This window comes from Notamacropus eugenii, chromosome 5, assembly GCF_028372415.1.
Source record: "Notamacropus eugenii isolate mMacEug1 chromosome 5, mMacEug1.pri_v2, whole genome shotgun sequence".
Taxonomy (NCBI): domain Eukaryota; kingdom Metazoa; phylum Chordata; class Mammalia; order Diprotodontia; family Macropodidae; genus Notamacropus; species Notamacropus eugenii.
In genome coordinates, this window is record NC_092876.1 from 344114 (window position 1) to 405615 (window position 61502).

The 61502-nt window shown below is 45.0% G+C and overlaps 1 protein-coding gene, 1 long non-coding RNA gene and 1 pseudogene across 5 annotated transcripts; 1 reads left to right on the forward strand and 2 right to left on the reverse strand.

The window, feature by feature from the left end:
- Positions 1–20018: 20018 nt before the first annotated feature.
- Positions 20019–21044, reverse strand: LOC140508104 (vomeronasal type-1 receptor 4-like; annotated as a pseudogene).
- A 4071-nt stretch (positions 21045–25115) lies between these two features.
- On the reverse strand, positions 25116–40727 carry LOC140508120 (uncharacterized). 3 transcript variants are annotated; one of them, XR_011968299.1, is made up of 3 exons: positions 40641–40727; positions 26298–26475; positions 25116–25337 (listed from the first exon to the last, which is right to left on the reverse strand). It is a non-coding gene; the product is annotated as an uncharacterized lncRNA (long non-coding RNA). The 3 variants fall into 3 exon arrangements; XR_011968300.1 differs by lacking the exon at positions 40641–40727 and adding an exon at positions 26698–27786; XR_011968298.1 differs by lacking the exon at positions 40641–40727 and having other exon boundaries at positions 26298–28473.
- Positions 40728–40772: 45 nt separating this feature from the next.
- On the forward strand, positions 40773–44290 carry LOC140508101 (BOLA class I histocompatibility antigen, alpha chain BL3-7-like). 2 transcript variants are annotated; one of them, XM_072615868.1, is made up of 5 exons: positions 40773–40853; positions 41600–41878; positions 42033–42308; positions 42694–42969; positions 43119–44290. In XM_072615868.1, the coding sequence occupies exons 1-5, from the start codon at positions 40790–40792 to the stop codon at positions 43127–43129; spliced, it is 906 nt and encodes a 301-aa protein (XP_072471969.1). In that variant the 5' UTR covers positions 40773–40789; the 3' UTR covers positions 43130–44290. The 2 variants fall into 2 exon arrangements, with proteins under 2 accessions (XP_072471969.1, XP_072471970.1); XM_072615869.1 differs by having other exon boundaries at positions 43857–44290.
- The last annotated feature ends 17212 nt before the right edge of the window (positions 44291–61502 follow it).

A 61502-nucleotide genomic window follows, 5' to 3' on the forward strand; every position in this document is an offset into this window, starting at 1 on the left:
CCCTCCAGCCCCACAAATTGAAGATGGGATGTCTCACCCTTGTGGACACATTTGACATCATAGACCATCCACAGTCAAGCCTAGCATGAACTAGAAACCTCATCATGCAAATCCGGATTGATGCTGAACTTCAAGGATTCCACGATGTGCCCCATGCCATCCTCAGACATGAGAACACAAAAAGAAAGTGACAGAAAAGAAAGGATCAGAGGTCAGAGAAGACATGGAGAAAAGGGCTATTCTGAAAACTGTTATCATTCCTAACATAGTCTGCAAGTAAGCTTGAGGCTGAGTTGTGGATAAGGAGGTAATTCTAGGAAACAAGATTACTTCGGAAAAAGATGCAGGGGGAAACTATCTCATGAAAATAGGACATGAACGGGAGAAAACTGGGGGACAGGATGAGGGAGAGAATTTAGAAGGGGATCTAGATTAAGACTGGGGGAGAGTAGGTAAGGTAGGGACTTTTGGCTAAAATCAGGAATCTGTCCTGGGTAAGGGGAGAAGATAAGGCAACCCCATAAGGTAAGCTGAGAAGGAAAATAGTGAGTTAAAGTATCCTGGATTGTAATTCCCAAGGTGTAATTATAACTTTGAGTGTAAATGAGGAAAACCTAATAAAACTCCCTTAGAGAATGAAAGAGCCAAGGACGTGAAAGGACATAATGAACAAAAAGCTAAGAGAAGGAGATTGAGCAGTTCCAGATCTTGTAGTATATGTTAAGGCAATAATTGCCCAAATGTTAAGTTCCCAAAGATCTCATGCCTGAATGAGATCTTTCTTCCAGGCACGAATGAATGAGGTGGGAGCAAGGATGGTATGCACTCCGTTTATTCTCAGCTAGCTCAGAGTATACATAGGCATTCTATTTCCATTCATGCAAGAGGTTTGTAAGCACTGTGTGCTGAGCTTACGTGCTTGGCTGTTGTTGCTGTTGCTCAAGATAATTGTGAAGGTTGGTTATTGCATAAGGGTGGTCCATCACGTAAGTCATGCAAGGACGTGTCGTCTCAAGAGATTTCTCCCTAGGGCATCATGACCCTGATAACCCGAGAGGTCCAGACCCCTTACACCCAAATAAGAGAAAGAGAGGATCACGGGAGGGAAAAGAGATTATTCTGATTCTATGAACTAGAAGAGGTTTTGCACTTGGCATGTGCAATATAGTCCAAATGACAAGAGGAACAAGTCATCTTTTCTCTTTCTCATTCTGGTCTCACTCCTCCACCCTCCCTCCCCTCCCCCTGATAACAATCCTAAAGTGGACTTCTGTTTAGCTCAGATTTTCCTGTATACTGAGTATCTTATTTCTTCTCTGCCTTCTGAATAGGTGTGGGGAGAGGAGGAATGGAGGGATTGGGAGGATTTAAATCCAAAAGGAAAAGTAGAAAGAGCAAATCGCTTTTTCTTTTCCACATTGGGGGTGGAGAGTCACAGGGATTGGGTAAAGGATCCTGAGGAGCTGTCTGAGGACTGCCTTGTGTCTGCTGGTTCTTTTTTTTTTTTTCCTTTTTCAGTTTTTGAAATAATTTGAAACTTTAATACAAAGAGACGGAAAAAATGGAGAACATAAAGCACACTCAACTTAAATCAATGCATTTCCATTTTCATTTATGACACAGTACACACTATATTCAAAACTGTGAGACGTTTCTTTCCTAACCTGTAGGTTTTCTTTTTCCCACTGTAGTGCACTTTTTACTTTCTTCTCTCTGGCACCATATTGACCATAAATCCATCTATCCACAGGCAACATCGGTATTTGTAGATGTCTATAAACCTACACAGATACAGCCAAACTCATGTCTAGTAGACTACTTTCTTTATTGCTTCTTGACTTCTGTTTCTCTGAAGGTGGACAGCATTTTACTTCATCTGTCCAAGTGTTTCCACGACTCTAAATCAACCAGCTCATCATTTGCTGCAGTATTCCAACCCAACGGCAGTCCATCTGAGAATTTATGCAGAAAAGTTTTTCCCAAGGGTCTGGCATGTTTTCAAGGAAAGATGAATCTCGACCCTGGCAAGGGTCTGACTCTTGCCCAGCATTCTGCTCCAGCCCCCCCCCACCAGGGCAGCCCTGGGTCTGGGGTGGCGCCTCCCTCTCCCCTTTAATTGAGCTCAGTTCCCTGCAGCGAGAAATGTTTCAGAACCCTCAGCTGCTAGCTTCTCTCCCCCTGAAACGAAGGTGAACTTTTCCCTTAGTAGGAAAAAAAGAAAAAAATGAAGGCGTGGTGAGAAGGTGTCAGGGAGGTCCCTGAGAGTGCGTGAAGGGGCTGGGGTGGCGGTGCCACTCCTGCGACTCTAATTTTTCTTCTCTAGGCTGGACACCACCTGTGGGGGTACGAAGCCTGAAGGTAGTCCAGCCACCCAACAGCTGATAACCCAAACCTGGTCCCCTCCTCCGATTTTTCTGAGCCACGCACAGTTCCACGCTCCACTTCTATGGACTCCTCAAGTCTTCGCCCCACAACCTCGGCCCAGCAAGTTCTCTGACCTAGGGAAGGTGTCGGGATTCCCAGAGTCCGGATTCCCTGCCAATGCTCGACAGGCCCGGCAATCCGAGGAACAGGACCGCAGAAGTCCACTCTCCACATCCCTTAGGAGCCACTAAACTAGCCTTGGCAGCCCTGGCTCCTCACCTCCAAAGCCAGCCCAGCTAAGTGAAGTCAGACCATCTAAGCGCACCCTAACTGCTTCCTGACTGTGTGGGACTGTGGAGGGATAAGAAGAGGGTCTCGGCTGCCCTGCTGTCCTCTAACACCACACCCCTTGGTTTTGGGCCGCCGGCACCCAGATGGGAACCATTAGATCGGGAAGTGCTACAGAACAAAGAAGACCCCGATGGTGTGGGCAAGTTTGCAGGTGCCTTGGAATAGGTAAGAGGCACCGGGCAAACACAACCCTCACCCACCCCTGCCAGCCCTTCCTAAAAATTCACCTCTTTTTCGGGTTAGGAGAAAGCCGAAACCTCTTCCTCGCCTGCCCTGGTCCCTCTCTGTCCTCCAGCAAATGCTGAGCTCTATCTGGGATAGTAAGAAGACTGAAAGCTGGAAAAGATAGGGGTTGTTGGGGGCACTGGAAGCATCCCGTGGTCCTCCTGGGGAGAGATTCCAGTGTGCAGGTGCTCAGTTTTTCCCCCCTCTCATTTAGAAACGCAGCTACCCTCTCAAACCACTTTCCATCCTAATTGGGTTAGGCATCTTGCAGCTCTTCCTTCCTTCCTTCTTTCCTTCCTTCCTTCCTTCCTTCCTTCCTTCCTTCCTTCCTTCCTTCCTTCCTTCCTTCCATCCTTCCCTAGCCTACACAAAGTGGTCATGGAATGGGAAATGAAAAACACCAACATCCAAACACACACAAAAGTTTAAAAAACACGACACAATTGTCCAGGTTTTTTTTTTTACACAACATGATTGTTCAGGGTATATACATTTCTGTAACTAGCAAATTTGAGGCTCATAATAAGCTGATCAGGTTTCTAATTCCTAATATAAAGTAGTCCAAGGTCTACTTAAGATAAATTAAATGGGCAAGAGGAGGAGCTAGCCTCCACAGTGGCTTTACACTACTGAAGGAATGTGTTAAATAATTTTGAGGATGGGGTTATGGAAGATATGGAGCTGTGACTGCATGAGTGGGAGATCTTCTGGTCTCAATTCCAGTCCCTTCCCCCTGTGAATTATTTCCTATCTATCCTGTATGTAGCTCACTTTGTATGTATTTGTTTGCATGCTGTTTCCACCATTACCCTGAGAGCTCCTTGAGAGCAAGACTAACCTCTGCCTCTTCTTGCATCCCCAGGCTGCAGCTCAGTTCCTGGAACATGGTAGGCACCTAAGAAATTTTTATTAATTGATTGAAAATCACCTCCATTGCATTTCTACAATTATCTGTATCAGTCCTGTATCATTATCCAAGAGAATTGTTTGAGTCATAGAGAGGTCTAGTGACTTAGCCATTGTCAACACAGCCTGAAGCACAACTTAGACCCAGATATTGGGATGTAGGGTGTGTTCAGGGACGATAAGTACCTTTGGTGTGATGGCTGCTGAACCCCTTTCAGGGCTTGTTCCACCTTTGGTGTCTACCTGTTCCACCTAACTCTCACCTTGGGCTCCAAAAAGCTGCAGCATGAGCAGCAGCCACACCCAAGTAAATCATTTCAGCAGATGGGCCAGACCAGGTAGAGAGTAACCAAGTGGTCTCAAAGCCATTGGTGAGTTAGGGGGGTGTCTACCCCAAGCATGTGAAGACTTCCTCTGCAGGAATGAACGGATGAGAACAATTTGTCCCAACAGCCATGAAGGTAGATGAAGCAAGTGATGTGCAGTGCTTAGATTTTGGTTAAATATTGAAGAAGCCAAGGCCATCCACTGCATTCTGAGGCATCACTAGCTGTCTTGACTCTGTGCTGCCATTGGACTATGATAACTCTGGAGGAGAGAGAGAGGCTGATGACTTCATGCAACTCTGCCTCACATAAATCCAATTTATGCACAAACCAAAAGACATCACCCATACCATTTCACTATTATGTCAATATCCTGTGGCAACAGGCAAGTGATGAAGCAGCAGGTGCAGATACACTGGGAGCTGTAGTCATAACCGTGTACACAGGCGGCCTAGGCTATAGCGTCGTTTCTCTCTGGAAGCAACAGTGGGACTCAGCAGCCCCCTGTCTGGGAAGCCCTTTAAGGATCACATTTCTCACCTCCTCATGTGAGGAAGGGGGCTAGAAAAGGTGACCTAAACATTGCCTGATTACCCAACCCTGGCCTGATTATCGCAGCAGGAGAGGAAAACCCACTATGCAGTCAAAACACAAAAAGATGTGCGAAAACATCTGCAACGGTCATTCCACTCACCATCAGCACATGGAATGTGCAAACACTAGGAGACAACACAAAATCCAGTAGACTTGAAAGAAGAACTGCTTTCATTGCAAGAGAACTCAACAGGTATCACATCCAAATAGCAGCCCTGAGTGAAACAAGATTGGCAAATGAAGGCCAGCTTACTGAAGTTGGAGCTGGATAGACATTTTTCTGGAGTGGGTGCAGTGAAGGGGAGCGCCAAGAAGCTGGAGTGGGTTTTGCAATCAAAATTAATCTTGTCAACAAGCTGGTATGCCTGCCAAAAGGAGTGAATGACAGGCTCATGACAAAGCGACTTCCACTCATAAGAAAATGCAATGCCACCATCATCAGGGCCTATGCTTCCACCATGACAAACCCTAATGAAGTCAAAGAAAAATTTTATGAAGACCTGGAGGCCCTTATCACCAATATGCCAAAAGAGGACTAACTTATAATTTTGGGAGACTTTAATGCTAGAGTAGGTTCAGACTTCCAGACTTAGCAGAGAGTCCTAGGGAAGAATGGAGTTGGAAAGAGCAATAGCAATGGTCATTTACTGCTGAAGAATTGTGCATCACATGACCTTCTCATCACCAAAACTGTCTTCTGTTTAGCTAAACGCAATAAAACTTCATGGATGCACCCTTGCAGGAAACATTGGCATCTAATAGACTGTGTGATTATAAGAAGAGACATAGAAGATGTAAAAGTGACAAAGGCAATGTGTGGTGCAGAGTGCTGGACTGATCACAGACTTATCCTTTCCAAGCTAAATGTCTGCATTCATCAAAAGCTCTGCCCGCAAGGCAAAATGACTACAAGAAGAATTGATGTCAAATTAAAGCTCTTCTCTAAGCGTGAACAGTTTCTTGCTAACTTGGAGGGAAAGTTGAGCCAACACACAGTTGGCAACTGTGGAGCAAAAACGGAATGAGCAGCTTTCAGAGATTTCGTGTATAGCACTGCATTTGCTCATCTGGGTCAGAACACTCACAAACACCATGACTGGCTTGATGAAAATGATGGCGAAATTCAGAAACTGCTAAATGAAAAATGAGAACTTCACAAGATTTACCAGTAGGATAGTTCAACCACCTCTAAGAAGGCAGTATTTAATTCCATCAAACACAAAACACAAATGAAGCTTACAGAGGTGAAGGATTCATGGTTCAGTAAGAAGGCAGATGAAATTCAGTTTTATGCTGATACTAACAATCCAAACCGTTTTTATGATTCCCTGGAAGAGATTTATGGACCCAAAACCTATGGGTGCATCAGTGCTGATGGAGCCACATTGATTACTGATAAGGATATGATCCTAGAGAGATGGGCTGAACACTTCCATAGTGTTCTCAACAGACCATCATCAATCAATGCAGAGGCCATTGACCATTTACCTCAGGTTGAAGACAATTCCGCGGTAGCTGAACTTCGAATTGAAAAAGAGGTTTTCATGTGGCACAGCATCTGGTACTGATTCCAGTCCAGCTGAGATTTACAAAGTAGGGGGTCCATTGCTCATACAAAAGCTGACTGAAATTTCCCAGGTTATATGGCAAGAGGAGGTTATACCCCAGGAGTTCAAGGATGCCTCCATTGTCCATATCTATAAAGGTAAAGGGAATAGATTGTATTACGACAATCACAGGGAGATCTCTCAGTCATTGTTGGCAAAATTCTTGCTAGAGTCTTCCTTAATAGGCTGATCCTTCACTTGGAAAAAAAGGTCATATACCTGAGAACCTCTGTGGCTTCAGAAAGGGCCAAAGAACAGCTGATATGGTGTTTACTGCCTGACAACTCCAGGACAAATGCCAGGAGCAGAACAGAGGTCTGTACACAATATTTGTAGATCTGACCAAGGCCTTTGACACTGTTACTCATGAGGACTTATGGAAAATCATGTCAAAAATTTTGTTTCCCAGAGAAGTTCAACAATATTGTACGTCAAATTCATGATGGCATGTTTGCCCAGGTTCTGGATAATGGGTAATGCTCCTGTGCCTTCCTAGTCACCAATGGAGTGAAACAGGGCTGTGTGCTTGCTCCCATGCTTTTTAGCATAATGTTGTCAGCCATGTTGTCAAAGACTTTCAATGAGTATGAACATGGCATCAAATTCAACTACCATACTGATAGTCTTTCTCTCCTATGCTCCTTCCTAGGAAAAGGTGTCTAAGATCAGAAGGCTAAGTAATTGGATCTTTCCATATTGAAACGGAAAACTCTGCCTCTGAAACCTGTCTCTGTCCTCTGCCCTGGTCTACACGTAGGGCACTTGACTGTGTAACATTGTCCATAGAGTTAACGATGGGAAGAAACATTGAAATACCTTCCATCCAGTGGAAATGCCTCCCATGTACTTTGTAAGCCTCTAGGCCTGACGTAGTGCCACCCTGTTTGAACTTTGGCTGGGCAAACTTTAGCAGAAGCTAAATAGTTCTCCCTTTTTTTAACTCTCAACTTGTGTATTTTGGATCCTCTGTCTAGTTAAATCAAGAAAGCAAATATTTCTTCAGAAAAAGTACACCCTTTAGGAGAAGAAGTTTCATATGTCTTGTTCTAGAGAATTTGAGAGGATCTGAAATTATTTAGAGAGATGTTTGCTGGTTTCTACGACAACCCCCTACTTCCTTGATTTTCTGCATTGCAAGAAGTTGACAAGGGCTCCCTAAAACTCAAAATCTAGCTCTTACTGAGATGCCCCAGTCCAAGAATGTCAACTGATCCTCCTTAATCTCCCTTAATTCCTGACCCAGACTTACCTTTCTGGAGAATTTGGTTCCATTTCTTGGACTGAGAGACTTCCAACTGTTCCGACACACTGTGGGGGTAGTAGTTGTATTGAGGGAGACTAAGCAAGAGCATTATATATGATATCCTCTCCATTGGATGGGATAAAATGTCTAAGGATTGGATTCCCACCATTTAACATAGGATTCACACTTAATGTTCTAGGTCTTACAACAAGTAAACACGTGAATTCAGAGTCATTTTTTCCACCTTGACAAAAATGAGGCATTTGTGTGGGGAAAAAAACAAAAAGACAAAGAGAGGTAGCCAGGTCATGTTGCCAAGACCAGGAGAGCACATAGTTAGGATATAGCTTCATGACCTGTCGTAGGAGTTCCCACATTGCTGAGGAATTTATACTTATCCTAAAAAATTTATCTGTTTTTCTGTAGGTCAAAAATGTGTCAAGTATAAGAGCTATATGGAATGACTATGAATTGATGACATGAAGCAATGTGAATGAGTCTAAATATGTATATGTATATATGTATGTATGTATGTATGTATGTATGTGTGTATATATGTATGTATGTATGTGTTGTCGACCTGAAAGTTTGGCTAAGAAAAGGCAACAGGCTAAATGTATACAGTGTATTCCATTAAAGTTAAGGATTACGTGATCACAGAGCCAGAGTTAAAATTTAAAATACACTTTACCATGAGAAAGGAACTTTTTTTAGTTGAACAAGTTGTAAATTTAGTGAGACAAGACAATTAACAAAGTAGTGTCAGTTGGAATTTTTGATTCCAGGATGTGTGAATTTCCTCTATATAGCATATGTCTCTGTGGCACAAGATACAAAAAAATCCCACCACTCTGGTTGCAGGCATCCTGTCATAAAGAGTTCTTTAAAGTTGCTGACACAGAAAAGGACACTTTTAAAGCAAAGCAATCTGATTGATTAGTTCAGGTTTGGGTCCTTATTAAAGTCCAAAATTTATATTAAATGATTATCATTATATGTATATATGTATATACGTATATATGTTATACAGATAGTCATAAACATGCTCAGTGTCCCAAATCTGGGAAGGGATTGATCCATGAAAGTCTGGACATTCTGTTACATTTCACGTTGTCCTTTCCCCAAAAACCATTTTTTTCCCATTAAAACATCTGACTTTCTTCCTCCAAAGTCATGTATTCCCTGCAATGTGACTTGATTGACTGAATCTCTTCATTGTAATTCCTGCAGTGCCACAATCACAGACTTGGTTGTCTTGTGAAGACAAACTGTGTCCTTTTGGACAATTAAAAAAGTAACAAGGCACAACCTAGAAATAAGTAAATTTGCCCTTCATTAGATTCAGCTCTCTTGGGAATAAAGTACATCCAAGCCCACAAAGGGTCTTGGAAGAAGAACAGGACAAGCAATATCCTTTTCTTTATTTCATTTCCAAGGAAGAACGTGCTAACCATACGCTGGAGTCAGCAGTCACTGCTTCCCTCTGAACTTAGCTGTTGTTTAAGTACTCAGAGAAACTGAGCTCCACATCACAATGGGGCTTATCCAAGGGACAGTTTTCTCCCACTTCTATTCAAAAGATGATATTTCTTTCAAGGGATTGTTGAAGTTGACCTAAAAAGAATAAGGGGAATATATTACCAGATTAAGATGTAAGGGCTAGAAAAGGGCCAGGATTATGGGTCCTATTGTGCATATGGAGAGTTTTGATCACCACATCATCCTCATCATAAGTAATGATAACAGTAGCTAGCTTTTATAGAGCATTTTAAAGTTTGCAAAGCCCTTTAGGTAAGTGTAAAGTGTAAGAAGACTGGAGAGTTTGAAAGGGTCCAAGTTCTCAAGAGTTTTAAATGAAAAAGGACTTTATATTTCGTCCTGGAGATAATAGTCTCTTATTATTGGAGTTTATAAAATACGTTGTTGTTCAGGCATTTCAGTCACGTCCACCTCTTTGGGACCCCATTTTGGGTTCTCTTGGCAATGATACTCAACTAGTTTGTCATGTTCTTCTCCAGCTCATCTTACAGGTGAGGAAACTGAGCCAAACAGAGTTAAGTGACTTGCCCAGGGTCACACAGCTAAAAAGCATCATGAGCTCTATCCACTGTTCCACCTAGCTCCACCTCATGAAAGATAGAGGCTCCAAACTACAACCACAACCACCACAACAAAAATAGACTGGAATAGAAGAGGAACCACACTTGTCAACTGTGGTTTCAGGGAGAGGTTTATTCTTTTTTTTTAATGCAGGGAGTAAAGAAGGCTGCATAACACAAAATATAAAACTTCAAATAAAAATTTAAAATCTCTTGTATGAACAAAATGAATGTAATTGTACTGAAAAGAAAAACTGTCATTCGAAACACATTTTCACATAAACATCCCTATAAACAGATTTCCAAGATAGACAGACAGACAATATACTGAATGAATAAATAGTTATTAAGCATCTGCTATGCTCCAGGCACTGGGGTACACATAGAAAAGTCACAAACTGTCCCTATTCTCAAGAATCTTCGATTCTAATAGACACAAGTAGATCATTCCATGTCTAGCCCTAGAAATGACCCTAACCCTAATGTAGTGATGTAATGGTTAGAGTGGGTTCAAGTCCCAACACTAGCACGTAGTGGCTCCATGACTATAGAAAAGTCATTTAAGCTTTTGGTGTCTGAGGTAATACTAGAAATTGCAGAACACGGGCCAGTTGCACTGGTAGAGGGCACTTCCTCAGCAGGAGTGCCTTAAAACAATGTACTGACAGGTTGAAACTGAAGAAGATGAAGAATTCTTTCCTAAAAGGTAAGAGGAGCAAATGTTGCATTTTCAAAAGAAGAAATGCACACGATGATCCCATATCATGGGTAACTCAAATTGGGGAGCTCCAGCGTGCATTATGACACCATATTTTCTTTTTAAATATATGTTGGAAAGGACAAAACCTCATAATTTCCAGCTATGTCTGTGCCTCTCCAACTGTTTTGGGTAGTACTAGAAAAGGAGAAATATGACTAACTGTTTCTCCACAGGCATGGACTTTAAAGCCCAGGGAAGTAGAGTCTGGATACAAAGCCCTTTGTATGTAGTGTCTCCAGGTCAGACTCAGCCCTGACGTGGGCTTCACAATGCCCAGGCAGAAAATCTCATGATGCTTCTCAATCCCTTCACTAGAGCAGCTCTCTTCCCCCTCAGCTCCCATGCTTTCTCCTGATCACAGAGGCATTCTGTGCCTTTCAACCCGAATCCTAAAACTATACCTAGAACATACACAATTGCTGCCCACTCCCTTGTAGAGTTTCAGTTCCTGTTCCTCTCTTCTGGGGATGTCAACGCATCCCTTCTGTTAATCCAGGAAACAGAAAGTGGCTCTTGAGGAACTTCAGAAGCAGATCGTGAGGCACAACTTAAGCCATTAGAAGTTTCTGAAAGGATTAAAGTGTTTAATGAGGATGATGGAAAGCCTCCTTTTCTCCCTTTAGAGTGAGTGAGTCTTTGAACAACTGGGGAAAAAATCTAAAGAGGCTGTTATCCTGTAGACAAGGGGGAATGCCAGGAAGGTCAACGTTGGGACTAGGAGAGCTTGGAATCAGATTTCAGAGAGGTGTCGCTAATCAAAAGTTTCTCCAAAGATCTGAAAAGATGCTTCGCAGCTTTACCATCAGTGGCTGCATTAGATGAATTCCCCAAAGATCTCTATCCAAAATGACATCTTCATTTCCTCCACTCCAATCTTATCTTGAACTAGCTGGCCCAGTTGGCTGTGTAGTCTCCTCAGCGCACTCAGGGATACTCAGGTCAATTCCTGAACATGCAGTCTTACTCAGAAAGTCAAATTACAGAATGGAAGCAGTAGGCAGGGTACGTGGGGAACATGAGGTCAGTCTGATGTTCCAGGTATGGTGGTAAGTGAAGAAAGAAGAAAACAATTACCCATGTGTAGAGGAGACACAGAGAAAAAGGGATGTGAGGAACTCCCCTCACAAGCTTTGCTAGCTGCATAATTCTGAGGAGTTCTCTTTTTAGATGTCATGAGTACAGGAATGTCTATGCTATTTGTTTGGAGAATTTAAATTTTCCTTAGCTCAAAACTCAGCTCTTTCCAATTTTCGTAAGAAATATGAAAAACAGGAGGGTACAGAAAAGGTGGGACTCACCTGAGCCCTCCCCCAAAATCCTCTGAACAATTTTCAATAAGGCCTCAAAACAAATTCTGGAATGGCAGAAGGCACAAAAGAATGAGGTGAAACAATCTTCCAGAATAAGACAACTTGGAAGATTGGCAGGGAAGGTCCGCTATAGCAGGGTGAGAATGGAACACGGTCCAGTACAAGGCACACCCCAACAGAAAACAGTGGACCTTTGGGGTAACTGAGTCAGTAGTGGAACTGGTGGTTTCCAGACCTCTCAGCCTACAGATGATAAGGGATCAGACACCTGGTCAGAAGGAGATTACAGGGGTCCCTTTGTTAACACTGGGCACAGGACTCTGTTGCATTGCTCATATTTGAATCTAGGTTGCAGTACTGGGTCTCATTTCCAGGGCAAGGAGAAGCACTGGCACACTAGAGCTTGTGAGCACAAGGGAGCTGGGACCACGGTCATAGTTCCAGAGCAGAAGAGTGTCTTGTCATCACTGAAAGACAAGAGCAAAAGCCAGGAAAGTAGTAAACACACCTCTCCCTAGATCATACCACCTTATAAGAACCAAACACTTACAGGTCCACACAAGAGCTGAAACCTGAAGCTTGGAACAGTGCCCACTCCAATCAGAAGCAGAGCCTCACTTAAGCAGAGAGCTAAGTCAAGAAGCTTTGATCCAGCAATACCACTACTAGGTCTGTATCCCAAACAGATGAAAACAAATCAAAACAGAAAAGGACCTATCTGTACAAAAATATTTATGACGGTTTTTTGGTGGTGGCAAAGAATTGGAAATTGATGGGATGGGCATCAATTAGGGAATGGCCAAACAAGTTGTTGTTTATAATTGTGACGGAATCCTATTGTGTTGTAAGAACTGATGAGCAAGATGTTCTCAGAAACCTCAAACTGATGCAAAGTGAAATCAACAGGAACACCAAAACACTGTATACAGTAACGGCAATACTTCATAATGAACACCTGTGAGTGTCTTAGCCGTCTACACTGATCCAGGGAGTTCTGAAGGACTTAGGATGAAAAATGCCCTTCACCTCCAGAGAAAGAACTGACGAGTCAGAATTCAGACCAAAGCATGCCTTTTCTTTACTTCCTTTATTTTTCTTGGGACTTTTTGTCTGTGTTTTCCTTTACAACATGACTGACATGGAAGTAGGTTCTGCCTGACTGAATATACATTTCCTCTATCAGATGGCTGGCCTTCTCAATGAGGTGGGGAGGGGAGGGAGGGCAGGAGAAAATTTAAAGCTCAAAAATTTTAGAGAACAAATGTTAGAAATTGTTTTTGCATATCACTAGGGAAAATAAAATACTAACTAAAGGTTACAATATTGTCAACAAAAAGAAATATGAAAAACAGTGAGAATTTGTAATTTGGCCTTCCTTCAAGGAACCATTTAGAGTAAACTGACAAGCAGAAGGACCCTCTTTTCATGTGCAATAGTGATATTACAGGGGAAGGAGAGTGGGAGATGTTCTTGAATGTTGTCAAGATTTTTTTATAAGGCAAACTCCTTGGCTAAGAGTAAAGGGGCAGGAGCCAGGAGGAGCCAGGGAAGGGTTAAGAAAGGACAAGATAACTGACATTTCTCTAACATTTTAAGATGGGCAAAGTGCTTTGCAGATACTATCATGTGACAAGTGAATGAACTTTGTGAACCTCAAAATACTATACAAGTCTTTAAGCATAGTACAGGGGATAGGCCCCTGTGCTTGCAGTAAAAACACCTGGGTTGAAATCCCACTCTAGACACCTACAGGCTGTGTTACTGTGGGCAAGTCACTTAAGCCATTTGTGCCTCAGTGTCTTCACTGGTAAAATTCAGGGGTTGAATCTGAGGGCCCTTATGATCCCTTTAAGCTCCAAATCTCTGATACTGTGATCCTATAAAAAGCAGTTATTAGAAGGAGCAAAGACAGTTTAATTCTATGACTTCCTGCCAGGTCTTTGGAGCTTCATCCAGGTCAGAATATGGGGCCAGATGGACTATGGGCCAACCCCTGGATGACTATTCTTGGGCCTGAGCCATTTCCAGCACGTCTTTTCAAAGGTGTGCTCCTTCCTGTGGAAATGGTCTATTCTCTATTGGGCATTTAGAGGCCAGTCTCATCATGGGAGCCCCTGCCAATTGAACAAAAAGCCCTTGAACCCCATGCACTGGGGCGGCTGAATAGATGTAATTCTTCATCTTCCTTCTGGTGAACATGCATCTTCTTGTAAACAGCTTCCTGAAGAAGTTTCCCTACTTGGGAAAAGCATGAGAACAGAGAGGTCTCAGGCTGGTAGTTTCACATCTGACATCCCATCTCTTGGCCTTCTTATCAGCACTTCCCCAGATGGATCAATGCCCCTCTCACCAAATTTAGAGGCTCCCTTTCTCCCAGATTTACAAGTATTCACAACTCTTTGGGTGTCTCTTCATCTTCCCCATGGACTATCTTCTTTCTGGTTTTCCTTCCTAGATGTGACACTTCCTTAAAATTTAATATTTGTTTATGACAAGACTTCCAGTTGTGTCCTATGTCCTTCTCTTCTTGTATGTCAGCCCTCCCTTGAACATCTGTCCTTCATGAGCTTACCTTAAGACACCCAGGTGATGCCAGTAGGTTATGTATTCGTGCTGAGCCCTGTCAGTCAGGTATGCTGAAATGACTGAGCTGATACATTGGTTCCATCAGGTGCCCTTCCTTTTACTTCTGATGTAGGGATTCCCTAAAGAGGCCAATTCACTCTGTCCTGATAGGTTTCACTACCTTGCAAACTCTTTATCCCCAAGACTGAGGTCCTACACTCAGGTCCTGACCATCTGAAGATGAACGTCCTGTCCTAGAGAAGCCACTGCTCTTGGGTCTCCTGAACCACAGCCTAATAGGCTGCCTACCTCTAATTTGCTAAATCCATCTTCTAGCCTTGGACCACAGGAAGAGAACGAGCAGGAACAGTACTTACTATCAGGATGACCCCAAGGATCCAGAACAGCTAGAAAGTTTTGCGAACTGTGAAAGAGATGCACAGTGACTTGGTTTCCTACTGAAATGCCATGGGCACCCTGTCCCTGATCCTGCTATTATATCCAGTGAGCAAAATGCCAGTCAGTACATCCAAATAAAGACGTTGGGTTACTTGTGGGAATTCCAAATGCACTTGTTGGCTCATTATTTTATAATTGTAGCCTACTGATACCTAAGTTCCATATCTCTCAAATCACTGGGTCCTTCAATAGCGTCCAAGCACAGGTGAGGCACTACTCTTTCAGGGAAAGCACCAATAGTCTACCAGGGAGAATAGAGTGGTCCTGTGCTCCTCCTTTTCGAAAGGTCATCAGAACAACTGAAGCTTCTCAGACAGTGAGGATCACTTCCTTGGGGCTGGTTCCTGATGGATTTCTATCTAGGGGATGTTTCCCAATCCCCCGATGGGTGTGGGAGGGCAGGGGGGAGTTGCACAGAGGGAGGCCTGGTTTTCTTTTAACCAAACTGTCCCCATGGAAGTTATTGTAGTGCCCTCCCTCCTGTTAACTCCATCGTAGTGAGTCCATGGATAGGAGAGTTGTACCTGAGGATTCCTGAGATTCTCTTCTTACGAGAACACCTGCAGGAGGAAGGAGGAAGACAGTTGTATTCTGGGGACAGGAGACAAGGTTGTAGGACCCTTCTTGCCTGAATCATTCCCACTGTCATCTCCCCAAATTTCTTTCTGCACATATCAGAGTCTCCTCATCTCTCTCCATCAAGTACCCTTTTTAGTTCTGGTGTAGGGATTCCCACATGGGAAGGCTGAAGAAAATAGGCTCAGGGTCAGTGTGTGCCAAGATGATCACAGATCTCAGCACTAAACAAGGTCTTTCATTCCTTCTACCTGCTTCTCTCCCCACCACCCAAAGCCATCATGACATGGTCCCCAATGGCTAGGTTCCTAACCTCAGCCCAGGATTTCAGACCCTCAGTTGAGTAGCTTACCCCAGCATCCTCTTTGTGTCCACAGTCTTCTCTGGCCCATGGATGACCAGTACAGTTCCAAAGAGAGGACTCACTCACTTTGCAGTGAATATTATTCAAATGGGTTCAATTCCTTGGCCAAATGCAGCCTCCCCTGGAGCACCCATGGCTGAGTCACAGCCCAGTTGTTGAACAGGCCTCCTCAGCATCAGCCAGATCCCAGGAGGCAAGTCACGCTGTGCCCCAGGAGCCTTCATGCCAGACCTCCACATACCCTGAACATTTGTCTCCTTCTTGGACTCATAGCTTGCCTAGAAATGCAAAAGCATCTCTTGTTCCACATTCAATAGTAAGAGAAGTTCCCTAACCCCTGAATCCCAAGTGAAAGGAGAAGCCACGGGTTGTCATTGTATCCAGAAGACATGATCATTGCCTGGACCACCTGGCTTTGGACATTTGCAATAAGGACGTGTGTCTTTGACACAGCCTGTTTCTTTCTTTGGCAGCCATTAGATCAAAAGGAGTGTGGGGATATGTACCTTCAACACTGAGAAGCTTCTTTGCATCTGAGAGGAATCCTCTCTACCTCTGGTGTCTGGTATAGATCCTCTTCCATCAAACCTCCCCTTGCTGGGCTAGATGAGTCCCGTTCCTGGATCAGGTCCCTGTTGAGGCGCCAGATGTACCAGACGGCCCGTCGTCACCACAAGGCTTGGTGACAGCTGCGAAGGAGAAAGACATGGGCAGGCAAGGGAAGATAAGGCTACTCCGTTTATTGATCCAAGGGTCAGGGTATTTATCGACAGAAACTGCAAGTCTACATGACATTCTACTCATCTCCCATCCTAGTAATTAGGCCAATATTATTGTCTTAAAGACTGTTAGCCTAGAGAGCATCTATTTTACATATCCCTTGTATTCTGTAGTTCTCTTGTTTATTTAAAGGAGAGAGTAACAAGGAGGGGCGGGGCCTGGAGAGCCATTCTGGATGATAATGAGCACAGTCTCAAAAAACAGTTTCCCTGAAGGTCTATCCTGAACTTTGCCAACAACATTCCATCCTGGCCCTCAACATGCATTCTGCATTCTGTTTTCTTTAGGGTGATGTTTCTCTCATGCACTCTGGATGACTGTGTATTTCACTCCCAGCTATTGACATATTCTCTGTCTCTCGAAGTCTCTCCGCCTCTCTCACTTTCTCTGTCTCCTTGTTGGTCTTCACCTCCCCCACCCCCAGTTCTCTCTCTTATAAAGTCGATTTTGCTTATGACCATTGCTTGTCCTCAAGAGACCTTCACACTTTCTCACAAGACCCCTGCTGTTGTAGCCACACACACACACACACACCCCTACCCCCCTTCCACCCCACATCCCTCATTCATCTCTACTTTGTACACACTCGTCGAGGTTAGAGTGTTTTCTGCCCCCTGGTAGCCCAATTGTCCCCACCCCAATTCACCCCTTTGGCATTCTCCAGCTTGGTCTTCCCCTTGCCAACACTGGCCTACATCACTGGCTTCAGGTCTTATTTAGGCTGATGTGCCCAAGATATTTCTCCTATAGCTTGACTCAGGCAGCTACTGCCCTCTCTGGACCTTTCTCTGAATGCCCAATGCTACTCTCTTACTCTAGAATTTTCGAGACTCTGCTGACTCCAAGTGCTGTCCTAGATCCTCCTTGAAGTCCCCCAAGTCTTCTCTCTCCACTCAGGAGTCAGCTAAGCAGCCAGCCAGCTAGTCCCCAGCCTGCTGCCCAGCAAGCCAAGGATTGGGCTGAGCTCCAGGGTTGCACACATGGACTAGTATCCATCCAGATTTCCCTAAAGCCTGTCTTCTGTAGTTCAGGAGATAATGTAGGGAATTCTGGTACCACTCAAAAGTGTAATGGATTATACTCTATACTTTCCTATTTGCTCTCAACCTGGCCTTTTGGTGACTTGACTAGTCACAGATTTCTGTAGCACTTGAGGGATCTCTCTAGGGATGCTTGTGCTAGCTGAGGCTAGATAGCAGAATTCTTTCTACTGTTCATCTTGAAGTCTCTTTAAATTTAGATTGAGGTTGGAATGCAGGGAATGTAGTATTTTGATAATTCCAGCAGGGCTGTGTCTTACCACAAGTATCCTCTCTGCAGTTCATTTCCAAAAATTTCATAATAATCAGCGGCCTGAGAGTTCACTATGTCAATCATTTCTTTCCTATAAAATTTCTTTCTTATAAAAATAAACTTTTCTAAATATCCGTTTTTAAAAGTGCCACAAACTTAACACAATTTTTGTTGAAAGTTTGAATATGTAAATCCATGGATAGTTAGGTGGATGGAATAACCTAGTTCTTTTTAAAGTTGATTTTCTAATTATTCTGGTCTTGGGTTCAAGATTCATAAATATAGAAACATATTCTGATAGCTTATCTAAAACACTAAAAAGAATTTGATGAACTGTCCAAATAAAAACATCCCCAGAAAATAAGTTAAATTTTTCTACACAGGTGGGAAACACTCCCCAAAATATTTGTGAGCAGTAGGAGTTCCTGATAGTTTTGATGTGGATTTGAGGGGAATTAAGTTTTAGTGATGGAAGTGGTTCTCAACTCAGAAATTCCTTTTCAAATGGTAATTTCTTTCCCCTTCTCCTAATAGAATAAAATAATACAAAGAGCTAACTATATAAGGAAAACTTAGACAGACTGGTCTGGGAGTATTTGTATCTTGATTCTTTTTTTAAATTAAAGACAATCCTAGTAAGATATCCCGACCAGAATGCTCAAGGATATAACAAGTCAAAACTCACTCTCGTCGTAATTTGGAAATCTAGTTTAAAAGATTATTCATCTGCCTTCCAGTTAGCAATTACATAAATTTATGTAGATAAAGGAGGAGGAATTATTTCACATGTGCACATCAATATATGCTGGAAAGGGTACAATTATTTAATATAGGGAAAGGGCACTTGATGCTAGATTCGACTTACTGAGAGTTGCAGTCAGTGGACAGAATACCTGAGTAGGAATTGAGTGAATCACACTAATTCCATCTTGTGACTCAATTCTGCATCTAATTCAGTTCCCTTTATATTCAATTGCAGGAATTCTGAGAAAACTTTATTGCGTTGTTTGAACCTAGCCGTGCATGACTGGGCAGTTGGACAATGTCTACCTGTTACTTAGAAACCCTTAGCCAAGGACTTGGTTATGTTCAGCAGAAATCCAGTCATATGCAAAGTGATGAGAGGAGTTTTCCCACAATTATACACGTCAGTGAATTCGTATATCTTATCTGAAAATTGGCCCTGTACTGGCCGATCTGTTACTGTTTGCATGTTCCTTTGAATAAGACATTTATTGAGTGAGGGGAAGGGGGGATGCCTCTTTTTCTGATTTCAGGGAACTGTAAGTGTTCATTCTCTCCCAGCCCCCACCCCCACTCCCAACTTGGAAAGTACATAAACTTTCTTCCAATTAGAAATCAGATCACCGAATCTTGTATCCTGGCTTATAACCTGCTATTTTTTTTTCTTTTAATGCATAAAATCTTTCTGACCCTGGATTCAGGTTCTAGCACCAAGGTGAAGAGGCCTGGTTTTAATTTGTTATACAATTGGTGTGCATGACTTAATAAACTGATATGCCAGGTCTGCATCCCAAAGAGATTTTTAAAAAGGGAAAGGACCTATTTGTACAAAAATGTTTGTGGCAGCTCTGTTTTTGGGGGCTAAAAATGGTAAATCAAAGGGATGCCCAACAATTGGGGAATGGCTAAACAAGCTGTGATATATGATTATGATGGAATATTATTGTGTTATAAGAAATGACATGCTGGATGATTTCAGAAAAACCTAGAAAGACTTACATGAACTGATTCAGAGTGAAGTGAGCAGAACCAGGAGAATGTTGTACACAACAGCAACTTTGTACGATAAAGACTTAGCTCTTCTAATGACTTAGCTCTTCTCAGTAGTAGAGTGATCTAAGACAATTCCAAAAGATTCCTGATGAAACATGCAGTCTGCCCCCAAATAAGGAACTGATATTCTGTGAATATAGACCAAATCCTTCTTCCCTTATCTTCCCTTCCCATCCAGGGCAACAATGGATTAGCTTCCCATCTTATGACACCATGAAAAAGTTATTCATATTGCTGTACATGTATATCTTTTTCCTATTTCTTTGATTGCTGTGGAAAATAGCTCCTATAAAAGGAATATTATATGAATGCTGTATATGCCACAAAGAGTAAGGGTCTGAGCAGCCTGTGGTTACTCTGATCCTATTATCAATACCCCCAAGGTATTCTAGCTTTTAAGGAACAGGAGGCTGATCTAAAATCTAGGGTCAGATTCAGGCTTTACCTGTTGTCACAATTCCTTCCACCTGACTGGAACCTTCCATGGGTCACCCTTGAAAGAGGATATTTACATGTTGTTACCACTGAAATTAGAGCTTTTCCTCCCATAAAGAGTACAGCAGCACTAGGGAAGTTGTGAGTCTCTGCTAATCAGCACATAAGCATGAATAGTTGGAGAAAAGAGAAGTCATGAATGCAGAAGTGTGCACCAGCCAGGGTGGGGACTTCATAAACGACAAAGAAGCTGCCAAGATACAATCAAGGGAATAAGAGGAGACAAAAATGCTCCCCAGTAGTAAGATAGTTTTGGTGGCCTTGGTCTCAGGGGAGACTCAGGTAGAGATGCAGGTCATGTAAATTTGCTCGATGTGCTTGTGGTGCCTGTACAGCAGAAACACCAAGTAGCCTCTGGCAAAGACCATGAATCCCTTAATCACAGAATCAGGAACTGAGGGAATGAAAGCACACAGGGAAGCACAAAATCCAGAAGGAATTCAATGCGAACAGTATCCATACTGCTGTGTCTCAGTGATGTTCCTGATGTGCTTGGGAACAATAATTCCCATAGAAAAAAGACATTTAGAAGTAGCTGGAAAGTCCATAGGAGACTGGTGGGAAGGATGTACTTTGGGACTTTGGCTTTAAGATCTGCTGAACTTGAGTTGTTCGGGCTGAGGGTGCTATCCTGAAAGCCACTCAAGAGGCAGGTCAAGGGGATAGAAAGGCATTTAACAACTCTGGGAAGATAGAGGATAAGTTTAGAGCCAGTGATATCCAGGAAATTCTTCATTCCCATGGTTACCATTGCCTGAAGGACACTGTTTGAGAGAACCACCAGTTGGCCAAGGCAAGCTGTGTAAGAATTTTGTCTAGGGACCTAGGCCTCTGTCTACTGAGAAACATGATGATGAAGAGACTAATAAGAAAGGAATTCCCTATAACTGCAGTTCCCGTTTGAGAAAAGAAGAAAATACTCAGAATCATGTCTTTTGCCTTTGGGGGAGAAGAATGTCCATGAGAGTCAGATAGAACTACAAGAAAACGGAAATTCATGGTACTTTTGAATACTGCCTTTCAAATTCAAGAGGAAGAATCTACTGATAATATTTCCTTCAGTCCTTTGTACAGAAACTCTTACAGTCACCCTTGCCCCATAAGGTCTGTCAACAATGGATTGACTTTAGGTATGAGGAGTTGTAATTAATAAAATATTCAAATAATTATCCTTATGATTGTAATTTTGTAATGATCATATGATATATGATTATAATAGTCAGAGAGAGTACTCTCCATGATTGGTTAGGAACAGTGGGAAGACATATGTGGTCAAAATTATTAAACCCAACCCCTAAGACCTGATTTGGATCCAATTTCTTAAATAATTTGGGAATCATCAATCAATATTAACGATTGAGTTACCAAGCATTTATTAATTGCTTGCTAAGAGCCAAGGACTGAAATAAGTGTTGTATGTAGAAAAACATAAATAAAACTTTTCCTCACTTAGGAAGCCAATAAAGGAAGAAACATATACATTAATAAGGATACACTGAAGAAATTGGTGCCACTGTGCAGGCAGCTTGGTAAGCTCAGAGAGATGCAGTTATTCTGGTCTTCCCTATAGGAACAGAATGTGATGGGTTTCTAGTTTGTGACAATGCCAGAGTTGTTTTATGTTTCTTTATTTACTTATATTTCTTTTTCCTCTGTAGTGTGTTCATCCCTAGTTGCTGAAGAAGACCATGCCATCAGAGAAATAATGACATGACTTGCACTTGACTTTGTTTTGAGTGAGGGAGGGCTGTGAAGGTCACCAGCCTTTCTTCTCCTCCAGACCCATCTGAATCCAGTGATGAGATATTCATCAGGATGCCTGGAGATGACCCAGGATGAGGCAATTGGGGGTTAAGTGACTTGCCCAAGGTCACACAGCTAATTAGTGTCAGGTGTCTGAGGTGAGATTTGAACTCAGGGCCTCCTGACTCCTGCACTGGTGCTCTATACACTGTACCATCTAGCTGCCCATTCCCTGTGGTAATGAATCAGAAAAAAAGACTTCTCAGTTCTTATAACTGTTTCCATTTCTTTATTAGTCCTCCTGAAGCAGCTATCAGAAAATATAGCTGAGGAAAGAAGGAAAGGGAAAGGGAAAGGAGAAAGGGAAAGATATATCCAACTGAATGAAGAATTCCAGAAAGTATCAAGGAGACATAAGAAGCAGTGCAGGTTTCTCCTAGGACATTTTGTGTTTGTCCTTCTTTTCTCAAAAAGGACCATGACGTCAGGGAAAGAGGACATGACTTGCAGTTGAAATGCCAAATGAATCATATAGATAATATGTTCTCTGAGAGTTTAGAGGAAGTTCAATGTAGATGGGATATTTGAGGGACTGTAGGAGCTGGACTGTGAATAGAAGGGAGACAACTTATACTAGAGAAGAGAAATCACGTCAGGAAGTTGCCTGATAATGAATAAATGACTAACCAAGTCACCAAATGCCTTAGTGGAGGACTGAGTGAATGAATGAATGAGTGAATGAATGAAGAAACATTTAGGAAGTCCAGGACCATTCTAAACCCTGGGGATACTAATAGGAAAGGAGGAGTCCCTCTGCTCAAAGGAGCTTACAATCTGAAAGGCATGATGACATATCGGGACAGTAGGTGCTAGAGAAGGGAGGCTAGAAGACCAGAGAAGGGAGTTTTGGTCTGCAAAGTCAGAGCAATGATGAGTGGAGCCATATGGCCATTAAAGTGATCTCCAGAAAACATGGTGAGAGTAAATTGATATCCGTTAAGCCCGAATACTGTCTAGGAAGGGTGTACTGACCCTCCTCTTTCTTCAGCTCTCTTTCTTACTCACACCATTTCCATTTTCTCTTTGCACTGCATTCATTCTCATCCTCCTCAGGGGTACATGTGGAGTCTTTGGTCAAGTGTGTCTCTTGTTTCCCTGGTATGCAGCTATCTGCAAGGGGAATCAATCCAAAAAAGGTTGGACAGAAATGCAGACTATTTTGAAAAGAAATATTGCAAGAGGAGAGAGGTGTAAATGATATAAGAACAACAAATACTATCCTTCTTTTCTTGATTCCAGAAAAGACTCTGCAATCTTCCACTCATCTTGATCTCGGTCTGAATTACTCTTCTCCTAAATGAGATTGGGAAGGCTATCTGCCCTTGGGGGATCACAAATCCTAGTAAGACCTGGGATATGTCTCTTAAGTGGAGAAAAGAAGAAAGTCAGGTGTGGTTCACTGCTCTGAAGGCATCCCAAACCAAACATCCTTTCATGCTTGGGCGTCTGGCTCTCTCCTTATCACAGAAGAGTTGGAGAACAGGAACAGAATGCTATGTCCAAAACTAATCTTTGTGAGTCCCATTACTTGAATTTCTGGATCAAATCCCAGGTCCATGTCTTTCTCCTCTAAGGTTCTTCCTAGAAAAAGGTGTCCAAGATCACCTGGCTAAGTCGTTTGTTCTTTCCATATTTAAATGGATAACTCTGACTCTGAAACCTGTCTCTCCCCTGGACCACCCTTAGGGAACTTGGCCCTGTAACACTGTCTATAATGTTAATGATGGGAAGAAACATTGAAATGACTTCCATGTGGTAGAAATGCCTCCCATGTTCCTTGTAAGCCCCTATGCCTGATATAGTACCATGCTGTTTGGACTTTGTCTGGGTGAACTTTAGCAGAAACTAAATACTTCTCCCTTTCTTATTCCCTCAACTTGCATATTTTGGATCCTCTGTCTAGGTAAGACAACAAAGTAACCATTCCTTTAGAAAAAGTACACCCTTTAGGTATGAAGTTTCATACCTCTTTTCCCAAAGAAGTTGAGAGAATCTGAAATTATCTAGAGAGACCTTTGGTGGTGTCTATAACAATCCCCTACTTTCCTAATTTTCTGAGTTACATGAAGTTGATAAGGGCTCCTCCAAACTCAAAATCTAGCTCTTACTAGGATGCCCCAGTCCAAGAATGTCAACTGAACCTTCTTAATCCCCCTTAATTCCTGAATCAGACTTACCATTCTGGGGAGTTTGGTTTCACTTCTTGGATTGAGAGACTACCAACTGTTCTGATGCATTGTGGGGATAGTAGTTGTATTGAGGGAGACCAGGCAAGAGCATTATATATGACACCTGCTCTAGGGGGTGGGAAAAAATGCTTAAGGATTGGGTTCACATCGTTGAACATAGGACTCACACTTAATGTTCTCAGTCTTACACAAGGAAATATGTGAATGCAGAGTCTCTTTTTCCACCTAGACAAAAAGTAGGCATTTACATAGGGAAAAAACACAAGAACAAGAGGGGTAGCCAAGTCATGTGGCCAAGATGAGAAGAGTACATAGCTAGTATATGGTTTCACGACCTGTCCTAGGAGTTCCCACATTGCTGAGAAATTGATACTTGTCCTACAAATTTACCTGTTTATCTTCAGGTCAAAAATCTGTCGGGTATAAGAACTACATGGAATGACTGTATGAACTGATGCCATGTGAATTAGCCTAACTATAGACACAGACACACGCACGCACGCACCCGTGTGCACACACACACATGTATATGTGTGTATATGTATGTATGTGTGTGTATATATGTGTGTATGTATGTATGTGTGTATGTATACATGTATACATGTAGATGTTATCCAGATAGTCATAAACATGTTCAGGGCCCCAAATCTGGGTGGGGCGATCAATCCATGAATGCCTGGTCATTCTGTTACATTTCACATTGTCGTTCCCAAAAAACCATTTTTTGTCCCATTAAAAATCTTACTTTCTTCCCAAAGTCATGTATTCCCTGCAATATGACATGATTCACTGAGTCTCTTCATTGTAATTCCTGCATTGAAACAGTCACAGACTTGTCTGTCTTGTGAAGGGACACAAGCATAGAATCAAACTTTGTCATTTTGGACAATGAAAAAATTAACTAGGTACAAACCAGAATTAGATAAATTTGCCCTTGATTAGATTCAACTGGGAATAAAATATATCCAAGCCATCAAAGGGTCTTGGGAGAAGAACAGGACAATGTGGATCACAAGCCATATCATTTCCTTTATTTCATTCCTAAGGAAAAACATGCTAACAAAACACTGGAGTCAGCATCCTAGTCACCACTTCCCTCTAAACTTTGCTGTTGTTTTAGTCCTGCCCAGAGAAGCTGAGCTCCAAGTCACGATGGGGCTTATCCAAGGGACAGTTTTTCCAACTTCTATTCTGAAGGTGATGTCTCTTTCAAGGGACTGTAGATGTTGACCTAAAAAGAATAAGGGAAATATATTATCATTTCCTCTTTTCAGATTATGGTGTTAGGGATAGGAAAGGGTTAGAACTACAGGTCCTCATCATCATCATGATCTAAAGTAATAATAAGAGTGGCTAGCTTTTATATTGTGTTTTAAAGTTTGCAAAACCCTTTAGGCAAAGTGTCAAGTAAAGTCTCAGAAGACTGGAAAGGTTGAAAGGTCCCAAGTTCTCAAGAGCTTTAAATGGCAAAGAACTTAATACTTCATCCTGGGGATGATAGTTCCTTATTTTGGAGTTTGTAAAATATGTTGTTGTTCATTCATTTCAGTCCCATCAAACTCTTTGTGTGGGGTCACACAAAGAGAACATTTGGGGTTCTCTTGGCAATGATACTTGACTGCTTTGGCATGTCTTTATCCAACTCATTTTACAGATGAGGAAACTGAGGCAAACAGGGTTAAATGGCTTGCCCAGGGTCACACAGACAATAAGCATTAAGAGCTCTCTCCACTGTACCACCTAGCTCCATCTCATGGAATATATAGTCTAATATCATACCATAACCACAACCACCACAACAAACATCGGCAGGAATGCGAGAGGAACCATAGTTGCCAACTGTGGTTTTGAGGAGAGCTATTTTTTAATGCAAGGAATAAAGAAGATCACAAAACCTTAAAAAAAATTTAAACTCTCTTGCACGAACAAAATCAACGCAATCATAATGAAAAGAAAAACTATCATTAGGAACATATTTTCATATAAACATCCCTATAAATAGATACCCAAGTCAGACAATATGCTGAATAAGCAAATATTTGAGTATTTACTAGGTATGCACACTGGGGATACAAATAGAAATGTATTAAACAGTCCCTGTTCTCAAGAACCTTCAATTAAAATGGACACAAATAGGTCAATCGAAGTCTAGCCCTAGTGGGGTAATGGTGAAAGTGGGTTCAAGTCCTACCACTGGCACATAGTGGCTCCATGACGATGGACGAGTCATTTAAGCTTCTGGTGTCTGAGGCAATACTCCACATTGCAGGACACGGGCCAGTTGCACTGGTAGAGGGCACGTCCTCAGCAGGAGTGCCTTACAACAATGTACTGACAGGTTGAAACTGCAGAAGATGAAGAATTCTTTCCTAAAAGGTAAGAGGAGCAAATGTTATATTTTTGAAAGAAGAAATGCACATAATGATCACAGATCTCAGGTAACTCAAACTGTGGAGCTCCAGCCACCATTATCACACCAGTGTTTTCCTTTTAAATATATGTAGGAAAGGACAAAACCTCAGGTTTTCCAACTATATCTGTGCCTCTCCAGCTGTCCTGTGTAATGCTAGAAAAGGAGAAATATGACTAACTGTTTCTCCAATTCATGGACTTTAAAGCCCAGGGAAATGCAGTCTGGACATGAAGCCCTTTGTATCTAATAACTCCAGGCCACACTCTGCTCTGACATGGGCTTGCCAACACCCTGGCAGAAAATCTCAGGATGCTTCTCAATCCCTTCACTAGAGCAGCTCCTTTACCCCCCAAACCTGTGCTTTCTCCCGATTGCAGAGGCATCATGTGACTTTCCAAATGACTCCTAAAACCACACCCAGAACATGCACAATTGCTCCCCGCTGACTTGGAGAGTTTCTGTTCCTGTTCCTCTCTTCTGGGGATGTCATGGCCTCCCTTCTGTTAATCCAGGAAATAGGAAGTGATTCTTGAGGAACTTCAAAAGCAGATCTTATGGCACCACTTCATCTATTAGGAGCTTCTGAAAGGATTAAAATATCTAATGAGAATAATGATAATCTTCCTTTCCTCCCTATAGAGTGAGTGAGTCTTTGAACAACTAGGAAAAAAATCTAATGAGGCTGAAATCCTGTAGACAAAGGTGAATGCAGGGAGGCAGAGGGGTGAGACTGGGAGAAATTGGAATCAGATTTCAGAGAGGTGTCCCTAATCAGAAGCTTCTCCAACGACCTGAGAAGATGCATGACAGCTTCATCACCAGTGGCTCCTTTACATAAATTCCCCAAAGATCTCTATCCAAAATGACATCTTCATTTCCTCCACTCTCATCTTATCTTGATCTGGCTGGCCCAGTTGGCTGTGTAGTCTCCTCAGATCAGCCTCAGGGATACTCAGGTCAATTCCTGAACATGCAGTTCTGCTCAGGAAAGTCAAACTACAGAGTGGAAAGAGCAGGCAGGATACTTGGAGAACATGAGGTCAGTCTGATGTCCCAGGTGTGGTAGTAGCTGAAGAAAGAAGAAAACAATTCCCTACGTGGAAGGGAGACCCAGTGCAAAAGGGAATTGAGGAGCTCCCCACAAGCTTTGTTTGCTGCATAATTCTGAGAAGGACTTCTCTTTTTAGATGTCATGGGTACAGGAATGTCTATGTTATTAGTTTGGAGCATACAAATTTTTCTTAGATTAAAACTCATCTCTTTCCAATTTTCATAAGAAATATGAAAAACAGGAGAGTGGAGAAAAGATGGGAGTGAGCTGAGCTCTCAGTCAAATCCCTAGGAACAATCTGAAATAAGGCTTCAAAATAAATTCTGGAGTGGCAGAAGGCACAAAAGGATGAGGTGAAACAATCTTCCAGACTAAGACAACTTGGAAGGTTGAGCACACTCCAGGCCAAGCCATGCCCCAACAGCCCAACAGCGGGCCTCTGGGATAACTAAATCAATAATGATAGTGGTGTTTCCCAGACCTCTCAGCCTACAGATGATAAGGGGATCAGACACCTGGTCAGAAGGAGATTACAGGGGTTGTTTGTTACCACCGGACACAGGACTCTGTTGTATTGTTCATATTTGAATCTGGATTGCAGTCCTGGGTCTCAGTTCCAGGGGAAGGAGAAGCAGTGGCACACAAGAGCTTATGGGTACAAGGAAGCTGGGACAAAGGGAGCTGGCCACAGTTCCAGAGCAGAAGAGTGCTTATGGTCACTCAAAGACAAGAGCAAAGGCAGGAAAGTAGTAAACACACCTCTCCCTTAATCATACCACCTTAGAAGAACCAAAAACTTACAGATCCCCAAAATCATCTCTGAAAACAGCTGAAACCTGAATCTTGGAACAGTGTTCACTCCACTCAAAAGCAGAGCCTCACTTAAGCATACAGCTAAGTCAAGAAGCTGCATAGCTTGATCCAGTAATACCATTACTAGGAATAGATGCTCATAAAAAAGCTGACTGAAATTTTCCAGGTTATGTGGCAAGAGGAGGTTATCCCCCAGGAGCTCAAGAATGCCTCCATTGTCCATCTCTATAAGGGTAAAGGGAATAGATAGTCCTGTGACAGTCACAAGGGGATCTCTCTCAGTTATTGCTGGCAAAATTCTTGCTAGGGTCCTCCTTAATAGTATGATCCTTCACCTGGAAGTTGGGTATATACAGGAGAGCCAGTGTGGCTTCAGAAAGGGTTGAGGAACAGATGTTATTGTGTTTCCTGCCTAACAACACCAGGAGAAATGGCAGGAGCAGAACAGAGATCTGGACACAACATTTGTTAATCTGACCAAGGCCTTTGACACTATTGGTCATGAGGGCTAATGGAAAATTATGGAAAAATTTGGTTGCTCAGAGAAGTTCATGAATATTGCACATCAATTTCATGATGGCATGTTTGTCTGTGTTCTGGATAATGGACAATGCTCTCGTGCCTTCCCAGTCACCAATGAAGTGAAACAGGGCTGTATGTTTTCTCCCCTGCTTTTTAGCTTGATGTTTTCATCCATGTTGTCAAATGCTTTCAATGAGGATGAACATGTCATCAAGGTCAACTACCTTACAGATGGCATGTTCTTCAATTTGAAAAGGTAACAAACCAAGATCAAAGTGGAGGGAGTGTTGGTGCATGAATTTCTGTTTGCAGATGATTCTGCACTCAATGCAACAAAGTATGGATCAATTCTCTGCTGCCTGTGCTAATTTTAGTCTAATAATTCACACCAAGGAAACACAAGCGTTCCATCAGCCATCACAACACCATCCATATGTGGAACCATCAGAACAAATGGAGAAGTTTTGAATGCTGTGGACAAGGTCACTTATCTTGGTAGTGTACTTTCCAGGGATGTACACGTTGATAATCAGGTGGAAGCACACATTGCCAGAATTACCTCAGTGTTTGAGAGGCTCCGAAGAAAAGTTTGGGAGAGAAGACATATCAGACTGACTATCAAACTGAAGGTCTACAGAGCCATTGTGCTGACCTCATTGTTATATGCTTGTAAAACATGGACAGCCTACCAGCGCCATGGCAGGAAACTGAATCACTTCCATTTGAACTGTCTTAGGAAGATTCTGAGGATCACGTGGCATGATAAGGTACCAGACACTGAAGTCCTGGCTCGAGTTGAACTGCCAAGTATTTAAACTATGCTTCAGAGAGCTCAACTCTGATGGGCTGGCCATGTTGTTCGAATGCAAAATGTACACTTGCCAAAAAGACTATTTTCTGGAGAACTTGCTTGGGACAGGGAATCATATGGTGGTCAGAAGAAATGATACAAGGACACCCTCCAGGTCTCTCTCAAGAACTTTGGATTTGACTGTGCAACATGGGAGACACTGGCACAGGACTGCTCAGCATGGTGTGCCCACATACTGTAGGCACTGTGCTCTCTGAGCAAAGCAGAATTGAGACAGCACGAAGTAAACGCAGGATGCACAAACTTGGGATATCCACCCCAAATATTTAAATGAACTACCTGTGCCTAACTTGTGGTAGAGCATTCTGATCTCATATTGGTCTGATCAACCGCAGTCAGACACACTAAAATTTCACTTTATCATGGTGATGTCATTTTGATCCTCTTTGAAGATGAAGGACAACAACCAACCAACCATTACTAGGTCTATATCCCAAAGAGATGAAAACAAACAAAACAGAAAAGAATCTATCTGTAGAAAAATAACTATAAGGTTTTTTTTAGTGGTGGCAAGGAATTAGAAATTGAGGGGGTGTCCCTCAATTGGGGAATGGCGGAACAAGTTGTATATAATTGTGATGAAATCCTATTGTGTTATAAGAACAGATAAGCAGGATGTTCTCAGAAAACATGAACTCCTGCAAAGTGAAATGAAGACATGGAAACTGTGGTTTGGATGCGCAACCTGACAGCACAGAGTGAGAAGCCCTATTTGGCTGAAATTTTGCTCTTCAATTCTGTTTCAGAAGAACTTTAAAAATGTATTTCCTCCACAAGTACCAAAATGTTTATAGCAACTCTTTTTGTGGTAGCCAAGAACTGGGAATTGAGGGAATGCCCATCAATTGGGAAATGGTTGAATAAGTTGTGGTATAGGAATGTAATGGAATAATGTGCTATACAAAATGACCAATAGGTGGACTTCACAAAATCCTGGAAAGACTTCTATGAACTGATTCTGAGTGACGTGAACAGAACCAGGAGAATATTGTACACAGTAACAGCCACGGTGTGCAAAGACTGTTTCTGAAAGACTTAGCCCTTCACAACAATGCAAGGACCTAATATTCCCAGAAGACTCTTGAGGCAAAATGTCACCCCCATCCAGAGAAAGAACTATGGAATAGGAATGCAGAATGATGCAGACTATTTTCTCTTGTACTATGTTTCATTTTTGTTTTTCTCATCGTTTCTCCCATTTGTTTTAATTCTTCTATGGAACATGACTAATGTGAAAATGTGTTTAATAGGAATGTATACGTAGAACTCATATAAGATTGCATGGCTTCTCAGGGAAGGAAGGGGAAGGGAACAGGAGAAAATTTAAAAGTTAAGGAAGTCATTGCTGAAAACTGAAAACAAAATACTTTTTTAAAAAATTTTAAAAATTAAATCTTATAAAAAATGTGTTTCCTCCAGGGGCACTGAATTTGTAAGATCTCACTTCTGAAACCACCCACTAAGAAGGAGGATGACCCATTTAGGCTCGAGTGTCATAGTGACTTTACAATTTGTTTTTTTTCTGTTCCAATGACATGTTTTCCTCATCCCTTTGCTTTCCTTTGCCTGTGTCACTTAGAATGGTGAATGTCAAACTACCTGGGCCTGAGTTTGATCTAAAGGTTCCCAGCTGTGAACTAGGTGGGAGTGAAAAGAAATTACTGATGTTGAAAAGTGCCCACAAGTTTTCCTGGAGTCAAGTGAGTTCATATGAATGATATTCACTAGAACTTCCCTGAGGGCCACTTAGTTCCTGAGGGACATATTTCTTACCCTAGTGCCCTTTTCCTAATAGTTAGTGTTATTTGTATTATTTATACCATTTTCGGAATGAGGGGTGATTGAGTCATACAGAGAAAACCTAGGCTCGAATCCCAGCTGGGCTGCTCACTAGCTATAATCACTTCCACTTCTGTGGCCCTTAGTTTCTTCCCCTGTAAAATGGGAAGGTTGGACCAACTCTGAATCTCTGGTCCTCTGATCCTGTAAGGCTGAGCTGCCAGCAGAACAGAGATTCATTTAGCACAGATCATGCCAAGACAAAAGGCAAGCTTGACTTTATGAATCACATCTTGTTATCCAGATGGATGTATATATGAGTGAAAGGAAAGATGTGTGTGTGTCTGTGTCTCTGTGTGTGTATGATAGATAAGATAGAGACATAAATGCAGATGATATATGTACATAGATATTGACCTACCTATGTCTATGTCTTCATATATCATTTATCTCTCTGTATATCTGTCCATATCTGTCTATTTGAATCAGTCTCCCTCTCTTACCCAGGCTCGAAATGCCATGGCCATTTCTAGGCCCAAAGGCAATGCTAACTGTCACAGCCCTTGCCTTGCTCTCTTTCCAAACTGGGGGAGGTTGGTCCTCCGTAGACAACCTGATGCCATGTTCAGTGCCTTCACTCCACTCTCCCAAGCTCAAACAATGCACCAGCTTTAGTCTCTTCCATAACCGAGATTAAAGGTGTGTGTGACTAAGCACGGACAGATATACGTATTGAAAGCAGGAATGTGGCCAACAACGTGACCAGGTGGAGAAGACCTTGTCCTCACCCCTTGTATTTCGTTTCGTGGCTCTGCCCTTTCTCCTTCATAGTCATTTACATGAGATTAAAAGACCTGAATTTGAAACTGAGGGTTGCCAAATTTTGAAAGTCTTTAGAAGTTTTCTTGATGCCCCCAAATGGATGCTGATTGCCATTCCAACCCGAACACAGAGATGGACACCTTCTCTCCTCCCCCAGTTAAGTCATTTGGAACTTCGCATGATTTCCATCTGTGCTCAGTACCAATAAACTGATTGCTGAGCATCCATAAGCATTTGATTGACTGCTGTGCATATCCTAGTCACCATGGGAGGCTTTAATGGTTAACTTAAACCCCCACCTAACTCTAGCTCACTTTCTTTATAGCTCTCTCTCTCCCTCTCTCTCTCCCTCCTTCCTTCTCCCTCTCCCTTTCTCTCTGTCTCGCTCTGTGTCTCTCTCTCTTCGTCTCTCTCTATGTCTGTCTCTCTGTGTCTCTCTATCTCTCTCTGTCTCTGTCTCTCTCTCTCTCTCTCTCTCTCTCTCTCTCTCTCTCTCTCTCTCTCTCTCTCTCTCTCTCTCTCTCTCTCTCTCTGTCCCTCAACAGGTGAGGAGAAATCAGGAATGAAGGACACAGTGACTATGAAGTGCAGGCCCACACTCAGTTCATTTAAGTGATAAGGAAGTTAGTATCCAATGAAACCCTGGGGTCCCCCACTCTGATGTTAAAACAGCACCAACAGAACCATCCCTGCTCCCAGTTACTCCCAGTTGGAATCTTCCTGAGCTATAATGTAAGTAGCAGGAAATGTGCCTTTTGATCAAATAGTAATGCACATTATCACTGTAATGGAAGCAATTAAAATAAATTCCACGATCAGGAGATAAATCAGCATCTCTAGGGATTGTAGATTTGTGTTGTCAACAATACTGGTTATCTTATTTTAACTTCTTCCAGCTAACCAGGAATTAAACTTGGCTTCTTGTGAAGAAACTGTTGTTCTGTACCAATATCTTGAGCTAGTCTTATGTCTTGAGGCCATCAGTATCAGATGAAAGAAGGACAGAGTTGAAAAAAAATTCAACATTCTTCTTTCTCCCCACCTTTGTTCTAGTATAAAAAGATTAGGGGACTTGCTTCTCTGAGAAAGTCAACCTACCCCCTTTGGCCCTTGGACTTATTCTCTAGCAACTCCCCAAAGACCTTGCTCCATTGATGGCCTTCCTTTCCTTCTTCACATCCTAACAACACTCATCTTCAATGTGTCCATCTCTCCAGACTCCTTTAACACAAGTAAACATGTACAGGTCTCCCTTCCCCCAAAAGAAAGCCTCTTCATTCACTATTAATCATATGAAGAAGTTGGTCAGTATTCACTACTTCCATTCCTTCACCATGCAGGCCCTCCATAGCCCTAACCTAATGCACTCTGACTTTCATCTCCCCACCACTAAATGGAAAGTACTCCCTTCAAATTCACCTAGAATTCTTGATTGAAAAATTCAAGAGATATTTCTTACTTGTCACCTTTCTTCATCAGTAAGGCATGATGGACAGCACCATACTTGGAGCCCTCAGTGTTTTTAGGCTAAAATTCAAGCTCTTCTTTTTGGCTATAAAGGTTTAAAACATAATCTTATTCATCACTTTGGTTTTTATATATTTTCCCATTTCTCTTTTCCCCACATACCTTGCCCTTTCAACTTCCTTTTCCAGAGAGCAAATCCACATAACAAGGAATAAAAAAAGAAGAGAAAGTTTAGTAAACAAACACATTGAAAAAGTTTGACGTTACAAGTAGGATTCCACATTGATCATGTGCTACCTCTGCAAAGAAGGGGGAGGCGACTTCTCCTATCTTGTCTTTGGGATCAGACTTGGTCACCCTTGCTTTACCTCTGATGTTATGGGAAATATCATCACCATTTTGTCACTGTATCCAATGTATATAATATTGGTTCTCCTAGTCCTGTTTCAAAGAGGACCATTTATTCTACTCAGCACTCCTAACATGAAAGAGGAAAATGAAAGCAATCTCTGGTCACAGATCTGTCAGTCATCTCCCTCAACTCATTGGACAGGGGATCCTGTAGATTTTCCTGTCCCACCTAGCATACCATTATCACCCACCCCAGATTCTCATAGCTTTTATATACTGAGCCCTTAAACATTCACCCTTCTTAGTCACAAGTTCATTTCCTGGCTTACACTCTTTCTCTTCTTCATCAATATATTGATACTCCTTCAAAGATCCTAAATTTTCAATTCCTCAAGTTACACATATCCCATGACCTACCCTTCTACACTTTCTCAGCTACCACACAAAGATGGTCATAACTTTGTTCTTGCCATCACCCATGAGCGTTTCATTTTCATGATGAAGAATGATGACCTTCTTTACCTTTCCATCTCACCATATGCATAATTTTTTTTGCTAAGCCTTCTTTTCATCCTCATTATAACCTCTAACCTCACCTTCCAGCTGGATTACCTCAGGACAGAACCTCTCCTATGGCTACCTTCTCCTCCTTTCCCAATCTTGACCCAGTTACCTGTGCCCTATCCTCTGCACTTAAATCCTTTGCTCATTTACCATCCATCACATGTTGCCACAAACCAACCTTGGATGATTCCTGGCATTCAGCTTCTTAACTTTTACTCATATGCTGCTGAACAGAAGCAGAAGGATTCATGGCGCTTGTCTTCTCACAAATTTATACCAGCTTAATAGTGTAAATCCTCCTCCTCCTCCACTCCATCTTTTCTATCACTAGTTTGCATCAACTGAGGTATATGTGCTGTCTCCTCTATCAGAATGTGATTCCTTAAGGACAGGGACTGTTTTTCATCTTCCTTCCTATCCCAAGTTAGAAGTTAGCATTGTGTCTGCCTGTAGTCAGCTGATGATAAATCCTTTTTCATTGGGTGACCAATTATGCACGTTCAATGTCTGTTGAATTGAAGCATCTTAAATGGGATTAGCAACAGAACAGATCTCATGAAACCAGTGTACAGACCAAGGGACACTCACCAACACATAGAAATCTATCTTGTCCTACAGGAAAATGTGTGTGTTCATCCTTCGTTGCTGAAGAAGACCATGCCATGGGAGAAATGATGACATGACTTACACTTGACTTTGCTTTGAGTGAGGGAGGGCTGTGTAGGTTACCAGCCTCTCTTCCCCTCCAGACCCATCTGAATCCAGTGACCAGATATTCATCAGAATGACTGGAGATGACCCAGGATGAGGCAATTGAGGTTAAGTGACTTGTCCAAGGTCACACAGCTAGTGAGTGTCAAGAGTTTGAGGTGAGATTTGAACTCAGGTCCTCCTGACTCCTGCACTGGTGCTCTATTCACTGCCTCACTTAGCTGCCCCTACAGGAAAATAGAGAAGATGGGGATGAAAGAAGAGAAAGGTGTGATAGAAGGGAAGGAAGATTGGGGGAAGTGGTCATCAGAATGCATGCTGTCTTGGGGAGGGTGGAAGGGAGAGATGGGGAGAAAATTTGGAACTCAAAATCTTGTGGAAGTGAATGTTGAAAATTAAAACTGAATTAATTAATTACATTTTATAAATATTTAAAATATAAAAATATTTTATTCAATTATATATATATATATATATATATATATTATTTAGGGTTACACTGGCACAAGACCGCACAGCATGGCATGCCCACATCAGAGAAGGTGCTGTGCTCTATAAGCAAAGCAGAGTTGAAGTAGCTCAAAAGAAAAGCGAGATGTGCAAATTTAGAGAATCCACTCAAATGCTCACATGGACTCTTTGTGCCTGACCTGTATTACAGCCTTCCAAGCTTGTACTGGTCTGATCAGTCACACTCAGACACAGTGTGACTCGACCAGAACATAGTAATGTCATTTTGACACTCTTCTAGAATGAAGATACACTATATATGTTCTTATGGTCGTACTCATCCCTCTCTGTATCAGTTCATACGTGAAGAAGCAGCACAAACTAGATAAGAAAAGCCAAAGCAACTGAAGGCAGTGGTCCAGCATCAGATACACTCAAGTACACAAATGGGCAGGTGAAGAATTTGTCTTTATACAGGCACTGCAGAGAGAACTGGAAAGCCACTTCAGAAAAGTCAGGTTAAGACTTGGCACTCAAAATGGAGACTGTACCTGGCCATAAAAGTCACTGATTAAAAAACTTAAGAAGGACAGTGAAGGAGAAGGAAAGAGAACATCCACCTTGGCACATCCACACCTTCTAAAAGCAGATGTAGAGCATGGACCATTCTAAACTGTGGGTGGGAAATCCAAGAAACCACACAGAGAGGCACTGTTTCAGACAGAGAGGATTCTGTGGACCCTAGGGAAGGGGTCTGACCAAGAGAGGCTTGGCTGAGCATATTAACTCAGGAAAAGGCTTATTGCCCAACTTGGAGTTGGACTTTTAGGGCAGACTGAGGGAATCTCCCTCTAGCAGGGCACATCCAGGGTGAGGGGCTGGTACTGGGTCCTAGGCTGGATCTTCAGCAGGGAATACATTCAAGACAAGCAGTAACTTGTGGTTCCAATCCCAGGAGCAGTGTGGTGTCTCAGGTCTCTTCCAGCCCAGTCTGAAGCCTCCAGAAGAATAATCAGGCAAATAGTCTTACACAACAGGGGATTCTAAAGTTCTGTCACTTTCTAGCAGCATAGCATTCCAGTTGGCTTATAGTGGCTGAATCCATCAGGAATCTCCACATGGGCCCAGCCCACAGATGTATTGCTCAGACTCAAACACAGTTCAGGAATTTGCATATCTATGATGGAGGGTAGGGGAGAGGATAGGGAATCAGATCATCCCGGGTGCACTGAACATTTACAGGTCCCTGGAGTAAGTTTTCCCTGAGATCCTGGAATAACACATAACTCAAAATCTCAAGAAGGCAGCAACAAGGTTATTCTGGACATGCCCTTCAGGATGTGGAGAGAGCCTGGCCCTGACATCAGGTCCAGGATCAGGAAGGAGACTGAAAGAATAAGCAGACAAGAAAGGATCCCACCACAAAGTTTACCTTGGGGACAGGGATGCTCAAGACACAAACTCAGAAGAAGAAAATGACTTCAAAACATCAACACACAAAGCCTCAAAGAAAAACACAGAGTGGGCAGAATTCAGCTATTTCTGGAAGACAGCAAATAAGAGTTAAAAATGTAAGAAAAAGTAAGAGATGGTATTTTTCACTGAGGAAAAAAATGGAATTTAAATCACAACTGTGGAAGAAAGAATCAGCAGTGGAATAAAGGGCTTGTCACAACTGGATTTTAACAGAAGGGTAAGCTGAGGCAGATCTCTGACCAAGATAACACTTATTAGTAGGTGATGCTACCTATCAATAAATAGGTCAATGGCTTGGCTCCACTTATGCCAGAGGCCCGGAGCAAAAAGATGCTTACCCTTCTGTGGGTTTTGGGGAGCACAGAAGAAAGAACAGAAGAGGGTAGGTGATATCATGGGGTTAAACCTAATTACAGTGCTGAAGTCGGGGAACAACCTGATTGGTTGAAAGTTTATAATGGAGGTGAGCAACAACCCTCCTTCCCCTCCTGTGAGACTAAAAGGTGCTCATAGCCTGAGTCCAAGTGCAGGATAGCGGCCCAAACATTGGGACAGCAAACCAGACATCTTGGAAGGACAACTTGGTGGCTTGAAGATGTCAGGCCCAAACCCCCTTGCATTCCTATCCATTTCCCAAGGCTAGCAAAATTCCTTGAGCAGGAGAGCTGCATTTTTCAGCTTAACCTAGTACAGACCAGCTGAACACTGAACCAAATTTAGAGACAAAGAACTGTAACTTAGGCAATTACAGGATGAAAGTAGTTTCAGAACAAAATCAATAAATTGTAAATAGGATCAATAAGAAATTATACAGAATTCATCTTAATCTTCACAGGCTTGCCCCCAAAGTGGCAGAATCTTGTCCAAGCAACAAATATATGGAAAACTAGAATGGACCAAACTTTACCCAATGACTCCATGACACAACAAATAAGATCCAAATGAAACCAAAAGACTGAAAAACAGAAGAAACTATAAAGAAAACTTATTGTCCTGAAAATCATATCAAGGACAGAGAATTGAAGAGTCATTCAAACCCTGACCCTAAATCTTAATTCAAGGAAACATTAAAAAAATACTACTGGATGTCTTTAGAACTAGAGGTCAAAATGGAAATAAAAAGAACCCAAAAAAACCCATCTCTGGAAAGAACCCCAAATAAAAACTCCCAGGATCCTCCTAGCCCAAATTCAGAGCTTAAGGTCAAGGAAAAAAATACTGCAAGCATCCAGAAAGAAAGACTTACCAAGGAGCAGACAGCTGAGAACATTCCAGAAGACAAAGGCTTCTGAGGAGGGGGAAGGTGAGAGACAAGCATCTCCCATAAACCAGATGAAACAGAACTCTGTGCAACAGAGGAGGGTCTGGTGGGGAAAGAATCTGACAACAATGTCATTGGAACAGATCAAAGGAGGGACTCCAGAGGGAAAGGGATGAGAGATGCTCCCTACTTGCTGACGGAGATGAAAGATTCAGAATGCAGAATTTTATACATATATACATACATTTTTGGTTTTGGGGGGGAATAAGCAATTGAACAAAGCTGGAATGCTGCCCTTGAGTATACAAGTTTATAACAGGTTTTGTTTTCCTTTATCTCTCAATTTAAGAAGGCTGATCAGGGTAAGTGGAGGTTTTGCTGAGTGAAAAAAATATTTATTTGAAAAGATCAGAAGAAAATCCATTCATTTAACTTCTACAACTGTGTCAAGGAACATTCTTAATCCAAGACAATTCTATATGAAAAAAATAGATAATCCTAACCACATAAAATCTATTTCACTAAAATAAATGATCAAATATGAAAAGTTATTGAGCAGCACATATGTGAAATAATAAATCAAATCTGACCAAAATAAGTCCTTTATATCCAGAGAGACCTGACACCAGTGTGAAAGAGCCATTGCCAACAGATGAGTGCTGAAAGGATGTGAATGTTTCTAAAGTCCTGGCAACTATAAACGACCTGAAAGCAAGTCTCCAAGCCACAACAAGAGAAAGCCATGGGAAAATAATCTTGCCATCTCTCGTGAAGGGATAAATTTTGTGCATGACAATAATAGTGCTGAAATAAGAGGAAGCAATTCTTTGCGCCCCAAACTGAAAATGGAGGCCATAGAGTTGCTGATAAACGGTATGAAAGGGGATGTCTGGACTTTCTCGAAACTAGGATGAGAATCAGAACTAGATTCAATATTATGACTACTACATTTGGTAAATAGAAGAAACCAGAGCTGACTTTCAAGGCTACATAAGTGTGTACTTTTGGTCGTCAGTTTCCTAATCAGGAAAATACACGAGATTATCTCTCAGATTCTCTCCAGGGAAACGTGATTTTCTCCGTGAAATCTTTAGTTTCATGGTTCCCCAGTTGGGGGTATGAGACATGAAAGAGGGAAAATTCTACCAAATGTGCCCAAGTTCATTGTTTCTGAAAAGAAAAAAATAGCTAGGCATTCACACCTTCATATTTCAGGCAGCTCAAAGTGAAATGACACTACTCTCCATTTTAATAATTAAGATCTTTCCTTTTTGCTATTAAGTGTTTTCTGGCTTATTGTGACCCCTTTTGGGGTTTTCTTATCAAAGAAATTGGAGTGGCTTGCCCTTTCCTTCTCCAGATCATTTTTCAGATGGGGAAACTGAGGCCAACAGGGTTAAGTGACTTTCCAGGGTCACACAACTAGTAACTGTCTGAGGCCTGGATTGGAAGTCACTTTGTCCTGACTGCAGGCCCTTGGCTCTACTCATTGGGCCACATCCCTGCCCCTCTTCTACTCGGATTCCCATCTCCATTTCCTGGACTCTGATTTCCTCTGCATTCTTGGGTCCTGGCTTGTTTATCTACAAGGCCTGGGGAGGTTACAAGACTTGCCTGAGTCACAGCTGGGATGGAGGTCATTAAATCTGAGGGGGTAGCCCCTGGTCTCAAGTCAGCCTGCAGATTTCTTCAGTGCTCAAACCCCTTGAATTTGGGGGAGGGGCATTTTCTCCCCAACTTCTAAGGAGGGGAAAGGATCGCACTGAGGAGCACTGGAGGGTTAGGGTGGACCCTAGCTCTAACCCTTCTTTTTCTCTGCATCGAGCTGGGAGCACAAGAGCCAGGCGCTCCAGGAGTGATGATGGGAGGGAGGGAGCCTCGGCTGCTCCAGAGAAACAGAGGCTTTTCTGGGAATAACAGACAGAGCCAAGGTCTACCAAGCCGGGGATTTCCCCCCAGGCAGTTTCAAGTTTAGTCTCGTACCTCGTGCAGGCTCCTTCTGCCCAGTCACCAGTGAAGTTTCTTGTCTCCCACCTGCTATTGGCTGGCAGAGCCCGTGGGAAGGGATTCGTCCCTTCATAAACTCAGCGCACACAGGTCTCCTTGATATTGGGCTCCCGTTCCTGCAGACCATGAAGCGCTCTCTGTGCGCTCTCCTTCTGTTGGGGGTCCTGGCCCTGCAGGAGACCTGGGCGGGTAAGGAGAGACTGGACTCGGCACCTAGGGGTGGCCGTGGGGTTGGAATGGGGTTTCCTACAAGAAGCCCCTCTGATGCCAGCCGAGGGAGGGTCTCCCCTGACCTGGCTCCTTCAGGTCAGTGAGGTCTGGGCAGAGCAGAAAGGAAGAAGCCAGAAATAAGTCTGTGCGGGTGATCAGGGACCTGGACTCCGCCGCCCCTAGTGACGTCATGGAGAGCTGAGGCAGAGGTTCGAGGAGGGAGAATGGGAGCGACAGTCCTGGGGGGCGTTTAGAAGGAGCAGAGCTGTCCGGGGTCAACCCTACCTCTCCCCCCACCCCCCCGCCCAAGGTCGTGGACAGAACCAGGAGCAGCTTTGTTAAAGAGGATCTTCGGGGGCGGGGGGGAAGGGGGCAGGTGAGGACACAAGGTGGGGGCCCGAGGGTGAGGAGTGTGAGAGACCTTGGACCCGGACCAGAGGTGGGGGCGGGGAGAGGGAGACAGCGACCAGAGCAGGGGCTCTAGGACCTGCCTGGGCTGCTGTCGGCGAAGGCGTTTTCGTGATCTCTAAATAAGGGCCGGGCGCGGTCTGTCAGCATGGGGATGGGGGCGGCTAAGGGGAGGGAATGTCGGCGGGGTTGGGGGGGAGCATCTCAGGACAGCGGGGTCGGGACTCCGCGATCATTCCCGGGGTGTGACGTAGTCAAGAATCGGGGTAGGGTCCAGGCGCCCCCCGCTCTGACCCGACCCCGTCCCCACTTCCCAGGCCCTCACTCCATGAGATATTTCCTTACCGGCGTCACGCGGCCCGGGCTCGGGGAGCCGCGGTACCTCTCGGTGGGCTATGTGGACGATCTGCAGTTCGTGAGCTTCGACTCCGACAGCCCGGGTCAGAGGGAGGAGCCGCGGGCGGCGTGGATGGAGCGGATGGAGCAGGAGGAGCCGGGATATTGGGAGCGGGTGACACAGATCCACAAGGAGAACGCACAGACTTTCCGTGTGGGCCTGGAGACCCTGCGCGGCTACTTCAACCAGAGCGCGGGCGGTGAGTAACGGGGGCAGAGGTGGGGAGGGTACGCCGGGTCCGAGCGGCTCCCCCTGGGGACAGAGGGGAGGGGAGGAGCCTTGGGGAGGGTGGCGCGGAGGGCCCGAGATAAGCCAGAGTCCAGCCACACTGACCCGGGGCCGGGCCGGGGCAGGCGTCCACACCATTCAGAGCATGTACGGCTGCGAGGTGTCCCCCGAGCTCACCTTCCTGCGCGGGTTTCGCCAAATCGCCTACGACGGGCGGGACTACATCTCTCTGGACCTGGAGACCCTCACATGGAGGACAGAGGTGCCCCAGGCTGTGAACACCAAGCGCAAGTGGGAAGAGAGAAGCGAAGCAGAGAGATGGAAAGTCTACCTGGAGGAGACCTGCGTGCTGTGGCTGAAGAAGTACCTGGAGATGGGGAAGGACACGCTGATGAGGAGAGGTACCTCTGGCCTCTCCCCAGTGTGCCGGGCACTCAAGGCCTCCCCTCAGCCCCAGGCCCCCGACTCCCAGGGAACTCTTGTACCCCGGGGCATATTGTGGGATGTTCCTCCTCCCCCCACCTGTCCTTGTGGCCCTGGAGGGGAGGGGGGAAGGGGAGTCTGGAATTACCTCTGACCTCTGCCTCCAGACCCACCCAAGTGTGCTCAGCCCTCAAGGCCCTCAACCCATTCTTCTCAGCCTCAGTCCCAGGCTCCCCTTCCCCAGGAACCCCATGTACCCCATGACTCAGATTGTGGGGTGTTCCTCCTGCCTTGACCTGCCATGTACCCGTGGAGGGGAAGGGGCAAAGGGAGCCTGGTAATGCCTCTGACTTTTGCCTCCAGATCCACCTTCTGCCAGAGTGACCCGCCACACTGCCCCCCATTGGGAGGTGACCCTTCAGTGCAGGGTCCAGGACTTTTACCCTAAGGAGATCTCCTTGACTTGGCTGAGGGATGGGGAGGAACAGCCCCAGGACACAGAGTTCATTGAGACTAGGCCTGCAGGAGATGGTACCTTCCAGAAGTGGGCAGCTGTGTCTGTGACCTTTGGCCAGGAACACAAGTACACATGCCAAGTTCAGCACAAGGGGCTGTCTGAACCCCTCACCCTACAGTGGGGTAAGGACAGAGAGGAGGGGGTGGGAAAAAGTCATCTCCCTACCCCCACAGGACCAGAGGGAGGGAGAGTTATGGGGAAAGGTAGGGTAGGGATTAGTGACTCAGGCCTGACAGGGGTCATGGCCTCTCACTTCCCTTTTCCATTTCAGGCTCATTGTAGGGGACATTGCTGCTTCGATCCTCCTCCTCCCTGCAGTCATTGTTGGAGTTGTGACGTGGAACAGGAATAGGAATTCAGTTAGGCTGGGCTGGGAAGGGGCATTAGAAAGCAGGCACCATGGAGATCCAGGCTTCCCCTGACCTAGCAGCTTGTTTTTCTCTCCCCAAGTCCTGTCCTTCCTGTCTAAAGGGCTGTCACATGGGCCCTAAGACTCTAGATACACAAATCCCTAACAAGAAGCCATTTCTCTGGAGGATGCCTGGCAGGGGTGTAACAGGCTGGCTGAGGTGGGAATCTGCTTCAGACTCAGCTCAGATCTCTTCCCAAGGGCCTGGGTGTCTCCCCAGCTGGGGGCTGTACACCAGTCCTGGGAACCCCTGGAGGCAGGCCTGGAGCGGGGGAAGTACCCTTTTGGGGGCCTTTTCTGTCTTCCTCTTGGATCTAGAGACTGGAGTGGGAAAGGGAGTGCAGTCCTAGTTGTAATTTAGTGTCTCCAAGATAAACCACTGAACTTCTGAGACCTTAGTGTGGCCTGGAAGGAGCACATTTAGGGTTTAGGGGGTGGGAGGGGGGAACTGGGGTAGAGAGGGCCAAGCAAAGAGGAGGGTGTGTAGGAGATTAGGCTGAGGATTAGCTGGGTGGTGAAGGTGGCCCTTCAGAATGATGAGAGGCTGGAGGGCAGAGAGGATTTGGAGGATCCCCTCTGAATCTGTCTTTCCTTCTTCAGTTTGAGAGAATTTCCTGGCATGGACCTGAGACAGAAAACCAGTCTGCAGTCCCCCTGCTGTTCCTGTTGACCCCTGGCCTCTCTCCCCTGCACTGGCCTCGGCATCCTCTCTAGACTCTATTGGGCCGAGCCCAGGGCAGCCTCATCAGGGCCCTTACCCTGTTCTCTAAAGCCTCCCTCTCTCCTCCCTCCTATCTTTCTATCTGCTTTGGGGAATGAGCCTCCTTCACATCTGAGGCTGCCCTGACTTCTGGAGTCTCTGTGTGACTGATAAAACAGCCTGATGAATCACTGCTCTGCAGTCTTCAGCTTTTCTCCACAATCTCAGCTCAGCTTCCCATTGGGTGGGGGATTGTGGGGGATAGGATGACCACGTGGAGATGTTCTGGCCACATGAATAGGAAAAGAAATGAAAGTTTGGAGATGCCTGAGAAGCTTTTTATTTGTTCTGCTGAGTCTGGAAGTGTGGGTGTGGGCTGAGCCCAGAGGGGAAGGAGCCTGGGGGGTGGGGCGAGGTCAGTGTATTATACATGGTGAGGGGGCAGATGTTTGTCTTTGGTGTGTACTGCACGGGGGCACCTGTGGACAACATATATTAGAACTTGCTACAGGGCTTCAGACAGAGCCCAGGCTGCACACTCCTCCTGGGCCTGGAGCCATGCCCAGACAGGCTGCTGGGTGGCCTGACCCTCAACACTAACCTTTGAAGACGTCCAATGCTCTCTGTTTGGTTGGCATTCCCCCTGTGCCTGAACTCCCCACCACCTCACTTGTGTATATGTCCCCGCTTTTCTTTCTTAACAGGGGCCTCCCTAAAGGCTTCTGTGTTCTCTGCTCAGGGCTCAGTCCAGGCCCCTGGGCTCCATCTCTGTTGGTGACAATAGCCAGGGCACTGAGTGACCACCTTGTCCCCTTTCTACACTGCCCCAGGGTGAGGGCTCGTCTTCCCTCTGAGGAAGGGAAGTGTTTCCCTTTGGAATTAATGAAGGAGGGAATATCTCATTTTTAAATAGAAAAAGCCTCCTGCCCCTTCTCCAACTTCCTGGAGTCTGGCCCCTGTACATGGTTGGAGCGGCCTGATCTCTCTCCACCTATGACTTCCCCCCCACAACTCTCCTTTCCCCTTTGGAATGATCCAAGCTGCTGAGAACATCTGCCTTTCCCTCTTTTGTTCTGCTCCAGTATTTCTTTCCAAAAAAGAAGAATGTTTTAACTATTTCTCTTCCATCCTTTAAAGCACCATGTCAGCTTAGCACTGGACAATGTTTTTCCTCATCTTGAGGGCATCCAAGGTTTGATCACTTGTTCTACAATCCCTGTGTCTGGGGGTCTCCCATTCCAATTATTAATGGAACTAAGGAAGGCAATCACAAAGTAGGGGAACCAGCCAGAGACTTAGACCCAACTGTCTCCTAGCTGATGTATAATAATTAAGAGAAAACATTTCCTAAAAATCTGTCAGGTCAGATCCTGGGGTCATGCCCACACATATGTTTCTCATATCACACTGAGTGGCTGGGACATAGTTTTTACAATAGAAGGTTCCAGGCCTCTCCTGAGCCTCTGTTCACCTCCCAAGCAGGTGAGGATTTTGTACTAAGAAGTAGGTGGATGATGTCTGGGGTGTAAGCCATCTTGTACCATGGCCACACATGATTTGGGGACCCTGTGCTTGGAGCAGGCTCTGATCCCAGAATCGTCTTCTTGCCTTGGTCATCCTGTTCTGGAAAGCTGTTCATGGGGTGTTTGTCTTCTCTCTTTTCTCAAGACTTCCTGCCCCTCAGTGGCTTAGAAGGAGCAGGGCGAAAATACTTCTTTTCTGTCTCTGTTGAAAGATTAGTTCACTGAAATGTGGAACATCTCTCCTAGAAGTGGAGTTGCTTTTGTGACCCTGATCGCCAAACTCTGTGACCCCAGAATCCAGCTTTCCAAATCCCTCCTCTTAACCATTACAGGTGTGCAGAAACAGGAGCGTTAGAGTTCTAAGGCCCCTGCCTTGGAGGGGCTGAGTGACCAAATTCTATGGGCTTTGATCCAGAGAATGCAAGAAACAAAGAGAAAGTTCTTTGCTTCGTGAAAGAGTAAACAAAAGAAAAGGGGGGAGGGAAAGGGAAGGATGAAAAAAGGCAGGAATTCTAGACTTTCCTTATCTCTTTTGGATGAAGTTAGCCTCAGATTTAATGATCTAGTCCTGGTGTCAAATACTGCAGGAGCCACATTGAAATGGAATTAGGAAATTGGCAGCATCAGAGTTTAGTGTAAGAAAGACAAAGTCATTTCTCTGTGCATTTAGTTCTCTCAAGTGGGCAAAGCGGGCATGAGCAGCTGCAGTCACATGTTGAGCTCCCTTTGGAGTTGGGGTACATAGGTTTTAACCCCTTCCAACAGGGGCTAATATCATTTCATCATCATATCATCTCTGGGATGAGGAAACATCTCTTCTATCAGACCACCTCCCCCATGTGGGCTATCTAGAAAACACATCTGTCTTTGCCCAAGGTTGACTAGACCATTGGGCTCCCCCTACATTAGATTAAGTTCCTTTCAGCTTGGGTGGGGGGTTCCTTAGGATAAGGAGAGTCCTACAACTGCATTATCAGTAATGTCCATTTGGAGGATATTCTGGTTTCAGCAAAAAGAAAAGAAAAGAAAAACACTGCAAAGATTTCAGATATGTCTGCCTTGAAGGATGTTCAGTTGGCCTCCTGATTAGATGATTCGGATTCCGAGGCCACTTTGGCCTCCTCTGGATAGTAAGGAACCTCACACAGATCAAAGTTGTTGGTAAGATCATTAGTCATTCTTTCATAATTTTTATATCCTTTCCTTTTGGTCAAAGGAATGTATAAGGCATTCCCTACAGAACAAGGCAGAACCACTAAAGACAACATTAATTTCTTCACTAAGATGATGGAGCACCTGAAATGGACGGACCAAGAAAAAAAAACACAGGCAAGAGTCAATTAGGAATTTTGAGAGCGTCTGTATTACCCAGGCCAGTGGCTGTCTCATGGAAAAACCCAGAGGAGGCAGCCCTGAAATAAGGTGTCTGTGTGCCTTTTAAACATTCCGGCACTTCCCAGTACAGCCTTGTGGTTTTTAACAGCAAACATATCTCACAGAACAGTTTTGACAGGGGCCCAAGTTGCTGCTAGGCAAGGGGGCACAACAGAAAGTGGCTGCCAGGCAAGGGGGCACAACCCTGCCTAGCAACCCAACAGATATTTCTCAACCCAGAGGCCCCAGGAAGGAATAACGTCCACTTCACTCCCCCCTTTTCATGTAACTAATTCAAACGGGGGACACATCAGAGGCCAAAGGGGTAAAAGCCATGTGCAAAGCAGTTTAATAGATTGGAGGTGATCCCTAATATACTTAGACACAGTTCACAATGCAAGGGGCTATCAATAGACCAAGACACAGAAGGGCCAGGGGTCCCACTACGGCGGACACCAGAGTAGTTAACCAGGGTGACCAGTTGAACAGAGACTAGAACCATGTCATGGAGTGTTGTCGAATTGACTCCCTTTCTTCCAGACTCCTGCGGACCATAGCGAGGGACTCTCGGACCACCCCAGAGTGGTTCGCATAAAAACAACAGGTCTCTCCCAAAGCCATGCAGAGGCCACCCTGTTTTAGGAACAGAAGGTCTAGACCCCTCCAGTTTTGCAGGACTACTTTGCCCAGGGAATCTAAAGCAGACTCCAGGTACGAGATTTGGGACTCTAAATCTCTAATGTCTTGGTCTATGTGGGCACTAAGAGCGTCGAAATGGCTGTTGCTCGTGACTAGGGCGGCTGTGCTCATGGCTGCCGAACCAGCTATACCCAGTCTTGCTAGAATGGGAATCAGGATAGGAGCAGCCCTGGGAACACGTCCTCATAGGCTGAAGTGTTCCTGGGCTTCAGGCTCAGAATACAAATAAACCTGGGGCAGGACATGAACTAAAAGGCAGATTTCCAGGGGTTTCACAGTAAAGGAATGCTCCTGTACACAGGTAGTCAGACCAAAGGTGCAAGCAAACCAAGTACCGGCTGGGGCAATAAACAGTTGGGTCGAAACCTTCCGAAAGGAGTGAATATTGAAGACCGAGAGACAGGTGTCAGCATAAGGGGATCTAACAAGCAAAAAACCAGAAGACTTGATACAGACTGTCTGTCCTTGGAAGTCCCGGAGGGTGATACCTCTAGAACTGGGGTCACACCTATGGGGCAAGTTCTGGCTATGCGATAGGTTCTGGATATTGTCTGGTCCGTCTCCCCAGGTGACGTTGAGTCCCAACCCTACACAATAAGGAGGAGCGGGGTTCAGACACAGCCAGCATTCTGTGGTAATATTAGGGTTGGTCTCATTAAGGAAGGAGAAGATAGCATCCAGGATGTGAAGGGTACCTGAATGGGGTTCCGATGAGACAGAGCTGGGGAGGTGCAGGGGAGGGATCAGCTATGGAGTGGGGGTAGGAGCAACCAGAGGCCGAGGATTAAGCACTATATTAGGTCCTATAGGGACCTCCGTCTGGGGTGCGCGGGTCCGCTGGATCGTAAAGAGAAACTCAGGGTCTTGCCCCGATACGTATAATCGAAATCCCCGGGTTAAACCCGTCTGCCAGTCCTCCGAAAAAGGTTGGAGGACCCGAATGACAACTGGGTTGCATAGGTTAAGGGTTTCACAAGGGGGACGACACCGCAACTGGGACCCAAGCCTGGTGAACACAATATAGGGATCCTTATTGACCCAGGAAGCTACAGTTTCGCATCCCCAAATAGCGCAATGAAAATCCCCAGCTCCCCCACAATTGGAGGCCCGGGTTTTAGCAGGGCAGGCATAGTAAGGTGTCACCTGTAGTCCTTTCTCTAGCGAATGAGTCCCACACCCATATTTTAACAGACTGGTGAAGAGGCCAATGAGGGCTCACAGATCGAAGTGAAAACTGACAGCCGCAAAGGAGGAATTCTGAGCAATAACCGTCCCATCGCTAGTCTTGCTTAGAGTCCACAAGTAAGAGATGGGTTGAAAGTTCCTGGAGCAGCCTGTAGGAAAAAGGAGAAACAAAGGGAGGGAGAGTAACAGGACGATCATGTTCTCTTAAGATGGAGCTTGAGGTCTCCAGCCAGATGTGCTGTCCACTGGGCAGATGATGGTGCCACTGGCTTGACGTGTGAACCGTGTATCCACTCCTTGCGTCCTGCGACCTTAACCGCTGATGGATTTGACAGCATCACTTGAAAAGGCCCAGTCCACTGAGGTTCAAGCGAGGATCCCCAGGGTAGTTTTCTCGTGAGGACCCGATTGCCTGGCGATACAGTCAATGTGGCAGGGTCTCTGAGGCCTCAGGTAGTTGTTGCTTGATATAAAGATTTGAGAGCACTCTGGACCTCTCGCAGAGCCTGTAAGGACTTAAGGAGGGCAACATTAGAAAAGTCGGGAAGCCAACACTTAGAATCAACAACTCGAGGAACAACTTGGGGGGGGGGGGTGCTACTCCGAACATGATTTCGAAGGGGGACAGAGAGAGAGCCTCGGGATTGGGGATACACCTAGTCCAAAGCAGGGCAAAAGGAAGGAGACTCACCCAGATCGAGCCAGTTTCAACCTTAAGCTTACCAATATGCTCCTTCAGGGTCCTATTCATCCTTTCTATCTCGCCCGAACTCTGGGGCCTATAGGCACAGTGCAGTTTCCACCTAACCCCGACAGCTTTTGAAAGAGCTTGTACAACCTATGACACAAAAGCTGGGCCGTTATCAGATCCAATGGAGACCGGTCTAGAAGAAGTTTCTTGGCCACTGTTGCAGTGGTTTCTGTTTTAGCCGGGAAGTCTTCTACCCAGCCTGAAAAGGTGTCAAGAAAAACTAGCAGATATCGATAACCATTAACCCTTTGCTCCATGTCATTGAAATCTACCTCCCAATGCTCACCAGAAAACAGTCCCCGGGGTCTGGTAGATAAGATTTTCTGAAATCCATATGGGTTAACTTTTGCACAGGTTTTGCAACGCCTGGCTACAGCCTCCGCAGCTTGTTTCATTCCAGGACTATAAAAATATCTTCCATAAGTTCATAGAGACGAATGCCTCCGAGGTGTGTGAGGGCATGTATGTTGGAGAGGAACTGCAAGAGCAATGCTCTCCGAAGTATCAGTTTACCCTCAGACGTTCGCCTCCATCCGCATTTGTCTTCTATTCCCTCAGGGTCCTCTGACTGATAGGTCGGTCTTGGTGGGAGAAGAATTTCATCCTGCTTTAGTTCATCCACAACGGGTGCTGGGAGGGTTTCTCTGCAGGCTGCCTCCCTTGGCGGCCCGATCTGAAGGCGCATTTCCTAGAGAGCGTTGGTCCCCCGCGTGTTGGCTGGTACGTGAATGACAGCAACTTCTTTAGGTAGCCAGACTGCATCCAACAGATCTCGTATTTGTTGCTGGTTCCTCACCTCTTTCCCAGATGAACTCAACAAACCCCTTTGTTGATACACATAACCGTGCACATGAACTGTAGCGAAAGCATATCTGCTATCAGTGTAAATGTTGATCTTCTTCCCTTCAGAGAGGCGGAGAGCCTCAGTTAGAGCAATGAGCTCCGCCCTCTGAGCTGAGGTACCAGGAGGGAGGGTAGTGGTCCAGAGGGTGGATGAGGAAGTGACCACTGTGGCCCCTTCATGGCGCACCCTGTTGATGACAAGGCTGCTACCATCTGTGAAAAGTTCAAGGTCTGGGCTGGTCAAAGGAACCTCCAGGAAGCCGGGGCAGGAAGTATGGATGGTATCCAGAACATCCAAACAGTCATGCAAAGGGGTAGCTCCCGGCTCCTCAGCGTGCGGGGGAGGAGGGGCGGGATTAGGCAGAAGCGTGGCTGGATTCAGTGCTGCTGGGGCTGTAAAGGTTATTCGGGTTGGGTCTTTCAACAGCAGCCCGTACCCTTCAGTCAGGGTGAACCCGAGGTATGTGACCCTTGTAGAGCAGAGTTGAGCCTTCTTTCCGGAAACGCGGTATCCACCCACCTTGAGGAGGCAAAGGAGCTGAAGGAACGTAGATCTACACAGGTCATGAGTAGTGCCAGCGAGGAGTAAGGCATACTGAAGGAGAGCAACATCCAGGTTATCAGAACGGAAAGAACTCAAATCAAGGGCCAGAGCTGACCCGAAAATAGTGGGGGAGTTCTTGAAACTTGAGGCAAACGGGTCCAGGTAAGTTTCTGGGAAGTGCCCGAGTCAGGGTCAGTCCAGGTGAATGCAAAGATGGACCGGCTCACAGGGGCCATGGGAATAGAAAAGAAAGCATCTTTCAAATCCAGGACTGTGTACCAGACTAAAGAAAGGTCCAGAGAGGAGAGAAGGGTGTAGGGGTTAGGAATCGTAGGATGAAGGGTCTCTACCTGGCTGTTCACTTCACAGAGGTCTTGAACTGGACAGAAATCCCGGAACCAGGCTTACGAACAGGCAAGAGCGGGGTGTTCCAGGGGCTTTGGCAGGGGCGGAGGATGCCCACACCCAGAAGACTGGCAATGTGGGGTCGGATTCCAAGAAGAGCTGGCCGCGCTAAGGGGTACTGTTTAACCTGACCGGGCACGGCAGTTGAAAGAAGCTGAACTGCTACTGGAGGCTGGTGCCTTGCCAGACCAAAAGGATGGGTTTCAGCCCATATGCCAGGAACTTCCTGCTGGAATTCTGACAATACAGGTGAAGGGGCGTCTGGCTGGGTATCAGAAACAGTCATTAGCCTCGATTCTTCCGAGAGGGAACAAGACACCACCAGTTGGGGTAGAGGCTCAAATTCCAGAGAAGGGGAAGGGCCAGAGAATGAAATGACAGCCTGTAGTTTATGAAGTAAGTCTCCGCCCAATAAAGGATACGGGCCATCAGGCATGACCAGGAAGGAATGAGAAACAAGACCCTTGCCTAGGTGAACGTCCCTTGCTGTGGTTACAGGGACGTTCCTAACTTGACCAGTGGCCCCTTGAACTGAGACAGAGGAGTGAGACAGCGGACCCAGGGGGTTAATCTGTATGCCTCCATCAATCCCTCAAGATATGCGGAGGGAGCCTCATCCTTGTCTTGCCTAATTTCACTAACCTTGGACATATTTGTGGGTCTCCTAGCCGCAGCCCTAAGCCCTCCCCAAAGCAACTGGCGGTACCTGTCGAGAGCCTCCTTACCTCGGTCATCGTTGGGGTCCCAGTCAGAACGGGTTCCAGGGAGTAGGAGGTTTGTGGCTTTTCAGAAAAGGAGGGATTTTGCTGCTTCCAATTATACAGGTCATTAGTAGAGAAAGGGACCTACACCATAAAGGGGCAACCCGTCCCGGGGGTGGTGGGACCTGTCGAAGGGGAAAGACTGAAGTACTAGAGTCCGGGTGAACAGACATATCGGGGGGCCATATGTTGATCCTCCCCGTGTGTGGGGAGGACTGGCCAAGTGGGGCGGCGCCAGGGAGGGACCCGAAGAAGGCGGAGAATTTGGAGGGGGGGGTGTGCAGGAGGTGCAGCTGGAGAAGGGAAATCGGGGAAGGTAGGGTCCCCGGGGTCCAGGAGGTCTTCAGGGTCTGGAGGAAGCATTGGATAGAGGCGGCACTGGGCTCTGGTTGCCACCTTATTTGTTTTGGATTCTGGCTGATGGTTCCGCTGCAGCGCCTGAATCTTAACGGGGGGGGGGGGGGGGGGGGGAGGGGGGAGGAGGGACCTTTAGAGAGACCTTAGGGTTAGGACGGGGAATGAGGGAATCAAATCTATGCAGATGCTGATATATGGGATCTGATCCAAATGGCCCAGATCCCCATTCACTATTCTCCACACCCGCCCTGCAATGGATTTATCAGAAGTCCCCTCTGGGGGCCAATCCACCCCAAAGGTGGGCCATTCCTGTTGACAGAATAAAGTTAGTTTTTCCTTGGAGATTTCATACCCATAACCAGCTGCAGCTTGTTGGAATTGTTTAAAACATTTTAACATGAATTGCAACTGGGTCTCGGGACCTGATTGTCCTTGGCCCATGAGACCGGGAAAGGAGAGTAAGACACAAAGTCCTATTAAACAGAAACACAAAACAAGAGACAGACAGAATGTACGGACAGACACAGTCAGACAGTCAGGACTCTCACGCGGCGCCCGCAGAGGTCAGTAAGGGCATTTCCCGCCGCGTCCAGCCTCGCCACTTACTTCACAGGAGTACTCACCAGGACAGACATGGCGCTCAAAAAGGCCAAATCAGAGGAATTGGGATACCGGGAGCCTGGTTCGCATGGCTGTGCTTTGAGATTGGGGCTGGGGAACATCAATCCTGGTGGCCACCCCTTGAAGTTAAAGTTCAGTCTGGCCGTCCAGGCAGGCGGTTTGCCTGTGCACACAGAGCCAAAGGCTATCTCCGTGGAACCTCCAAGTGAAATGGACAGACCGAGGGAAAAAAAACACAGGCGAGAGTCAATTGGAAATTTTGAGAGTGTCTGTATTAGCCAGGCCAGAGGCTGTCTCATGGAAAAACCCAGAGGAGGCAGCCCCGAAATAAGGTGTGTGTGTGCCTTTTAAACATTCCCGCACTTTCCGGTACAGCCTTGAAGTTTTAACAGCAAACATATTTCACAGAACAGTTTTGACAGGGGTCCAAGTTGCTGCTGGGCAAGGGGGAACAACAGAAAGTGGCTGCTAGGCAAGGGGCCACAACAGAAAGTGGCTGCCAGGCAAGGGGTCACAACCCTGCCTAGCAACCCAACAGATATTTCTCAACCCAGGGGCCACAGGGAGGAATAGCGTCCACTTCACACCTATAGGCCAAAGTTGGTCCTAGGTGAACCTCGAGATAGATTACTAGGACGATAGGATGTATTCCAGAAGCCAAAAGGAGAGACCAAATGAGACTTCCTGATCCTGGGGAAAGAGAGCTGAAAACACCATGCCACTGGTTTCCAACAGCCTGCTCCCTCAGCTGAGTGGGATGTATGTGGAAGGAATCGATGCTACCCTGGATTTGTTGGGACTTGTTGACACAAAAGCAACATTCTTCATTAAGAAAAGCACATATTCTTCCTTCAGTGGCAAGAAGGGCATGTACTGCCCACCAGTTTTGGAAGACTGCTCCAGTCAGAGTTGATTTCACCCTTCAGGGGTCCCACCCTTCTTGCTATCTGGTCATTCATGTCAGTCATTTATTGAGACAGATTTCTGAAAAACCTAGTTTGCAGAAATAAGCCCTCCTATTTCCATCCTTGTAGCAGCCAGGATACGGCCACCTATGATGAGGGTTAGGACTGGGATCATGTGTCAAGTTGGGCATGAGCTGAGTGTGGGGTGCATTAGTGAAAAGGCCTTGGAGTATCAGCTGTCAGGGGGTACCAGAGGTTGGGTGCAGCATGAATGAAAGTGCACAACCCCATACACCAAGGAGGAAGGGTTTGATAAAGGGACATTCCGAGGGATGATAGTAAAGTAAGGGAAAATGTGAGGGAACCTGGGGACTTGAAGCTAACATCAGACCCTGGGCCAATTAAGGAGGTCCCACTCAGGCCTCTGGAGGTGACCTTGTACAATAACCAGGACTGGGAGAAAAAAATGCCCATAGAAGTGTTCATGCAGGGATTGTTGGCCATATCATTGGAAGTAGAGGCATACCCTTCCTGTATTTTACCCAAAGGTACCTTCTATAGTGATCCCTGTAGATAATTGTGTTCCCCGTTTTGCTGGGTCAGAGTGCCAAGCAGATCCCGGCAGAAAAAGTGGTATTGATGAGGAACCAGTCACTGATGCAGGCATCGGTACCAATCCCATAGGGTTGACCTCCACAGGACAACTCAGAGGTACCATGGGTTGTATTAGTTCTTAGGACCTGAGGAGAGGGCAAGACTACTTAGATTGAATTTGAGCCTCCTCTTGTGGTTGGACATGGTTCACCCACAGTAGCCTAGATTGTGTAATTACATTGGGCTGGATCAAGTCTCCCCACAAAGTCTTCAGAGGAGTGATTAATAGCAAACAGCAGTGAGGGAGGGAGCTGAGGGGTCCCAGGTAACCTCAGAGAAGAAAGAACCCTGAAAGATACGTGAACGTGAGTTTTGCTCAACTGCTTCTGGAAATAGGGGGCGCTGAGGAAAATTCTGAACTTTCTACCAGACATAGTTTGGTCTGCCCCCTGAATCACAAATGGCTTTTTGGGATCTCCAGTCTTGGAGAATCTCAGGCCCTTGCTAGGATGGGCCTGGGCTACTAATTCAGTAGACCCCCAAGTCCTTGGCAGAGATATGTTGTACTGAACTGGCCCTTGGGGAGTCAATGCACAACCAGCTGGACAGGTGAAACAGCCTGACTGCCTCCTGACCCAGCCTCCACATGGGGTGAGCAGGTATGGAAAAGGAGAGGCTAACTTCCCTCTGGAGAGAGGTGGCTATTGCAAGGCAGCTGTATGTAAGCAGAGGGAACAGGTCAAAAGGGAAACCAAGGTAAGGGGAAGGAGAGGCATAATGGAATGTTAGAAACATGCTTGACATTGAGAAGTATCAAGGAAAATTTATGAAAGTAGAGTTCAGAGGAATTGAACACTTGGGCCAAAGTGGCCTCCACTCCTCTTCAAAAAGGGGGAGGAGGGAGAGAGATATCGAAGCGGGGAAATTTTTATAATGTTCCTGCAGGACAGATACTTCCAACAGAGGACAGATTTGTCTGTTGTCTTTCAAGTCACAATCTTCTCACACTCCCACTGTATGTCATGAAGCAAGCACAGCTGTATTTTTAGAGTGTCCTGCCAATGACCTCAGCTGGTTTAAGCTGGATCACTTCTTATCATCTTAGGTTTTTCTGAAAGCACTTAACCATTTTCTTATTGCTCAGGGTCACCTGAAGTGTTGATTCAGTAACCTTAGGGGTGAACAACCTTTGCGGACACTTGAGCCCTGCTCTCTCTGGCAAGTTTCCAAACTTCTTTACCTGACTCTGCTAGGTCACAACTCTGATTAACTGTTACCCTTCAGAGCTGGAAGTTATTCCCCTCTATACACAGAACTCTTTAGTTTGTTTCCTACAAACTCCTGTCTTTTTTTCTTTATTCAAATTATTCTTTCCACTCCTAAATCCAATCAACATCTCACTTTCTTTCCCCTATGAATCCTGCCTTTCCTCTATCTCCACTCTATATGAATATGGGAGGGGAGTAAAGTTGTTTGACTCATTTAAAAGTTACCACAGGGCAGTGCCCTTACATAAACAGACATACTGAGTTCAGAAGATAAAGGTGAATCAATGACTTGTCCTATAAGAGGTTCCATCTCCTCCAGCAGTCTGGGAAGGAACATCAGTTGATGCAGTTTTCTGGTCTGGCTGCTCCTTCAAGGAGTCTTCAGCACAGCATCTCTGCATCTTCTTTCCTTTATCTTTTTGTAGAAATCCAGATGTCCACTCTCCTACAAAACTGACCTTGGTACAATTTTAGGTTACCATTCTGAAACCTTATATTCTTATCACTCTTACAAAATAAAAATTGGAACTTTGACCAATTATCATGTTTAAGAAATTCACATTAGAACTCAGTTTTCACATTTTACCTTAATTCACTATTCGTTTTCTCATCACGAAGATGAGATTTCACTAAGGAATTAATAACGGGCTCAAGTACATGTTGGGGGTGTAAGCTCAGTTTTCACATGGACAGTCTCTGGCAGGTAAAGGTGAGGACTTCAAAACCTCAGAGTTCTCATGAGGCCCCCCAGGGAACAGCTGGGAACTGAGGCATGAAACAAGGGCTATCTCATGCATTTCCACATCTTCTCAGTGGGAAATTTGCTGGGGAGAGCATCCCACCCTTGAGATTGGCCCGTCGTCTGAGCACACCTGTTGTTGACTAGCTAGGGGCTGAGAGCACGCATGGTATTCACGTGCAAACTATGCGGGGGGGGGGGGGGGGGGAAAGCTTAAGTAGGGACAGGAAAGCCTGGAGGCATTCTTTTGCACTGAGGGGCCCTTGGAGGGAAGAGGGTCCCCACCCTCTTCCGCTCCCATCTTCTTGCTGTACGATCCTTGCCCCTTGGGAGGAGGAGGATTCCTCTCTCCTGAGGAAGAATTCACCCTGCACATGTAACTAAGACCCTGAATAAAGCCTAACCCTTGTTCGACTCTGGAAAGTCTCTTCTCTCAACACGTTTATCTGGCTGATCTCCGAAGACCTGCGAGAGGTAAGAAGGTTCAGGTAGCCCTTCTGCCTCTAGGCCGAGCAAGTACATACATAAATACAATCAATAATACAGTACATATCACATCATAATACAGTACACAAATACAGTACAAATCAAATCATAAAACAATTCCAACTTCTGGTCATGTGATGTTCCTTTTAAAGCATTTACAAGATACACCACAAAGCATTCTTCTTTTAACATTAACCAACTGAGGCAGGAATAATATTAACTAAGTGTGCTAACTCCACAGGCCCTCAATCTGTCTCCACACTATTATAAAGAATTAAAGAACCCTAGATTATTGTTGTTGGTCTAAAATCCTAAATCTAAGAGCTTAATCTTGGACTTACATCTTAAACTCAGATGTTCCCCTACCAACAACCTATTATTTAATAGATTTGGTATTATGCTTACAAAACTTTTGATTATAGGAATTTGCCGTTAAGAGTAGGGACATAGCTGGAGCAAGGGAACATTTCCCTAACTTCAATTGCCAATTCCAGACAGGTGTAGATTGTCAGGTGGCATTTAGCCAGGCTTAAAGTATGCCATGTGTCAATGGGGAAATTGAGTCAGGAGAATCCTCCCTCACCTCAGGCAGAAAAGCCATTCTCCCAACCTTCCCATGAGATCACATTTTTTTAAATTAATTTATTTGTTTGCAGTTTTCAACAATCACTTCCATAAGTCTTAAATTTTCTCCCCCTCCCTCCCCACTACCTCCCTAAGACAGCTTGCAATCTTCTATGGGTTCCACATATACATTCTTATTAAAAACATTTTTATATTACTCATGTTACATAGAAAAATTAAAATGAATGGGAGAAACCATGAGAACAACCAAACGAAGCCAAACCAAAACATAAGAGAAAATAGTCTGCGTCATTCCGCATTCTGACTTCACAGTTCTTTCTCTGGATGTAGATGGCATTTTGCCTTGAATCCTTTGAGAATCTTTTGGGTTCTTGAATTGCTGTGAAGGGCTAAGTCTGCCAGAAACAGTCCTCACACACTGTGGTTGTTGCTGTGTACATAGTTGTCCTGGTTCTGCTCCTTTCACTCAGCATCAGTTCATAGAAGTCCTTCCAGGCCTCTCTGAAGTTTTCCTGTTCATCATTTCTTATATCACAATAATATTCCATTACATTCATATACCCCAGCTTGTTCAGCTATTCCCCAATTGATGGGCATCCCCTTGATTTCCAGTGTTTGGCCACCACAATGACAGCTGCTATAAATATTTTAATAGTTTTAATTTTTACGCACAGACTATCTTCAAGCACCAAGGACTGGGAAAACCAACCTGTGTATGTCATGAAATGATGCTGCCTGAGGGTGATGGTGGTTGGATCATACAGACCAGTTTTACTTTGTCTGGCTCATTTTTGTTGACTTTACTTTTTTTTAATATTTAAAAACTGGAAGTAGTCATATGAAAAGGATTCAGTAATTTTGATAATGGCTTTGCTTCCTGCCCTTTCCTCACCTCCCTCTCTAAAGAAAAGGGTCTTATGTCTGTTGGCTGCAGTATTTGATGTTAGTCAGATATGTGTGGAGAAGATCAAGGATTGGAGAGAGGCCCAGATTAATAGGTGCTGTAGGGGAAGCCTCAGGAGAGGAGAGAGGCAAAGATGGGGAAAGAGAAAGGTGGCATTCATGTGGGAAGGGTCGGAGATGGGATATTGGAGGAGTCTCCTATCCCTTTGTCTCACTGGCCTTTCCTCTGATAATGTCTCCCCAGGCAGTTCCCTGGAAGATCCAGGATGGAGTAATAGTCACTGGACAGGAGGTACAGAAGACAGTGAGAAGCCTGAAAACTGTGGGGAGTTTTTGGGCAGAAAAGGATGAAAGGGGCTTTGAAGGGTTGAGGATGCAAGAGGGCCCCCAGTGTGGAATGCAGGTGTGAAGTGGACATTTTCTCCTCCCTGACCTCTGTTCATAGTGAACCTGCTGTCTTGTTTGACTTCCCCCATGCCCAGGGACTGCTTTCCTGCCCATCACCTTAACACAGACTCAAGAACGTTCAGAATCCCAAAGACCCAGTGCAAAGAAACAGAATTCCCAAGATATTAAATTAAGCCAGCTTTATTGAGGGGAGATCATCATAAATGAAGGGTGGTCACAGAGGACGATGGAAACAGGTCTGCTGGACGCATGGGGGGTGGGCATGAGCATCACAATGGGGTCCCAGAGGTAATGGGCCACCCCCTTCCAAACCAGCAGAGTCTGGTGAGTTTTTACAGAGTTCTCTGTGTCTAGCAGAGTCAGGTATTGGGGCAGGGACCAAGGAGGCTGGAGTCTGGTGCTGATTCATGCTAGTAGGGGTAGGAAAGGCTCCTGAGTCATTGGGGCCCAGTGTATTCACGGTCCCTGTGGGCAGAAAAGGAGCTTTGGGCAGTTCCCACTGGTCTCATTGAGGGGGTGACTCTGTTTCCCTGTCAGAGATTTGAAGCTTCCCTGGGGCTTTTTCTTTGAGCTGTGTCAGGGAGGTGGCCATATTCCTTACTCTGTATCTTCTAGGAGCTAGATAGGAGAGTGGTGAGGCTCTAGGCAGGGAGATTACTGGCAGGAGATCAGCAGCGTGTCTCAGCCCAAGTGCCCACCTCTGGTAAAGACCTAGGTGTTCCAGCCCCATGAAGTCTCTGGAAATAGTTGTCATCTGCCTTTGGAAATGAGGCCCACAGAGCAAATGAGAGAGATGGAAGCAATTTAGAGATCATTTATAAGAATGATGTCTTCATACATGTATACAGAAACAATGGAATTACAATGTATCAAAATGGATTTAACAATGTATTGAGCACAATGTATTCCAATGTACAATTACAATGTATCAAAATTCATTCAGGACTGATGAGAAAACTTAGGCCTGAGATGACCTGAGTCAGTTGTCACACAGCAGGTTGCAGGAAAGGGACCTCTCCCTTTCATCACGTTTCTCCCCTCCTTACAAGGAGGCAGAGCTGACATCCAGGAGATAGAAGGTCTTCCTAATTTCACAGAATATTTAAGCTACACTTTATCCCGCCCCAGTTAATGAGAACTCGAGATATTGAAACGTCACTGGGTACTAGCTGGTCTGGTTAGGGAAGATTCCTGTTCTGGGAAAAAACAAACAAACAAACAAATAAAAAACAGGTTTTCTCTTGAAGTCGGGAACTTTCCAGTCCCTGGACAAATCTGAGATTATCCTCTGCCCTGAAATGACCTTGGAGTTTTCTTAGCCCTGAGTTAGGGGAAGTAACCTCTGTGTATGAGGTGCTTAACCGTGTTTGTATCCTGGACCCCTTCCGCTGCATGATAACCACTAGGGATACTTTTCAATACATCAATAAAACTCAGTGTAGGACAAAGAAAGTCAATGACACGGAAATAAAGACATGATTCCCCAGCCCAGCCCTCCATTCAAGTTCATGCACCTGACAGTCCTCCTTGGATCCCTGGAGCGAGGGAGGGAGGAACTCGGACCCCGGGTTCAGACTTGATGTCGAGTGAGAGATAAGTCCCTGCCAACCTCTAACTGACTCCTGCTACTGGAGCCCCTCATTGACCCGTGAGACCTGCAACAATGCCCCATCCGCACAGTTATAACAATCCTAGTCCCGTGTCCAATCTTACAAGGTCGAGGTCCGTCGTCCCGGGAGGGAGTCTGCGAAAAGGCTTCTGAGTCCCAGCAGGAATGGAGCTCGACTCGGCAGCTACACGTGGGAGCAGGGGTTTTGATATCCCCGGGCTGCTGTAAACTCGTGCGGCTGGGTGGATGTGTGCGGGACGCAGATGCAGGCAGACTTCAGGCAGCTTTCATGTGCTTCCAGCCTCCTGGATCGAAGGTCCTCCTTTCTCTCTCCTGCCCCCTTCCCCAACCTCTCTTCTTCGCCTCCTGAGACAGAGGTGACAAAATTTACAGACGGATTCGGGGGCATGGGTGCCCCGATGTCCACAGTCCCGATCGCCCCGAGATTTCCTTCATCTTTCCAGAAAGAACTCCCTCCCCCTCCGTCTTCCTCTCCTCTCCTCCTTGCAGTTTCCCTTTATGTTCCCGACGCTGCCTCACTCTCAGAATCTCAGCCAGTTGGATGTGTTTTAGAGGTGAGGGACCTCAGGTTCAGAAACAGTAGGTAAGTAGCCCCAGGTCACACACAGCAATGACCTAAAGTCTCCTGCCCTTGGGGCCCTGTGTTCTCTTCACCCCATTCCTGATTAGAGGAAGGAAGCTTTCTGGTTAGATGAAGGAGGGCGGGAGGTGGGGAGAAAGAGCTGAACGCCTTCCAACTAAGGACTTTCCCAAATCTCCCCTCCGGAGACGAAACCAGGACTGGAATTCTAGATCCTTCTTGTCCTATTGCAGGGGAAGATGAGGGCTCAGATGATCAGCAAGCCCCTAGCTGGATCTTGGCAAGTTAAGGCTGCTTCAGCCGACAATTCGCTGAATTTGGCGCCCTCTGCTGGCCAAAGGCAATCTTCCTCTTCGCCTCTTCTCTTGGTCAAAGTTCCTGTCTA

Excerpts from the sequence above, each read along its gene's own strand:
- LOC140508101 (XM_072615868.1), top strand. The coding sequence starts at position 40,790 with ATGAAGCGCTCTCTGTGCGCTCTCCTTCTGTTGGGGGTCCTGGCCCTG. Across the intron at positions 40,854-41,599 it reads CCTGCAGGAGACCTGGGCGG|GCCCTCACTCCATGAGATAT; the intron begins GTAAGGAGAGAC and ends CCCACTTCCCAG. Across the intron at positions 41,879-42,032 it reads CTTCAACCAGAGCGCGGGCG|GCGTCCACACCATTCAGAGC; the intron begins GTGAGTAACGGG and ends GGGCCGGGGCAG.